General features: G+C 27.1%; 6 protein-coding genes and 1 pseudogene across 10 annotated transcripts in view; 2 read left to right on the top strand and 5 right to left on the bottom strand.

The window, feature by feature from the left end:
- Positions 1–1,044: 1,044 nt before the first annotated feature.
- Positions 1,045–2,295, bottom strand: LOC107161626 (uncharacterized; annotated as a pseudogene). Its single transcript, XR_016190080.1, has 3 exons — positions 2,071–2,295; positions 1,882–1,995; positions 1,045–1,397 (listed from the first exon to the last, which is right to left on the bottom strand). The product of XR_016190080.1 is annotated as an uncharacterized LOC107161626 (transcript).
- A 14,512-nt stretch (positions 2,296–16,807) lies between these two features.
- RpS18 (ribosomal protein S18) lies at positions 16,808–21,652 on the bottom strand. The gene is made up of 5 exons (XM_015508068.2): positions 21,494–21,652; positions 21,122–21,307; positions 18,531–18,632; positions 18,345–18,436; positions 16,808–16,912 (listed from the first exon to the last, which is right to left on the bottom strand). Exons 1-5 carry the CDS (start codon positions 21,494–21,496, stop codon positions 16,837–16,839), a joined length of 459 nt encoding a protein of 152 aa, XP_015363554.1. The 5' UTR covers positions 21,497–21,652; the 3' UTR covers positions 16,808–16,836.
- Positions 21,653–24,769: 3,117 nt separating this feature from the next.
- On the bottom strand, positions 24,770–32,726 carry LOC107161612 (arylalkylamine N-acetyltransferase 1-like). Of its 3 annotated transcripts, XM_015508092.2 has the most exons (5): positions 32,576–32,726; positions 32,391–32,495; positions 30,646–30,856; positions 28,182–28,464; positions 24,770–25,777 (listed from the first exon to the last, which is right to left on the bottom strand). In XM_015508092.2, exons 2-5 carry the CDS (start codon positions 32,409–32,411, stop codon positions 25,579–25,581), a joined length of 714 nt encoding a protein of 237 aa, XP_015363578.1. In that variant the 5' UTR covers positions 32,412–32,495; positions 32,576–32,726; the 3' UTR covers positions 24,770–25,578. The 3 variants fall into 3 exon arrangements, with proteins under 3 accessions (XP_015363578.1, XP_015363580.1, XP_015363579.1); XM_015508094.2 differs by lacking the exons at positions 32,391–32,495; positions 32,576–32,726 and adding an exon at positions 31,016–31,174; XM_015508093.2 differs by lacking the exons at positions 32,391–32,495; positions 32,576–32,726 and adding an exon at positions 30,977–31,121.
- A 2,979-nt stretch (positions 32,727–35,705) lies between these two features.
- On the bottom strand, positions 35,706–38,971 carry LOC107161617 (uncharacterized). Its single transcript, XM_015508100.2, has 3 exons — positions 38,663–38,971; positions 36,859–37,669; positions 35,706–36,398 (listed from the first exon to the last, which is right to left on the bottom strand). Exons 1-3 carry the CDS (start codon positions 38,678–38,680, stop codon positions 36,127–36,129), a joined length of 1,101 nt encoding a protein of 366 aa, XP_015363586.2. The 5' UTR covers positions 38,681–38,971; the 3' UTR covers positions 35,706–36,126.
- A 2,942-nt stretch (positions 38,972–41,913) lies between these two features.
- LOC149058278 (RNA-binding protein 42-like) lies at positions 41,914–45,033 on the top strand. The gene is made up of 4 exons (XM_089220224.1): positions 41,914–42,058; positions 42,219–42,397; positions 42,902–43,099; positions 44,896–45,033. Exons 1-4 carry the CDS (start codon positions 41,952–41,954, stop codon positions 44,982–44,984), a joined length of 573 nt encoding a protein of 190 aa, XP_089076350.1. The 5' UTR covers positions 41,914–41,951; the 3' UTR covers positions 44,985–45,033.
- Positions 45,034–47,997: 2,964 nt separating this feature from the next.
- Positions 47,998–55,617, top strand: alpha-Man-IIa (alpha-mannosidase 2). Of its 2 annotated transcripts, XR_016190354.1 has the most exons (21): positions 47,998–48,268; positions 48,339–48,479; positions 48,612–48,677; positions 49,504–49,823; positions 49,894–50,034; positions 50,169–50,329; positions 50,437–50,632; positions 50,710–50,890; positions 50,970–51,154; positions 51,888–52,076; positions 52,137–52,209; positions 52,467–52,664; positions 53,021–53,190; positions 53,302–53,505; positions 53,582–53,766; positions 53,866–53,993; positions 54,071–54,223; positions 54,293–54,415; positions 54,480–54,752; positions 54,826–55,209; positions 55,281–55,617. XR_016190354.1 is itself a non-coding variant. In XM_015508130.2 (20 exons), the coding sequence occupies exons 1-20, from the start codon at positions 48,170–48,172 to the stop codon at positions 54,976–54,978; spliced, it is 3,339 nt and encodes a 1,112-aa protein (XP_015363616.2). In that variant the 5' UTR covers positions 47,998–48,169; the 3' UTR covers positions 54,979–55,617. The 2 variants fall into 2 exon arrangements, 1 of the variants encoding a protein (XP_015363616.2); XM_015508130.2 differs by having other exon boundaries at positions 54,826–55,617.
- A 581-nt stretch (positions 55,618–56,198) lies between these two features.
- sn (fascin domain-containing protein singed) overlaps positions 56,199–60,259 on the bottom strand; it is a 15,946-nt gene continuing 11,885 nt past the window's right edge. Inside the window, exons 4-7 of the mRNA XM_015508075.2 lie at positions 59,983–60,139; positions 59,706–59,867; positions 59,474–59,610; positions 56,199–59,414 (exon numbers count right to left, since the gene is read on the bottom strand). Coding sequence (XP_015363561.1) covers positions 59,212–59,414; positions 59,474–59,610; positions 59,706–59,867; positions 59,983–60,139 — 659 coding nt within the window. The 3' untranslated portion in view covers positions 56,199–59,211. The remainder of the gene's footprint in view (positions 59,415–59,473; positions 59,611–59,705; positions 59,868–59,982; positions 60,140–60,259) is intronic.

The following is a 60,259-nucleotide window of genomic DNA, read 5'->3' as shown; positions in this document are numbered from 1 at the left end:
CCTATCTACTATTAAAATAATATTGATTTTATGTATATAAGTAATTTTATTATTCGTTTACAAATCATTGTGTTTAAAAAAGCCTAATTTAAAGACTTAAATTACATCAGTCTATTCAATTTTAAAGATTTGCATAATTGTCTATGTAGCAATTGCCAATTATATATTATAAAACGTGGAAAATATAGATATAAATACATTGTACATAAATAGTTATACTTATATTTTTCTTATTAAATAATTTTGAAGTTTAATTAATTATGTTTTTTTTTTTTTTTTTTATGCAGTAAGATAGAATATATGTTAATTAATTGGATTATGATTGTATGTTTAATGTTTATATCATGCATTATTTACATACAATCTACATTTATTGTAGCATGCATAATATTTTAAATATTAAGAAATTAACGTGTAATCTCATGTACAAAAAATGATTTTTTTTCACTTTTGATATATGAAAAAACATGTATCTAGATGTTAATACCTACGCTAATATATTCAGGATCTACCTAGACTACCTACCTATTAAAACAATTTTTTAAACAGAGAAAATTAAATAGACTTTTCGGCAAGAAAATATCGGTACATTAAATGTTAGTAAAAGTGAAGGAGTGTAACAAATGATAAAGCCATATACTTTATGTTAATAATAATTATATATTTGTATTATATTACAGCTTGAATCAAACCTTTATTTAAGATAAACTGGAAACACGAATAGAATTATAATTACACAGACTATAATTCTAAAAGTATATAGTTATTATAAAAATAATGAATAACTTACACACATAGGTCGATCTACGCATATTTAAAGTTTTATTTTTTAAGAAAATATACAATATGTTTTTGATTGATAAGTAAACACGATAACTGCATAGTACACGAACACATATACATAACATGAAATAAGACACATGAAGTCATCCAGTGATGAAACCCTCTAAATATTTCAAGTTAACACTTAACAATTATTTTTTCAAAAAGTGTTAAATAAAATAGAATATTTTTTTGTAAGATTTAATGTAGGTTAAACCTGCATAGAATCCTAACATTATAATATTATAGAGGTTTTTATACTATATAATAGGTACACTTTGTTTAAATAAAATGTCAAAAAAACTTTTAGAAAATATGATGAATGTCCATTAATAATCGCAGCCATTATATATTTATATATCTGTCTGTATGCAAATGTATACAAAGACTTATACTTCTAAAAGAAATGGCGATTCGTATTTGGAGCTCTTGCTGCTATTACGCGAGCGGACAGAACGCTGAGTTTGAAGCCGACGCCGATTTCTCGATATGTCACTGTTGTTGTAGTCATGCTCGACCACCTCGACGTCGTCGTCAAGTCCTCCCGCGATCAGGACAACGGATGAAGGTTTGTTCTACTATAACGTGAACATACAGGGAAGTGTGTTATAAATATATATACTTATATATTATTACACATTATTATACATATGTAATAAAAATATAGAATAATATGTCTATGAAATCGGCCCAAATCCTAACCGTGAGTAGTGGTGAATTTAAAATTGCAATTGAAAAAACAACTTGTAAGTCACTGTCAGAAGAAATATTTTACTCAAAGCTCGTAAATCTGAACAAAAATCATGAATACAGCCATCTATTGACTACTATATTTGAAGTGGTAACTAAATATCAACCACATGGGTCAGTTATTATGGTGGACATGAAAAACTAAATATAGATGCTATAAGTATTTTATAGTTACCCTCCCGCTTACAAATAAACTACTAATTAATGGAAGTCAAAATGTGATTGGTTATAACTCCATAGATATTCATTTTTATTCCATATGCTGCAATTGTTTTAATATATTTATAACTTTTTCTAAATTCAACACACATTCGAATTTAATATCATCGATAAATCGTTTTCGTGATGGTTAACGAGCAAAGGACAAGTTTTCTCATCAAATTCGGTAAAACATTGCCGATGACAAACACTCTTATCATCATTCTATAAACAAACATAACGAATTGCAGAGTAAATGTTTAAATACAGACTAAAATAAATAGAGTACCTATATGGCACCTATGTGGACTCACCCTTACACTTGATTGTGGTGATCCACGGCCAAGCGCTTCGTACTCTACAGATCGAACATGTCTTAAGAATCCTAGATGGTATATTTAAATCCTTCCAAACGTGTCCGTCATTGATTTCAACACAAGCTATTTCACGCTCACTTTGTACGCTTAAAAATAAAAAAGTTTTTAATCCAAACAAGACATATTTCAAATTACATTTGCTTACAAATCAATGCTATTGGTTGAGAGATTATTAATTTATTTACCATTTATGTGTAGGTATAAGTGTAGCACTTTTTTGTTGAGTGCGAGTTTGTTTTAAGATATTATTTGTTAAAAAATTATTTTTTTAAAGTAAAGTAAATGAAACCCTTCATGGTAGGATAGGTTAGGTACCTACACCAATATATAGATTGAATATCTGAACGAAATGAAATGTATTCTCTGTGTATATATTAATATATTATACTACTATTATAGATCTATAGATGAACATTTACTTTAATATGTGTTATGCCTCGGGACTTGAGACACCCACTGTCTATCAGCAACATGCAAACATGCAAATAATTGTAATGAATTATTTTACAAGTACATACAATTGCCATTTTTACATTCCAACTCCTTCAGTTCTTTTTATTGATGAGTTTAAGTATTATGCAAATGGAGTTTAATATCTCACGTCACAATAACACACTGGGTACCTATTTCTGAACAAACATAGATTTGTAATCAAAGATAATAAAATGTTAAATTCGAATTTATACAACAACAAAATGTCCTGCATAATTAAAATAAAGACAGAAATACGATTTGGTAACTATATTACTTAATATTATATTATATAGATAGATATTATGTTAAGTTTTTGCATTAAATAATATAACATTTTTAAATTCTAAGAAGAATGAGGATTCCAATGTACGTGTATTATATAATAATATGTGTTGACGTTTTAAACTTTGTATTTAATATCTTATAATTAACATAAACACGATTAGCATTAAAGTTTACATGACATCAAGTTGGTATATTATAAAAATATTTGAAATAAAACTTGACATCCAAGTATAAATAGTATATAATGTATTAATGTAAATTATAAATTTAAAACGATTTACATATCTACTAATTTATTAAAGTGTAATATAAAACTATTTACATCATCCGTTATAATAAATAAAAACATTTTTTTTTTAATGTAATCTAAGAAAATAATATACCAAAGTGAAATTTTCTATAACAGCAACTGTTATGGTTTTTGAAGTCATATATATAAGGAGCCTTATATTAAATTTTCAAGATACCGAACAAATACATTTTTATCGATATTTATAGAAAAAAAAACCAAAAAAGTTGAAAAATTAAAATGTTAGTAAACAGCTCAAAACAAATTTAAATATTTTGAAAATTTTATCAAATATAGAAAATGTCAAATAAACATTCAGTCAAAATTTTAAGTACCTGCGGTCATTTGTTTTAGAGTTACGCCAAAATAAAGAAATCGCTAAAAGTGAAAATCCAATGTTATAAAAATTTAAATTTCAAATGCTCATAAAAATTTAATTTAAATTTCCGGTGGACTTTTTATTTGTGATAAAGATTGAAAAACTTTTAAGGAATCTTGTATTAAATTTTCAAATCTTAGATTTAAAAAGAAATTTTTTTATGAATTTCTAGCTTAAAATAATTTGTGAATTTTTGTGATTTTTACGTATTTTGTCAAAATTCAAACTTTGAATGCTTATAAAAAAAATTGTGACTATGAATTTCTTTTACTTTTCAACTGCTATTGTAGCAATATGTTAAGAGCCTTGTATTAAATTTTCAAGCTTTTCTGCTGAACAAATACATTTTTATCGATATTAATTTTAAAAAAACTAATAATGATTAAAAATTTCAAATGCCTATGAATAGTTCCAACTTAAGTCGAATGTCGAAAATTTTTGAAAATTGCATGGTGGATAGAATATGCTTCTATAAACATTCGGTGAAAATTTCATGCATCTATGGTCATTTGTTTTAAAGTTACATCGAAAACCGAAATCGATTTTGTCGAAAAATTAGTATGCATAAAATTTCCCGTTTTTCCCTTAATTTTTAGTTTGTTTTTCTCGATTATTTAGAAATGTATTAAGAATTTTTTACTTTTGACCCCCCAAAGTACCAATTAGATTCACTTTCTGATCGAACGAGGTACTGAAGTCAAAAATCGAAGCATTTTTACTGCCCCAAAACGTGATGACAGACACACAAAAAAAAAAAACACACATCATGGTAAAATCAATACATTCATCGCTCCGCTCACAATCTAAAATATAAAAGTCAGTTTGTATTCACGAGAAGACCTTCGGTTACCAACTGGAAACTCTTCATATTGCATATTTTTGCTTAAATATTTATCTATTAATTCTTATAAATTACACTGGCAATATAAACTTTACACATTATTATAGCCTATGGGTGGTCATAGTTTTTGGTAATCGGTGTAGACTTGTCTTATTGGCAATAATTATAAGTTATAACCAGCATTTATCAAATTTAGGTAAGTATCTATTCTAAAAAGTAATTTTAAAGCAATTTATTATTTATTAAAATACTAAACATTTAAATTTTAAATACTTATAATATTCAAAATAATATTTAATAACGCTAACTATTGAAGATGTGAGATAATTCACCTTAACAGCAATAATTAATACCCGATTAAGAATCTCATTTAAGTATTTAACTCTCAATTAGGACAAATACTATCAGAAAACCATGTAAGTATACCTAATGTGTACAACAATTAACATGTATGTATATGAATATGTGATGTTGTGAACATTTAAAAATTAGCTACGCGATTGTTATAACGATACGATAATTTCAATAAATTATGTAAGTAATCTAAGTGCTAATAAAGTATTGATTAAGCCTTAAAACAGAAATATGCTTTAATCGTGAGGTCAAAAACAGTTAAAACCGAATTAGCTTTGATCTTTGAAACTGGAAACACCATACTTGTACGTAAATAACCTAATAGGTATTTACACGAAAATAATTATTATCACACCACATTGTGACCCGCGTAACAATATACATATTATGTTTAGATGATGTGCAATACATTAATATCAAAATCATAGGAAACTAACTCCTACTGCAGTTACAACAATGAACCAAGTGATTAACGATAATCAACTTCGCTTTTAAAAGGTCAGCTCAAGTTCACAAGTTTCCAAGTCTGTTATGACAATCCTCTATTTCTTTAGAATATCCGCAATAGATAACGTTTCCCGTACGGGTTATATAAATCAGAAGACTCGTGTAGTCGTGTCTTATCCGATCGACTGACTATAATATACATATTATGCCACAACTGTATAGTTGGGTAATTTACTTATTCGCGAATGATGATGTAGAAAAAACAATTATTTACACTAGGATTTTATTTTTCTATTCTATTTCGTTTATAATTATTAAAATGAATATAATATAACAACGATATTAATTAAAAATTTAAATCTACTCGTAGGTATTGGATAATGAATATTATGTTTAATTTTTATATATTTACTAAACATATTATTCAAGTAATTTAATCATACGTATAAGTATAATACATATATTAATTGGTACTTCTACCTATGTATATCCATAATCAATAGATAACGTACCTACTTTTATATATTCCGAGTTAATTATTAGTTTCAGTAATTAAACACCAATTAATTAAACTATTGACTTATATTATTTAATAATTATTTAAGTATTAAAAATTGACATTTAACTACATCTATAATACTTACACTGAAAATACATTTAAGTTATATTTCTATTAAGAACGGATATTAAAACGATATCAACAATAAGATATAGCCGCATAAGTACACGTGATACGCCATTTAAAAAATAGAGGACCATAACATGGAATATATCAAACAAGTATGAATAATACTTAATAATAATCATTATTTTATGTATTATAAAATCGATCATTTCACATTTTGATGCACCTAATAGTTTTTAATATTAAGTTACCAAAAATAAATTTAACAAACAAAAAACTTCAACTCATACACATTGATACCTAGGTAAGTATATAAATATTTAATCAATTGTAAGTATAATTTTAAGATTAAAAAGCAACGATTAATAAAACAATAGATATTGCATGCAACAACAGTAAGAACAGCCATTGGAAAATTTCTAATCTTCAATAATAGGTAACGTATATACACTATATAGATTACCTACGTTTGCTATTTCACGATTTTAAAATTAATTTTGCATACCAGACAAACAATCGATTTGTTTTTGTATGCAATTTTAGTTGCCGGCGAGACTTCTATACTATTATAAATTTATAACGACAAGAATAAATCGTATTAGCAATTCATGAGGGAAAGTATTTTGTATAGGTAGGTACAATATTAGATGATTTATATATTTTATTTTCAAGTTACTTTAGGTAACTTATTTATTATATATAATCTATAGTAATATAATATGTATATAGTATATGTATGCGCCGTCAAATTAAATGTTATTGTTGTCTGTTGATGTTTATGATATAACTATTAAAAATAGTATGTTTAACCAAATTAATTATGAATTATGATGATCTGTTTAATATACATATATCGACAATTAGTGCGTGAAAGACTGATATCCAAATGAAAAGGATAGTTTTTAAGAAATTAAACATTTAAATTTATCAAAATAATATAGGTAAGTTCAAGTGGTTTCCGAAGTGTTTAAAATATACAGCATCGTCCCCCTTTTTTCAATTTAACAATCTGATGTAAATCAAAGCATCTACTTAATATGCAATATTTATTTTTACATTTTAACAAAAATTCTGTAACTACAACGGGATCCCTAAGGTGGCCTATGGTGCCCCCTCAATATGCCTATCAAAAAAATTATCTATAACATTATATTCCATAGATAAATTAGGTTGGTGTGAATGGTAAGATTTGGTAATATTTTTCTCAACATATCGGCTTATTGCCTATTGGTATCAAACATTTTTAGTGGTATACCTACATATAAATCAAAAAACCGTGCTTACGAGATCAAAAGAACCACATATTTTGTTAATAAAAAAAAGAAAACGTGCTTCTTAATCTATTTATTTTGTACAGGTATAGGTTTTATAAAACATTGACCAAAGTATGTATACAATTAAATACATGGTTAGGTGATAGGTATTAGTTAGTTCGTTTTTGATTATTTAATCGTGATCAGTGACACAACTATAGCAAGTAAATTGGCAAGGTAAAAACTCCACCCCCCCCCCCCCGCTGTAATAGGCACCTTTTTAATACAGTTATTGTTGCTGCTGAAAGGACAAACTATTGTTTATGGTTTTATTATTTTTTCACATTTTTTATTAAAATGTTTCAAATATATAACTTTCTTCATAGAAATTAGGTATCGTAACTCGCAAGTATCGGCAAAGTATAACTGAAAGGTGGGAGGGGGCGATTATTATTCAATATTTTCATTATTTATTCTCCAAAAACCATTATACTTATATAGCTATTTATACTAATAGTCACCTGAATTAAATTATTTTAATTTTTAAAAGTGGATTTCAGTTACTCGTCGCCAGAAGCGAGAGCAACTATCGTTGTTTTTAATCGCAAATTACAAATGGTTATACGTAATAATTATTATAGCATTAAGACAGTACCGAAGCGATTCATAAAAAAAGTTTTTTTTATGGTTTATAAGTATTATATTTTATGGCTTATAGAATTGTTTTAATTATTTGAAATTATTAATATTACGGAAGGAATGTCGATTAACTGGTGAGAGGGGAAGACCGAAGAGTTGTATACCAATTTTGTTATATTTGACTTTAGGGCCCCAGTGTGTCTAGTTGCACCACTGAACATCACGTTCATATAGTATCAAAAGGACATTATAACATCAACACTGTTTTATTTTATAATCATTACATTCTTGAATTCTTCATCACAGTTCTTTTTCACTATTTAATATTTATAGTTATATGAATATTTTCACTATAGCCATTCCGTCATTCATTTTCTTACGTACTAAGTAAATATTCATTTCCTATATCGTTTTTAATCGTGTTATTTTTTTTCACATTTCCTCCGATTTCCCAGACTTTATGTCAATCGGATTATGTGTGTACTGTATGCATTGCATATGTTTGCATACAAACGTAATGCATTGAAATATGCTGTAATAATATGTTTTCTCGACGAAACTCACATTAATTGTGTGATGATGATGAATACAGGGGTAAGAGGAAACGATTCATAAGATTTCATCACAAAATTACGGGACTACATACACATAAGCCTATAGATATATATAAAATAGGACCTTCAAATGATTCACTGTCACAGTGGCCGACAGAAACGGTATTTTTTTTTAATCCTCGTGAAAAGACTCACTGGAAATTACGCAACACGGCGATGACCGTCCTTATGTATTATGCAAGTTCATGAAATATCTATATAACATCAACATATAACAATCAAATTTCTGTTTTTCAAATGAGAACTTCAAACTTTCAAATATGATTTATTTTTACCAGATCATTTTTCTAAAATGTTTATGTACCAGAATTCAAATTCAAACAAGTAGTTTTTGTGTTTTTTAGCTTTGTATATGAAAAGATAGTAATTCCGTGTTAATGAGAAATTGGAGGTATGGTAATTGAAAAATGTTGGTCAATTTATCAACATTAATAATTTTTAAAAATGGCCATGGTATAGTAAATAATAATCTAATCAACTGTTTTAAATTTTTATGAAACCACTTTTATGATATATATTATTATAATTATAATTATAATTATTATTATTATTATAGCTATTATAATATTATTCTTAGAATAAACTTTTTTATAATTTAGAATCTACTCGTCTGAATTTTGAATTAAGTACATCAAACTTTTCAAACAAATATACCTACACTAAATAATTTACAATAGAAAAGGGGGGCTTATTTGAAGAACAGAAATTTGAATCACCACAAAACATTTCTTAGTGGTAGGTACACACAATTTCAAAAACTTGGAAATAAGGTCTATAAGTATATTGAATTATTGAAAGATTTCTAAAATCAAATTTTGAATAACTGAATTATTAAAAAAAAAGAGGGTGAGCATGCTTAGTGAATCACCCTGTATACTAATACTACTTAAAATTAATTAGTTTCTTTCAATATACTAAAGGGAAAATATAATAAATATAGGTACATACATGTAATATTCACTCATTATCAAATTAATCTTTTACAATTTATATGCTTAGGTAATAGGTATATTATTACTTATATAGTTATATACCTACCTACAATCAATATTATACATTAAAATACATAAAAATAGTTGTAAAATCTGATTGTTACATATTTATTTTAAGACATCATATATCGCAACAGCACAAGAAAGTAGTTGTACTTACCTATGTGTATAAATGTATAATCGAACAAATAATGTCTATATAATAACACTTCTTCGAGACTCTTCCTTATTACAGTGAACATAGCGATTTTACATGCTCATAATACGGATTGATACACAATTTCGTGAAAGTGTATGAATTATGCAATACAAAAATGGAAATGTATCAACTCTGTAACAGCAAATTGTTTAGATAAATAATAATATTTAAATTAGCAAAATATGCGACCATTTTAATTTTAAAACGAGAGTTCCATAAAAATAACAATATACTTAAATACTGTTCAAACATTCGAAAGTGTTTAAAGATTTAAATACAATAAAGATTGCGCATTAACACATCACGTTTAACGGTAGAGGCTTTTTGAAATGTTTCATTTAAAATAACTTCACAATTACTAATTGAGTGACCTATAGTAAAAATAATATAAATTTATCAAACAATTCAGATGAAAGTCAGTGAATCAATTTTGATGTAATGAGCTGTTAACACGTAAGCCTATTAATTTAATAATTTTACATGCCCCTGCAGGCATTGATGAATTTCGTTTTGAATCATAAAAAGTCATACCTGCAGGTTTGATTTATATAACATTCTTAATACAACATTTTTTTTTTTTGCATATTTAGCTGTTGGTACATACATCTGGTTTTTGTTTTATTTTTTTAAGGGGGAACCCTCGGAAACATGCCATTGGGTGGAGGTTATTTTTGTATATTTTTGAGGTGGTAGAAATGTAACACTTGTTTGTGTATGTGTGGTAAGGTTATGTTGCTAAAACCCTGAGTGGTCACCTATCCGGGAGCTAGCAATGGCGACCAGTATGTATACGCTCAGTATACGTTTCCGTAGATTGAGCGTACGACCACGCCTAAGCAAGATACTCTTATTTATTTTATGTTTGGTGAAACAATTATGGATTTAGCAAAGGTGTATAATAAGACATTTTTTTTATGAGGCTTGACACTTACTTCTTTTATATGTTTTTTTTTTTATATTATACATTTGTTTTAATACATTATTAATATTTTATGAATATTATTTGTTTGTTTCTATAAAGCCATAAACATAACTATGAATTAATTTTATACATCGTATAAATAAGTTAATTTTTCATAATTTCACAAGTTTTTAAATTTTTATGCATATTTTCCGGTTTTTGTGTGCATACATATTTCATATTTGCATGGTATTTTATTGTAAATTTTCAGCCCTGTTAATCACTGACACAGTTAAATAAAATTTATTGTGGAAATACTGAAACCCCAACCCCTCCGAATCTTCCGATTAATAAAATACGTTTTTGCTGCTAATAAATATAACTGTGTAGTTAAAAAGGCAAAAATATGTGTTTTACATTTATATACTATATACATATTCAGGGTCATATTTAGTAGGGAAAGGACGCTGCATGGTTGAACAACATATGCAAGGGGATCGGCTAAACATTTAAGAAAGATAACTATTATAAGAAACCATGAATGAAAATAAAAATAAATGTCATTATTTAGTAAGCTTTTAAAATTTGCATTTTGAAAAATTATTATAAACCAAAATTTGTAAAAATTAGAATTACGAATCGGCTATTTTGAATTTTCCAAAAATAGATGTTGTTTTTTGGTATTAAACTATACTGAGTATACCGCGAGGATTAACCCATTTAGATATCTCCCGAAATAAAGGAGATATCAAAATTCTGGATTTGTAATAAAACTCACAGTGATAACAACTATAATTATTTCATATTTTAGTTAGGTTTTGGTGAAAAAATTATAAAATATATTTTTTATTTAATTATTTCCAAAAGAATTCACTATAGTCATTTTGTAGAGTTTATTTTTCTGAAATTATTGACGTTTCAAAATTTTATTTTTGTTGACTTCCTGATTTTTATTTATTTATTTTTTTTTTTTTAATTGGGAATTATTTAACATAATGCTATCAAACATGTGAAACGCCCATGTTACGCGTATTACATGCCACGCGCGTGCTCGTACGGCCGACCGAACGATTTCAGTGTGTCTAGTAATGTTATAATATTATATAATAATTATATTTCTTCAAAATTAGAAAAAATAAGAAAAATAAGATTTTGAAACGTCTTTATCTACGGAAAAATAAACACTACAAAATGGCTATCTTAATTTTTTTTGAAAATAATTAAATAAAAAAATATATTATTTAAATTTTTAACAAAACATTGAAATAAATTAAAAATGGAAATAACCGCAGTTCTTATCCCCGCGAGTCTTATAACAAAACCAGAATTTTGATATCTCCAATATTTCGTGAGATACCGCAATGGGTAAATCCTCACGGGACACTGTAAGTATATACAATATTACCTATACCTACTGTAATTGTAGCGCGAACGTCAACTAATTGTTTTTGTTTTTTTAACACTTAATATCAATTATAACAGAAGTTAATTTAACAGTTTCAGAACGGTTGGAATGGTGGCCCAAAGCTTATATTATATAATTCGTAAATAGACGACGTATATAAAATGGATACTGTAGCGAAGAAAATTATAAAAGTGAAACTTTAAATAGTCAATGGAAATGATTATTACAATCGCGATTCTCGAGGGGATCTATGCTTTTTTTTAAGAGTGCTTACGTAATATAATATTAAAATTTAAAAAGACACATACATCACAGAAATATTAAAATATCTTTAAAAAACGAATGTGCAAACTGCAAACCTCAGAATTTATATAATATTATTAATATTAAATTTGGTAATAGCTTAGGCTATTGCACAATCATAATATTAAATCTTAAATCTTTCTACAAAACATTTTTACTGCTGAAAAAAATGTTCTATGGTGCTTTTATATCAGAGAAAGATAAAATTATGTACTGAAAATAGTGACATCCTCGATCAAGCTAATACAAAAAAAAAAATCTTAGCTATGCAATAACATGTAAACTGATTAACAATAAAATTAAAAATATCCAAGGTTATAATATTAATTAGGTAGGTAAATATTTATATATTGGAACGTGATTTTATTGTTATTATCAAGATATATTAATCAATCAGTTAGGTATTAAATAGTTTCGCTTCTATGATTTTTTTCGTTACAGTGGATATTCGCAACCATCATGACGGAGATTTACAACAATATAGACACCCAGTGGGCTGACATTTCTAAAGCTGGTCATCACAAAAATTTTAACCAACATAAAAAAATTTAGAACGGAACAATTAATGCAACTCTCAAATGACGAGGTTGTTACAATAATTTCAATTTCAATTAAGGGAGTACCAGGGGTTAAAGTGGGGGGGACGCAGGAGGACTCAGTCCCCTTACCTCTGACGGCGGTTAAAAAGCGTCCCCTTTAACAAATTAGGATTTTATACATTAGACATTATACATAAAACTATATATGGAACGCTTAAAACTTTTTGGAAACATTAGTCCCCTCTGGAATTTTTTCCCACTTTAACCTCTGGGGAGTACCTATAGTCAAATCATGTGGTGATAAGATAACAGTTATAATATATTCAATAACAATTCGTTATTCAATAGTTTTACCAATCATTGCAGCATATAGGACGCACAAATAAATAATAGATGCGCGTTGGAAACTCAAATGGGCCCACTTCCTGATAATAATTTGCTATTGACATATTAGGTAATAATGTTTTTGATACTTGCAGAATCATGGTAGTATATAAAAGTATTTTTGACTATGAAAAATATTTGTGCATTTATTATTATAAGCCCCATTATTCATAATAGAAAGAACATAAATCTCCGTAAAAATCACACGTAACTAAAATCAAAAAATAATATAACATGGGATTAACTTCTGGTATTTTTATATAGGTACAACAAAAATATAGGTGGATATTTTAAAGATTACTTTCATTGTAATACATAAGATTTCAAATTATGCATACACAATATTTCATGCTTTTCAACTATTTAAAATTATTTCAGTATTTAACACATTAAATTGTATAGATATCTATTTAATCTTAAAATTTACACGGTAAATACGTTTAAATAGGTATCTATATACCTAGTATCTACATTCTACATTCTTCACAATATTCTGTATTATGAGTGTGTATTAACCGTAAAAATCGTGGTAATATTTTTATAGAATTAAAAATGACTTACTCTATTGCAGTACTTACTACTAACTGTACTATTCATGAGGTATATCAAAAACTAGTTAATTTACTCATATTATACTTATTTTGTAATAATATATTATATTATTATTAGGCAAGCATATCACAAAGCATTTCCCCCTCCGTGTAATAAAAAACCCGCGCCTTTGCAGCCTATTTATAAGGTGGCCCATTCGACTACCGTTTCCCCCGTTTTACAAAAAAGTCAATTTCCAAACGGCTACCGTCAAAAAAGTTCTGACAGATAAATTCCTAAATGGCTCCGGTTTTTTACAACACCAATTTCTTTTTCAGTTTATACAGACTTAAGACTGTCTTAAAAGAGTTGTGGTTAAAAATATCTTGTAGTAGGTACTCTAAGTAAATTATTAAAATTATATAAAAAAAAAAAAGGTTATAATATAATATTAAATTTTAAGGTTTCACATTAAAAAAATATAAAAAAATGTTTGTATAAATAAAAATACAAAAAAATTCATATAGGTATCGAGTAAATATGTTAGACGCAGGTACATGGGCAATCATAGACTTTTATTATTGCAATAATACAGTGGCGTTACATTCTTACTAAACGCAATACAATCATTTTTTTTTTGTATTTGTTCATTGAAACGCCCCCTTGGTCTTCGTCAATGCTTATCACAAGTGGGTTGTAGGGAGATCATGTGATCTATATTTTTAAGTACAGTAGGGTCTCGATAATCCGAACGAGATTGGGGAAAGGGGTCGTTCGGATTAGCGATTTGTTCGGATTACCTATGGCTTAAAAAAAAAACATCAATTTTATTTTTATTTAAAATATGAAATTTTATTTTTATTTGTATTAATCGTGTAAAAACTCGTTATTTCAAAAGACATTGAATACATAAAAATATTAATATTAATTATGAACTTTACCATTTAAAATATTGATTTTTTTTTGTACATTGGTTCCCGTTATGAATTGGTAGCCTTGTCCCACATAATTGAAAAACTTTATTACCGGAAAATATTATTTACAAATACATACATAATATGTACATATTATGTAGTATGTACATATTATGGCGATAAGATAATTCTCAAGCCCGTTCGGATTACCGCGTCTTTCGGATTAGCCTGTGTTCGGATAATCGAGACCCTACTGTATATATCACTTGTTGCATGATACTACCCCCTTCTCCGAGAGGAGACATGTGCGGTCTTCACTCCCAGTAGAGTGGGACCTAGTTGGAAACCGGATGATGCAATCGGACAGTGTGGGAATTTGGTGATCGCGTAAAACCACACAAATTTTTTTAGCACTTAGCTATGAATCGAACCGATGACTGTGAGTCGTAGTCAACTGCGTGACCACTGCGCCACTACGGTCTCGTATACGATAATAATACTATATAGTGCAACATAAACTAGCTTCGACGACCTTTAAATACCCAATATTATTTAACACACTATAATAATATGAACGGATGAGTCAAGCTCGCGTCACTGGGTCATCGTGTTATGTGATACATTATTAACGATACACACTAATACATTAATGATAAACTGCCGCAGAAACATTGTTAAAAGATATTTCTATACAAATTTTTGTTTTTGAGGAACTTGAAAAATGTCGATGTACATAAATTTGTATTATTATTTATTATAGGGTACATACATAATAGACACCAATGTTAATTATTTTAAATTAAAATCTGTATTGCGTATAGATGTCGCTGAATACTGTGCACTCTTAACTTCAGCAACACCCGTGAAAATTCTTTTTCCCCTTGTCAATACCTAACAGACTACAGTAAATGGTAAATTATATAATAGTTTAGTAGACATTGTCAGGAGACCACAATTTAAGAAATATAAACACAGTTATAATAAGAATAAGATCATATTATTGAATATGAAAATGACAGTAGGTACGATAATAATTAATTCACCACAGAAGTGTTAAATTTTAAACATGTATTATATACTGCATTAGTAATAACTTTATTATTTATAACCATAGGGTAGATTACATTAACAAGTGGACACCACACTCATGTGTTATGTCGGTCTTACAAATGCATAAAACAGCAAATTTTGTGCTCAACAGATCATGTATGGCTTGTTAGTTTAAAATTTGAAGTGAGTTAACTTCTTATAAAAAATAAAGATCACATTATGATCTAGGTAAACACATGGGCTTTTAATGATATTATAATTTTTAAGCAAGTATGAGTATTTATAATTGTAAATTGATAGTTTATATTAAGATACTTAAAACTCGCTTTAAAATTAAAATATAATGAAAAGCCTGTGTGCACTTGTAAGATGAAGACAACGTATGTAAGCGTGGCGTCTTCTTAATTGCCAAAACTACCCTAATTATTATAAATTTTTATAGTTAGAGTTTAAGAGGAATTATTATTAGCGTTTATTTCTTCAGACTATGTACTGCATTTCCTAGTATTAAGTATTAAAATTGAAAACTATTGCTCATAACATTTAAAAAAATGTTTGATTGGTAGTAATAATTAATAACTTGTAAGAGAATCAATGAAATAAATTGTCAAGCTTTTTGACTCTAAAGAAAAACATCATTAACATGGATTGAAAAAAAGCTTGTGCTATACTAAGCATCTATAATCAAATCAAAGCCAAAATATTAATATAACTAATTGGTGATAATTTCGAGTCTATGATATGAAATTAGCTTTAAAGTTGCACCAAAAATATAAAATGGGATTTTTTTTTTTTAAATTCAGGTTTGTGAAAAATTACCATTTTGTTCTTCCAACGTTTGAAATCTACCAAAAATTTTCAATTTCGACCTCACTAGAGTACCAAATACAGTGAAAACTCTTTATAACGAAAAACTCTATATTACGCTAATAACATTAAGTTAACTTATAATGGTTGGTTTGATTTAAAACCTATTAATAACTCTTTATTACAAAAACTCTCAATAACGAAAGAAATCACATGGTCCCTTCAGATTCATTATAGAGAGTTTTCACTGTAGATTCACTTTTCTATTAGAAAAGATGCTGATGAATAAAGGAATATTTTAACCAAAACGACTAATGTTGATAACTATCAGATAAAAAAAATTGTATGTATAATACACTCATTGTTACACTAGAATTTAGAAGGATAAACAAGAAAGTTAAATAGTAATATGGGCAAAAATAAAACAATTTTAAATTTGAATAAAAATTATCACTTTTATTAACTTATTTCTTCTTAGATACACCAACAGTTCTTCCTCTACGTCCGGTAGTTTTGGTATGTTGACCACGTACTCTCAAACTAAAAACATAAAAGATAATTATTTATAATTTTATCAAATCTTACAGTGCTAAAACTTATACAAAAGTCTATGAAATAGAACTTTAGGCAATCACTCATGTTTTTATTGTAACTGCTAATAATTTTTAAAAATTTCTAAATTATTTGAAGTAAAAAAAAAAATGAAACAGAATATTAAAAACTTTTAAATAAACAAAACGCTTTTTTCAGTCTTTAAGTACTATTATAAAAAGAGTATCAAAAAAGAAAAAGATAACAATAGTTAAATTATTGAAAATTATTATTTAGAAATTAAGATGAAGTAACCATTAACTTACACTTTACATCCCAAACAAAATTACAAAGATCAAATATGATAAAATTATGAAATCACTAATATAAGATAAAATAATATATAGCTTATAATTTAATAATTCAATAATAACACATAATTTTTTACATTTTTAAATATTATTATTATTCCAGCATAATTTAATTTTTAACACTAATTACATGCGTTAAAAGGACAACTAACCCACATTTGTAGTCTCCATTTTACACATATAACATGACAAATTCCAAATGTGCTGTTAGCTTAAATATTAGTGAATTCACATATCAAAACATTTGAAGGTATGATTTTTATCTAGGGTTACAGGTAGGAATTTATTGATATTACTTTTAAGTAGGTTATGATCATTTTAAAATTTAGTTAACTTATTCAAAACTAATATCAAAAAAAGTATACGACATGAATTTTAGAATAGGTCAATTCATTATTATATCAAAACTACCACATTATTACAACTTATGAATGAAAATGTAATTTCTTACACGCAGAAACAGAGACATGCACATGGAGGGGGATGACAAATCTTTTAAAATTATTCATGAAAATACACACATAAATACGCAATAAATTGATCATTAAAATTTAATTAAAATCAATATTGTTTTATAAGTAATTATTAGGAAACAAAATTTAAAAATAATTCATTATAGAGTTTCTGAGAAATTAAATCATTTATAAATGTCAGACTATCAAGCAAATGGTATTTAGATGGCATTTTTAACAGGATTGAACACTTCTACATAGATGACATCAATTTGTATAATTTTAGTAATTCAGTATATCGCCTAAATAGAAGATTCTTAAGTTAAATTACAAAAATATTTGAATTCTTGAAATAATAAACGAATTTCTAAAGGCTTGTTCTTTTAGACAGCACAACGAGTCCTCTTGAGTTAAATATAATCATTGTTTACATAAAATGTATCAATAAATAAGAAAATTGTATTAGACAAGAGGCCTACTAGTATAAAAACAAACCAGAATTATATCTAACTTGATATATTATAAGATTTTTAAAAAATATACCCAATAATGGGCTAATTTAAATGCTTATAAATTGTATAAAATGTATATTAGGTATATTAAATCAAATAAACAAACCCCCAGTAATGACGGAGACCACGGTGAGCTTTAATTTTCTTCAACCTTTCCAAATCTTCACGCAATTTGCTGTCAAGGGTACTGGAGGTAAGCTATAAATTCAAAAAATAATCATGAGTTAATTTTGGTAGTTATAATGATATATACTGAATTAAAAATAACACAAATTTATTCAAATTAACATACTTGAGAGAATTTTCCATCAACAACATCCTTTTGTCTATTTAAAAACCAGTCTGGAATTTTGTATTGACGTGGATTTTGCATAATTGTGATAATTTTTTCAACCTAAAAAATAATAATGCATAATTATTTTAAATTCATGTATTGCACAAATCTAAAATTCTAATATAAAAACATTTTTAACAGAATAAATAAAATATTAGAGTATCTTTCTTTTCCGTGTTATCGAGAACCAGAGAGGAAACCTACTGTTACTGTTAGCATTGATTTCCCCCAATATTAGAGTATCTAAATGATTTAATTCAATTACAAAATTATTTAACTAAAAATTTCATAAATTGATATTCATATTAAATATGTAATTAAACAGAAACTTGACAAAATCTATAAGACATGGTCATTAAGTAGTTCTATACATAATTATCAATTTTGCACAATCTACCAATTCCATAACGTATGAACATTATGTACCGTTTATTGTGCTTTGTTTAATTCAAATAGTAGTCAAAAACAAAATATAATTTTAACTGAATATAGCCTAATCTAAAATCATACAACAGCGTAGTTAAAATGAATCACAGGAAAAAACAACAATTACACAATGAACTGTTGATCATACGTATCCATGAATACAAACATATATTATTACACTTAATCAGGGCAATTAATTGATCAAAGAACATTAACTTTTTTACATGATTTATGAGAAATTATATTTTAAACCTCTTATTAATTGATGTTTATTTTTTATATTCTTAAATTATACATTAAAATAAATCTAATTAAATTAATTTGTATTATTAGTTATAAATTTATATAATGGTTATACCATGGCTAGCAGGTATTTTATGGTATAATCATACCGATGGTAACCACATAATTATATAAAAGAAGCACCACAATAGTATTTGAAGCAGAATACTGTTAATGCAACATAGTTCCATCAAGTCAATAGCACAGTAAAGGCTAAAATAATATTTAAAAAAATGTCTTTCATAAAAACAGTCACTCAGTTTATATTGACTAAGCACTCAAAAGTAACTTAAATAATAATTGCAATAATATTGTCATGGTAAAATAAAAGTATATTGATGTTTAATTGTCTCTCCACCGATAGAATATCAAATGAATATTTTGCATTTATATTATCCTAATGTAGATCTTGTTTTAGCACAAATATTAAAACATTTACTTAATAATTAAATAAACGCAATATTTTTATTAAAATACTGTGCATGATAATTTTGACATTAAAAATTAAAATTACCTAACTATTTATTAATTCAGAATGAAGATTTTACTGTACACTATTAACAAAATATTTTATAGACACTGATAAATTGCAGCCATGTCCTTAAAATAAATCTGAGTAAATAACAATTAAATAGAATTTACAAAATAGATTTATATATAAATGATTAATTTTGCACAATTTACCAATTTCATTATATACAAATATAATGAACCGTTGATTATGCTTATTTGTAAATTACAATCACATTATAGAATTCAGAAATTTAGTATTTACATTTCTACTAAAAGAATATAATATATTGTTGTCTCTTCACCGATAGAATATCAAATGAATAAATTGCATTTATATTATCCTAATGAAGAATATGTTTTAGCACAGATATCAGAACATTTACTTGGAAATTAAATAAACGCAATATTTCTATTAGAATACTGTGCATGGAATTGATGATATTAAAAATTAAAATTACCTAATTAAATTTTGGTAAACTTAAAAGGGTAGTCGGTAATTGTAAATATTTATTGTCTTAGTACCTAGTAATATTTTTAATATTAATACTTAAAAATATATAAGATAATGCTGTCAACACATATTATTAAGAATTAAATATCAACAAATAACTCAAAAACAAACAGTATTATTTGATTTTGCACAATTCAACCATTAAGCATTACAAGTGATTGTAAGCAAAATTTCTCAATTTGTGCTACAAAGTTTCGATTCGTAGAGAAAATTGTCTACAATGTAGGTAGAAAAAACTATTTCCATACAGAAATGGACTTTCACAAATCAATCATATTAACAGTTCAATATAATACCTCGTACCAAGAAACAATTGAAAAATATATTCAACCATTGAAATTATTCCTTCACATGCATGGGCCACTTGGTAAGTCTACCAAAAGCCCTTGGTAATTGCAAGGCATTTGCTTTAGCAAACGTAAAATAGTATTACGTGAAATAATTAACGTAATATTCTCAAAGACGCTTGCATGTGTCTTGAACGGAGATGACAATATTAAATACATACAAATTATCAATAGGTACACAGAGCTGGTGGCTAACAGACTGACCCCCCTCCCATTGACCACATTATTTGTTTTTATATTATTAACCCATGATTTAATATAATATCTTAAATCGTGTGTATAGGTACCTAATTATTACAACTTTAGTCTATAAATATAACTAGTATATGACCAAGTATCTAATTTATCAAACCTGATATTGAGACAACTGAGGTTTTCAATTTCAAGTCCTCCCTCATTAAAAATTTTGAGTAGGTACGCTACTACAAATTGATCTAACAAAGATAACTAAATTAATAAATAGTACAAACCTCTTCGTCTGTACATTCTCCGGCTCTTTTGTTCAAGTCGACGTCTGCTTTTTTCAACACAATGTTGGAAAACCGTCTGCCAATTCCCTTGATGGCGGTCATAGCGAACATGACTTTACGTTTGCCATCGATGTTGGTGCTGAGGATACGCAAAATGTGCTGGAACTTTTCAGGGATGACCAAAGACTGAAAAAACACCAACAATCAACGGCTAGAGAAAAAATTGTGAAAGGCACGTCAACGACTCAGGTGCCGACAGATTCCGGTGAACGGCCGGATTTCATGGCAATCGCGTCCAACAGTTTGTTGTTCCAGTAAGATTCCATTACGATCCGAATGGATTAAAAATCAAAAATCAAATACGGTACTCACCATTTTGGCAATGTTGTCGTCAACAAGCACGAACGAAAAAGATTAAGGTTTGTATTTGTAACCAGTCGTGGATGAATAACATATAACGCAACGCTACAAGACGTACCGGATTTGAGGAGGGGGTTATCGAATCATTCGGATATTCTGGCTACCAAACATAATATTATACCACTGTTAAAAATTACAGTGGTGCCAACTCATTGTTTACGAGATAAAAATGATCATGGTTATGATTTCATGGATAAATGCGGGGCTGAACCATTCTTTCCAAATTTCAAATTTCTCCAAAAAACTAGTTTTTCCCAAACTGAAAAATAAACGTTGGTTATAATGGTTTTTTACATAACTTGATAATCAAGGTAATCTGATAACCAACCCAAAATACCGAAAATAAAACGGTGCAGTAAGTTCGCTACCTATGCCCATAACTTCCTTAACTATAAAATTAATACCTTATATAAATAAACTTAAAATGAACTTGTATTTTTATCATACGGTCTAAGCCAACACTCACAATTCACAACTCAGGAGTGTCGTTAATAGTTGGCTTCTTCCACCGGGTCTTCATATTATTAAAATTAATTATATTCTAGGTACCTATCATTTTAGTTTTTAATTGTTTAGATCGATTCTTCAAAAAAAAAAAGTCATAGCCAAACCAACTGTTGGCATAAAACAATAAGTATATATTAATTCATACTTCGTTAGTTATTTATTTTATATATTCTATGTGTCTCACTGTTTCATTTCGCATTCAGAATTCTATTCTGCAACTTTCGAACAGGTCAATTCAATATTTCAATATGACATTATGACGTATTGACGTGCATTCACTTGAAGTAATGAAGTCAGACACAACAGCGATGATAGATGGCGTGACTGTTACATCAGAATGCATTGACCGAATATAATATTTATTTACAACAGTCAACAATCGTAATAATTACCGACAACATAAGTTGTGTTTGCTGGGCCACTGAGGGGGAGACGTGAAGATAACTCCATCTTCTCATTGACCGTATTATTATTTTTATTTTCAAAAATATTTTTCAACTTTCAACTATATAGTCAACTAGTGAACAAGTAATATATTCATATTATACTTTATAACTTATAATAGATTAGCTAAGCCTAATAACTGTATAATGATTAATGTATGTGTTAAATTTGAATTTAATGGTATTTATGTTACTAATGAATATATCATACAAAAAAATGAAACTGAGTAAAAATAGTATGTCTACTGTCCAGTCTAGGGTATTTTGTTTTATCTTATTGTTTTAATGTTATTTTTTAGTAACAAATCAATTGTGTTTGTCAAAAATTTAAATTTAAATGTTTTTTAAAAACAACTGCTCATATATCGTTAACTAAAAACCGCCGAGTTATCATGCGAATTACGATGTGTAATAAAACTCTCCAAGTATTTGGTTAAAATCTAAAGCTTAATACTTTTCTCTTGTTCGTTCTATTTTATAGCTCAGTTATTTGAAATCCTCGTCAATCTAGTTCTAACCTCAATCAGCTTTTATTGTTATTAATTAATTAGGTACATAGAATACTATGTTAAATAATAATATAATATAATACATAGTATTCTATGTTAGGTATGTACATTTTATAATATTTTTAGCCAATAAATATATTATGTTGTGTGTACTAGTTTTTGTACTAATCCTGCTGTAGAAGGAGAGCACATAATATGACATATAATCAATAAAAAAAAAATCTTTAACTGGTTCATTACGAGTAAGTACCCGAAATTAATAAAAATAGGAAATTTAATACCGACCTATAGTTGTATTTTTACATTATCCGAGAGTACCTATACCTACGTTCCGTCATAGCACCAATATAATATTACCTAGGTACTAATATTAGGTTCGTCTTACCATATATTTTACTATACTTCGGACCCTAATACAAAAATAATAGCCCTTTAATATTACTTGCGAAAAATGATACAGACAATATGAATACTTAATAATCCGTATAGGAACTCAGTTCCGATACTATGATTGTGGACCCTATGCAATTTTTAAAAGCAAGGCCCCTTCAATGCCAAATAAATCAACGGTACAAACGGTATATTGCATATTTCCTGTACACCACTCACGCTACCTCCACAGAGGCTTACTGGTTATAAATTTACCGTTCTTGTTTAGCGAGCTTTTTTTCTCATGGAACTCGAGAAATAATAAAACGGCTACCTACTATATTTAACGTAAAACACTCATTATTAACGTTTTTGCGAATATATTTTTTTAAATAATTTAAAGTCGTTAAAAACAATAAAACTTTAAATAAACTTTACCTATTTATATTTATAACTATTAAACTATTTTGATTAAAATTTGATTTTAGCATATCTAACTATTCCGAATAATATTTTGAAATAATGAGAGCATAATATTAAATAGATTGCACCGAATACATTCTTGACGCGATTTAGAAATTTTATCTATAGCTGGTCGAAGAAAGCACAGCATAATAAATAATAATATATAACGAATAATAAAATATAGGTTATATATAGGTAGGGTTCATACAGATCCTCCCTCCTCTGCTGTCGCTTTAAACGGGAAAAAAAAAGGTTATATATAGGTATCTGCAGCGTTGGTAAAATCTAATCGTTCCAAATAATATTTTACGTCGACTGTCACTTGAAAAGTCAAAACTTATTTAATTCTTTCATACAGCTAAGTCATAGGTACCATAAAATAATATATTATTACGAATACAATTATGCGAGCCCATAGGTATCAACTATCAACACGAATTAAATATAGTATACATCATTAAACGATGGCAGCAGAGGAGTAGTGCTTTCCAAATAGAGCCTCGTCTGCTATCGGTTAAACAGGAAAAAAAAAGGTAGGTATAAGCACAAATATTATATATCATCTAAGAAGAGATCCGGTAAACTATATAAAATTATTTATACTAATATAAATTAAATATTATTATACATTTTACCTGCACGAACTCGTGGCTCTATTATTTGAATACTTATTATTCATTATCAATGGTCAATGGACAATAATACTTTTACTTACTAGGTATTTACTAGTTACTTATTGTAAAAGACACTGACGTTTTGTGTGAAAAACTAGTGGTGAAGGGACAAAATAATTTAATTTAAAATTGAAACCATCACCTAATTGTTTGTTTTTATACACAAGTCTGATAGTAAGATATAATACTATAAGTATACTAAGTAGGTAGTAAGATCAATAGGAACATCAGGACACTTATATTTAAAAACTATAGGCGAAGTATGACAACCCCAGAATGCAACGTTTATTTTATGTTGCAATGATCAGTGTTCTCTAAAAATACAATAATTAATTATTTAAAAAAAAAAATAATAATATATGACAATTCATTCCTTGTATAATAACTGTAAATTTAGGTATATATATATATATTTTATTAAGAGGACACCATACCCGCATGTGTTGTCTCCGTCTTACAAACGTATAACTATAGCAAAATCTGTTTAGTGCGGGACAACTTTTCTCCCTCAATATTTATAATAGAATTTTCAAAATTTCACAATGCATAGGTAAAAACTTTATCTGTGTCATAGTGTCATTATTTTTTTGATAGCACAAACCAATAATTTTTAGTAATTTAATGAAAAAATAAAAAATAAATGTATTTTTTTAAGCTTATAACTTTATTTATATTTATGTTATTAAAAAAATAACGACGCTATGACACAGATAAAGTTCTTACCTATGCGTTGTGAAATTTTGAAAATTCTAATAATTCTATTATAAATATTGAGGGAGAAAAGTTTTCCCGCGCTAAACAGATTTTGCTATGTGATACGTTTGTAAGACGGAGACAACACATGCGGGTGTGGCGTCCTCTTAAGCTTGATAGCGAAGTACTATATACAATATGTACTCTAATAATTTTATATTAATATTGTTTAATTTTCTACGTCCATGCTGGTATAATAAAATATTGTATAATATACATAAATTGTTAATAATCTACATTTCTTCTTTTTAGATTCGACCTGTTACCAGTATAGTACCGAAGTTGGTAAATAAGTTAAAGAATATAGGTACAATAATTTAGAGAAGTAATACATGAATTTTGAAGTATTTATGAGGAGGCTGTGTTTTGAAAACGACGTCGTTCTGCTTGTTCACATAATCTGAATAAGACAACGAATATATACATTGAAATCCAAATCTTTCAACAGCTTTTGCAGTAAAATGACTGGAGCATTCCACGTAAATCATTTGGTACCCTAACTCCAATGCCAACTCTCTAGAAATTAACATATTATTAAATTAATGTTATTAAAATATTACCAATAGTTCTATAATACATATCTATATTTAATACATGAAAATCATTTTTTTTTTTTTTTTAATAAAGAAATAGATTTATTTAAGTTGTTTTTTGACACTTTAAACTTAATCACTGAGGCCACTGAAGGAACCTACTCAAAAAATTGTTTGTTTTTATTGATAGAGACTGTGGAGGAATAGGCATTATTGATTATTTAATTATAACCAACATATATTACGAATTAAAATTTACAATATATGTATAAGCAAAAAATATTTTCAAATAATATTTCGATAATTTGAATCTTTAAGCCCACAAAAGTCAAAACCCATAGGCCGTACTTATAACGGCGCTTACCACTAACAAGGTAACAGAGACTGAGACCAGTAGCAAATTTTCAAAATTTTTCTGATTGGATCTTGAAAAATAATATTATTTCAAAGTATGAAACTATACATATGGTATTGTCTTTAAAGGTGGTCTAGTACCCCTGCACCATCACACCCTTCATAAATACACCATTGGCTGAATTTTGCATTTGTCTGACTTTTCCCATCTTGATCAATGACTTTAGGTACTTTTGAACTTATTAACATTAATTGAAAGTAAAAATGAGTTGTTGTCTATACATAATCTAACTTAAACATTCTGAGTAAAATACATATGAAGAATGACACTATGATGTTAAACTACTGATGTTTTTTTTTTTTTGATTGTAATTAAGAAAATTAAAATTTGCTTACTATAAGAGGAGCATCAATAAAGAAAAAATAGATACTTAGACAAAAATTATAGGATCTATTGTTATTTTTTATTGAATTACCAATGTTTTTCTTATATTTATTATTCGTTTTACTTAAGTAGTGGATAAAATATCACGAATTTGAGTGAATTGTAACAAATTACATTATACTTGCCACTTGGCATAGTTTTAATTAAGAGGACGTCGCACATGCATACTATGTTGTCTCCGTCTAACGTCTTACGTACTTACGAGTGTACGACATACCAAATTTTTGTTCAACACTTTTGTGCTGTTGCCTGTTAGTTTTTATGTTACTAATTTACCATTCATCAAAATTTTAGGTAAAACATTATCTGTATTCTCTCGTCGGCTTATTATGATATTTTGATTTTCAAGTTTGTAAATTATTAATATTTAAAAAACTGGGTAACGATCTGCTGTACACAAGGGCGCCGCGAGGGGGGTGCAAGCGGGTACAATTGCCCCCTGGCTTAAAAAAAAAATGTATGGTATTGAAAAGATTAATTATCTATTAAAAACTTTGTATCTGACTAAAAAACAAAAATAACTTCGTATATTCATATAATTTGAAAAAATATTTCTACGTATTTAACTAAAATAATTTAAACATTATTTAGAAATCAAAGTATACTATGCACGATGCACCCCCCGACAAAATTCCTGGCGGCGACTATGGCTGTACAATCATAAGTGTCTAGAGAGTTACTTTAATGAATGTGTTAAATTTGAATTAAATTATATAATATCATTGTATACAAAAAACGATTCTGAGCGCAAACAGTCTACAGTTAGTTTGAAATATTACTATAAGTACCTAGATATATTTTATAATATTATTGAGTTTAAACTTATAAAGTAATTTATTTTATTATATCATAGGTATTGGTACTATAATATGTATTACTTAGTTAAAATGGTTAAATTAATTTTTGTCAAAAAAATTGCATTTGTAAATTTCATAATATATATTTAGTATAGTAATATATCTGCTCTACAAATTATAGAGTACCTATCCACTAAAAATATTTTTTAAATACAACAACATGACTAAAATTGTTATTCACAGTTTAAATATGTAATTTTATACAAATTGTATCTTAAAATAAGTAAATAAGTATAAAATGTATACACAAACACACACAAATAAAAATAAATATGAAAAACACAAATCGTTTTCATCGCTCCTCGGAAAATCTAAAATGTTCATAACTTACTTGAAAATTAATATACCGTAAAAAAACCGCAGAACGAACACAAAAAATGTCCTTGCCCAATAGTTTAACAGTATTGGTCAGTTCGCTTTGTCACTCTGATTTCAAAATTAAAAGCACACTATTGAAACTAGTGAACGAAAATGTATTTACGTGACAACACGTCATACGGGTTTGATGTTCTCAACAATTTCAATGTTTAAATTATAAAAATATTCATTTTATTTAATACACTTCATAGTTTCAATATTGTCAAGATCATGTCTATTTTTCTTTAAAACTATAATCATTTTTTGGTTTTCCTTAAAAATGAGACACTTTTTCGATTGATTTAGTATCAAGTATCTATCAATTGTTTAGTAATTAATATTACCATTATATACAAATTATATTTTAAATATACTTAGACTTGTTGATGAGGGCCTTGCAAACGCCTTGTCCTCTATATGCCTCATTTACTGTAATAATCTTTAACTCCATTATACGATTGATATTTGGATAATGCCCAAACACATCAACATCTCGTCCAGCTTTGTCTAATAAAACCATGATATCATTAAACTTTGAACTTTTATCATTGTTCTCGTCGCCGAATTGTTTTATTTCGTTATCTCTGCATATTGTGGTATTCAACGAGGCACCCACCATTTCCCCTGTCTCTGCAGATACTGCCATAAACGATACGCCTAAATAGTATAAATCGTGTTTTGTTTATATAATATTAATCCATGTTAGTATATAAATTATTACTTAAATTTACAATAGATACAACATTCATTCAAAAAAAAAATTACAGAAGTTCATATTTTTAATTTAATTTTTATTATTTGTCTACTTTTTGACTTTCATTCCTATTTTTAAGACTTAAATTTTAACCTTACTTATTTTTGATTATAAGCATATTTTAAACGAATATCAATAATCAATTTTCAATATACATGTTACCGAATAAAAAAATATAATAAGATGTGATAGTCATATTATATATTATAATAAATACATAATATATATTATTATACATCCTGTTTTATAGAGGATTGTCCTTTATTTCGGCTTTGTGTCCTGTTGTCCTAACAAACTTCTCTCAAGATGTTTTTTGTCCCGTAATTTCAAGTCTGCCCCCTATTAACTCCGTTTTTTGCTTTACTTATTGTTAATTTATAATTTTTGAAATTTATTTATGAAAAAATTATTTTTTTACTATTTTTTAGTACGACATAAATGAATATAGTGGCCGTGCCAGGGACGGGCTAGGTGGGGTCATGGATCTACCTGAAAATGCCTGACTCTACCAGTGGCCCTACCTGACCTTAGACATAATAATATAGTCATTTTTCATAAGCAAAAAATATTAAATAATGGTATTTGTATTTTGTTCACTGTTTGTAATTTAACATTAACAATATAAATCCTTCTAAATTATATTATAATATGATAATTATTGATAATATTCCTAGAATAAATAATACTTCTACAGTCCTACTTGTATTAATAATTTATTAGTTTTAATTAGAACGAATAGAACGTATTAAGAATTTTTTAAGATAGTATCGTATTCGATATTAGTTATTAGCCACTATACCTACCAATTTATCATTATAGACCTATAAACAGTATAAACTAATGGACTGCGCTTAGAGAAAGAAACAGTCAGCCAACATTGAGCAAAGGAGATAGAGTTACAAGTTAGGAAAACGGTGTTATAAACATGAAAAAATTGGTTTATGAAAATAACACTATGGAAAAAAAAATGCCAATAGAATAAAACGAATTTAGATAGGGAATATTATATTGTATTTTGAACAAAATAAGAATTTAAATAACAAATGAGTTAGATAAGATATTCTATGATTTTCTGATATAATAAGCGGTATAAGTATCCAGAATCAATAAAATTTTTAACATATGACAATTTCCTTTTGCAAAAGCTTATTTAGGTGACATAGAATACCTAAAATCAGAATTAAAAATATTATATAAGTCCATGAACCGTTATGAAACAAGAAATTAAAGATGTTTTCCAATTTCATAACACTGATGAAATAATAAATAATTTTGTAGATGCAAAAATTCCAAAAAAATTGCCGTTCAGTGCCCACTGCCTTCCGCCGGCCCTGCGTACAATAATATATTTACTATATAATATTATAATAAATATATCCAATTAAAATTCAAAAATAATAATAATAAATACTTATTATATCATTATATTATTATATATTTTTGTCCTGTATTATATTTTTTTAAATATGTTCACCCTAATAAATAAACTAAATTAATAAACATGTACCTTCGATGCCATCACAATAACGCCTACATTTTTCAATAATACATTTTTTTTAAATATAATATTCTCTTATTATAATACTTAATTTAATAATCAAGTAAATTATTATATACTTATACCTATGTATTTTTAAGTGTTAATAAGTTTCACATTTTGTATTTTTAACATTTAAAATTTATATATATTACTGATAATTAATATAATAAAGTCCTCCACTCAAGATCTCATGAATTTAAAGCGTTATCAGTTTTTTTTTTGTGTGTGATAAATTTAAAAATAAGTTGTAATTTTAACAACAAAATTCGTTGCACAAAAACAGGTACGATAAGATACAGTGAATTTTCTGGTGACGAATATTTTAAGCCAACTATGTCAAAAATACATTTATTAGATAAAGTATTTTAACCTTTTTTTTATCTTACATCGCGTAACACATATAAATACATTACATTTTACTATTTTAGGTATATATATGTATACAACAATATTCTGATCGTATTCTAATATAAACTTACTACATGTACCTACTAAATATGGATTGTATGTAGGTATCATTTGCAATTAAAATTTATCAACTTACCACTTTGTAATAAATCAGCGCAGAAATTTTCAAGTTGTACTACTGATTCTTTCTCTTCCATTAACCCTAAACTTGCACATAAAGGTTCATCGCGGAAAAAATACTGTTTTAAGGAATTCATCACAACTTGTTTATCATTATCAGTTATAGGTACCACGTTAATTGAAACTTTGGTGTTTTTGATTTCATCCATCATGTTATTGCTCAATATCTGAAAAAATCATCATATTTAATGCTATGATGTTTATATCATAGCTTTGATCCACTTTGAAAATTATAACTCTTAATACTAAAACATTAAAATATATTTTCACAATTTAATAATTCTCACTTTAAAATCACTTAAAACGTCACTTCATCAATAACTTACTCTTCTTTTCTGTCGCGAAAAGGTGTCAAATGTTGCACATTCAACAACGTTTTCCAACCATTGAGGGAGGACCTTCTCTAGAACGTTTTGTGTAGTTTAAAAAAATTCATCTATGAATTTGTATGGCTCAATGAATATGTCCTTCTAATTTGTAATATAAATTCGACTAACACGATAATAAATATTAATCAAAACTAGGCCCTTGGGTCTTGACTCTACAATATTAACGATTGTTGAATATTTCAGTACACTTTTAAATTCTATGATGGATTGTAATAATTTTCAATATCAAGCATAATGATGTTACATGGAAACAAATACCGATATTATTTTTTTTTTTAAACCACCGCAGAAAAATAATGATCAGTCTTACATACCTAGCCAAACAAAAGTCCTGGTACAGTGGTATCGTTATTTTTCTGTGTTTTATTTACCATTAACTAATAAAAGCGTCTTTAAAATATAAATTCATTTTCCCATACAAAAATACGAAGATATATATCTAGATCACAAAGTCAAATACCCCTCCCCTCCCAGTAGTTCATACACTACCTGGATTATAGACGTACAAAATTCTACTAAATGCCACAATTTTACGTCCAAAAAATCGTAAAAAAAATACCATAAAGTATGTAGAATACCTAGGAAACCACACAGAAAATTACAAAAATATATTAAACTATTTGAAATAACCAATTTCTTCAAAAGAATATAAATCCGAGCAAAAATACAAGCAGAAAACTACAGCTCAAAATTCAGTTTTAGAATTAAACTAAAACCCTAGGGCCCAGGCCATCCCTCAAAATCTATTTCCAAACATCTAAACTCATCACTAATCTTTCACAAACTTAAATAATAAATAAATAAATTTAAAAAAATTATTCCTTATTTAAACCTCATCGCTGCATCGGAAAAATATTAAAATTGTTGTTAATCGCTCATACTTATAAATTAAATATCCGAGGTGAAGATAATATAATATAATATTATATTATATTATGCTTAAACTGAATGTTAAAAAAATATCAATTAAAAATATTTTAAATAAATAACAAAAATTATCAATATGATTCATAATATTATATTTTTCATGATTAATTAAACAAAATAATGTTGATTTACATTTTAATAAAAACATAAATTATTGAAACCCATAAATCCTATATATCTATTAAATTATAGGCGGACATATAAAATAAATAAATGTTTTTATTTATTATAAAATTGCTCATAGAATTATTAAGGAATTAATAAGTACCTATAGCAATGAAAAAATATTTTATTTAACCCGTAATATTTATTTTATAACCTACTATGTAAAATTAAAAATTTTTAGCCAATAATTGTTACATTATGGTATAAAAACAATACTTACTATAACACTAACGTCATCCATTTAAAATTAAAGTTTGCAAAATATAGGACCGATGTATCGATTCAACGAGAAATTGTAAAATTATATTTAATACTATAATATGATCTAGAACAAAATAAGAACCAACAGGTAATATTAAGTCGTTTTTTTATTTTTATCGACTACATAATAAATATTGTACGAACCAATCTTGCATTTTGGAGGTTTTTCTCAACATGCATTTCCGGACCACATTCATCGTTTGACAATTTGCCTGTTTTAAAACATTAAATAATCTCGGACAATCTCTCAAAGAAATTTTTAAATCGTGATTACAAAATATATTATCATACATCGTGCTACTATTCTCCACCACCCACACGGCCACACAGTCCAATATAGGTAATTCGCCACTGATAATATTCCACTTTAAGCTACATAGGAATAGCTGTATATTAAATTTTATTCTAACCTTAATAAAATGTTTGTTTCAATGCAATAGCATAAACGTACGCGCGCTATATTTTGACACCGGATAACGGCTTAGCAACAGACGACAGTATGTATTTTACTAACTCTTTAAGGCAAACATAAAACACGTATTAAAAATCTGAACAAATCAATTAAGCTTTCAAATGTCTTCATCAAATTGTATTATTATTACTTATTCTAGTTGCTTAATTTTTTAATGTAGACATAACATGAGACATGTCATATTAGTTATACCTGTAGATAATAGCCTAAATATTTATAAAATAAATTAATTTTAAATATTTATAAAATAAATTCTAGGCACTTACTGCTTAGTACTAATTACATATAATGATATAGTCTATATTCTGTACTATCAATCAGTAAACATTAGGTTATTGGAAGTAAGCAAATAAAGCATATACGCGATAAATAAGGTTACTTGAGTAATTTTTAGAACATTGAAATGTTATGTACGATTCTATGGAATTACATAAAATGTATTCATCAAAATAATTTAAATCAAACTAAAAAAAAGCAGATAAGTGAATGTCTCTTTCTGCACAGTAGGATACAATAAATGGGTTAGGTATTATAATGGATGGTATTACCTGCAAGTTAGGTTAGGTTAGGTTTAATCTATTTAATTTAATTTAATCTATTCTGTGGTATTACATTTGAATTGATAAAATATATGTATATATAATTTATCAGTGTATGGCAGCAACGAGTTCCAAAATTTCGAATTCCTGAAACGAGTTCCTTTTTATTAAAAAATAACGAGGAACAAGACAATAGTCCTTTTTTTCAAGAAAAAATAACGAAATATTATTCGTTCCTTTTGTGTTTTAATTTACAGATATAAAAATAATATAAGTAACTTAAAATATTTATTTTTTCTTAGTGAGAATATTCAATATTGCCATTATTTGTGATCATTAATCGTTATCGAGTATCGAACTTAATCATTAGAGTAAAGAGTTAGTCATTACTAAAAATATGTACTTGTAGGTATGTATAAGTATATAACATAGATGCACTAAAACTGAAAAATACTAGCTGAACCTATAGCGCTATATTTTATACATTTTGTTTATATTTTCCAGGACGAAGTCGGGTTATACAGCTAGCATACAAGGTGATTATTTTATCAAAGAGCACTCATTATTTAAAAAAGTATTTACTTTTTTCAAAATTTTTTTACATGGTTACAAGTTGTAAAAAACCAACGTTTTTATTAAAAAATTATATTTTTAAATATTTTTTTGTCCTTATCATTTTTTAAGTTTTTTAATTTTTTGAATGACAACATAGAGTTTTAATTTCATATTCCAAAGCAGAATATTTTTCTAAGTATTTTGATTCATAAAAATCGAATTTAGGACGAGTAGTTTATGAGTTATATGTTAAAGTTAGAGAAGCGGAGTAGTGGACAAACATTTTATGGGGTAACCCCGTACCACTCTACTCTGTCAATCTAAACTTTAAATACTTATAAGTTATAACTCATAAACTACTAGCCCTAAATTCGATTTTTTTTTTTTTAATCAAAAACTTAGAAAAATATTCTGCTTTGGAATATGAAATTAAAACTCTATGTTGTCATTCAAAAAAGTAAAAAAATTAAAAAATGATAAGGATAAAAATATTTTAAAATATAATATTTTTAATAAAAACGTTGGTTTTTTAACAACTTGAAACTATTTAAAAAAATATTTTGAAAAAAGTCAATACTTTTTTAAATAATGAGTGTTCTTTGATAAAAGAATCACGATGTATAATGCGTGTGTATAGCGTTTATATACAGGCTCATATATGCTACTTCCCACCCGTTACCGGTATATAAAAGGGGAAAAAAAGGTTCATATATGCTAATCAATCTCAACGAGGGTTTTATTAAAAAAAAATTTATTAACAGTTTTATGATTTTGAGTCTTTAATTTTGAAAGAATTTATTTATATTATATATTCTGTATAGTGTATACTCGACAATGCGAAAAAAGAAACAATATTTTGTTGTGTACCTTCACAAACAGATTTTATCATTTAACAAAAAAAAATTGTCTCAAAACTGCTAAAAAATTGTATTAGGTACCTATCATTATATGCTTAAAAGTGGCTCTCATGACGCCACTGCGCAGCTCTTTAATGTCGTGTTCTCTTTCATTGGCCCAATTCAAGTTTTAGTTTTTCTATCATCAGCCTAAACCATTATCAATAAACTAATATATTATTTTAATGGTATGTTATATATCACGTTATTGTAATATTATATTACCTTTATATTATTTTAATAGTATGTATCTCTTATTTCTTAATCTCTACTATTAAACATACTATAGGAAACCCAAAATACTATTATTATGTAATATTCATGTCTTATGAAATAAAATTAAAATAATTAAATAAACATAACAAATAATTTAATATTGAAATTTGATGTTATACATTTTGAATTTTCACACTAAACAGAATAATTCAAAATACAGTAATAAATACAATGAAAAACTCTATATTACGTAAATAACATTAAGTTAACTGATAATGGTTGGTTTGATTTAAAACCTATTAATATTTAATTGCTCTCTATTACGAAAACTCTCAATAACGAAAGAAATCACATGGTCCCTTCACATTCGTTATAGAGAATTTTCACTGTAGTTAGTAATTTAAAAAAATTTAGAATACATGATAGTTATCAATAATAACTAATATGTTACTGAGAATACTAATATAAAATTATTGTTATTCTATGATGTAAAATTTATACCTTATGAATAAATTAATATTTGTCATAACGAATTCATGGGTGAGGACTGAAATTAAATGTGTATCTGATTATAATTACTAGGAACTAATAAAATATAATGTTATGAATTATATTTTATTAAAACATCTATATTTTATATCACAATATGAAAGTCCATCATAATAATGATTAATTAGAACCAAACACGTATAGATAATTTTCAAATTTTTACATTTTGGTTTTCTTATATAGTTATATAAATAAATACACAGTTATTATACTTGGTACATTTCAGTTAAAAAAAAAATACATATTAAAATCGTGAGCTAAAGCTAAAAAAACACAATAAATCCAATAATTGTAATATGTTAGAGTTATAAATAAAAACATTAATTAACCCTCCCCTCCAGTCTTAAACTAAAATAAAAAAAGCTTATAAAAATCGATAGATAAAATATATATATATATAGTAGTGTACAATAAAAAATACCTATCACTAAGTGAAGTATGTCTGTAGCACTTACCAAGCAATATTTTTTAATCGGTCATAAATCTATTAAAAGCCTTGCTCGCTTCTTCGTGGGCTTTACGTATGGCCTCGAGCGACGGCCTAGGATGGACGGGTGTTGACAACGTGTCGTTGTTGCAAATTGGCTTCCTCGGTTTTATGTTCCCATACGGATTGACCATGGCATAGCTTACGTTTTCTGTTTCGGAAGGCGATGGGCTGTAGTCACTCTCGTGGACTTTGGGTTTGGAGGGCCGCAGCGCCAACCGGAAGCGACGAGCCATGTTCGACCAGAAAAATCCTGTTGTACATTTTAAATGTCTTAGATTTTAATTTTTAATCATAAAATGTCAAAATGATTATATGTTTCATATTTTCATATCTTATATTTTTTATTATGTAGGAAAATTATAGGAAAGCACAAATTCTTTACATCATTTTCTCAAAATGATTTTTAGTTGTTTTTTCTTTTATAAAACATTTTCTATAAACTCAATTTTTGTATAAAATACCTTAAATACCTTAATTTTCATAATTATAAAAAAATTACAAATAATGTTTTTATTAAGATTTAGTATGGTTAATGTAATTAATAAAAGCTAAGTTTAAACTATAGTCTTTAATTACAATAATATATAAAACGTATATAACAGAAAAAAATGATTTAATTTCGTTTTTGTAGCACTAAGAAAAATTGATTGCGGTGATGCCTTTACGGATAAAAGAGATTTAATAAAATACATTTTAGTGATCTTACATACCTTTTTGCGTCGAACCGTCGTCTGTCGATGGCCGCTTAACACTTATGCCATTGCGCCGTGGTTTGCCGATGACGGGTGTGTCTGAGAGCGTTTGCAACGGTGTGGTTGAGAGTGTTTGCAACGGCATGTCAGGGAGCTTTTGTAACGGCGTGTCAGAGAGCTTTTGTTCCAATGGCGTGTCCTGGAAATTTTGCGTTGGTGTCTGCATCGGTGTCTGGTAAAAACTTGGCGGGCTACCCACCGACGAAACGACTACCGACCATTCGACGGGCGTGGTCGCAGACTGTGCGACGTCCGTACACGAGGCGTGCGGCGTACACGGTTGCTGCAACGGAACCGCGGGACTACTCTCGGCCACTGGGCGAAGGTGCCTGATGGTCGTCAGGCTGGACCGACGAGCTTTGAGTATGGTCCTGGCGCACATCTCTATCATCGCTGCACGCTGTTCCACGGTCCAGCGCTGTTCCTCAGTCCTACGAAGTTCCTCGGTGCAGCGCAGCTCCTCGGTACGACGCAGCTCCTCGACCCGGCGGTGATGACGCTGCTCCAACAATCGCAGGCCGCTACCGATGGACTGCGCCGTGTTCGAGATGCTAGACACGCCGTGCAATCTCTTCCGTCCGGAAGAGTGACCACCGGCATGGACCGTCTGCTGTTTTCCTGGATGCTGCAGAACATGCGACGACCGGAAACGGCGTCTGATCACCGGCCCTCCCGGAACTGCGACATGTACGCGCCGCTCGTGTTCCACCCGGTGTTTGGTGCAACAGAAGACGCGGGAACATGTTGGACACCGGACGTACCGCAAATGCTTCGAACAAAAACGATTTCGACCGTCGTAAATACACAATATTTATTATAATAAGAATTATATTCATTTTCATTATTAATAATCAGTAAATAATTGTGGAATTTTCAAAGCATTTCCCACCCCCAAAATATTGAATTATCAACATTATTTTTGGTCGAGCATTAACGATGAATGGTACTCCGGATTTATATAACAAACACTTGAAAAACATTTGGTTCTAAAATAATAAATTTATTTTGAACTGGTACCTATAATACGAATACTTATAGTATTTTTAGAATTTGTTTGATTTACGTTTATGTTATTCCAAGACCTAAGTCAAAATTATCAATAATTAAAAATGTATACACTACCTATAGGTATATTATTTTCATTTATTCTTCAAGATTTAATTGGCCCCAATTAATATGTTCGTGTAATATTGTATATGAAATAGCATCAGAGAATAAGATTTTAACTTATTTAAAAAATATATTTGCGCAAATACTACGGTCTACGAGTTCCTTGCCTCGAATGCATAATATTACTAATAAATATAATAAATAAATATATTATGTATAATATTATATACCTTATTAACTTTGATAAATATTCATCATAATACATTCAAATATTCAATTAAAAATGACAGATTTTAAGTTGTTAATATGTTATTATCAAAATACTACAAATAATATCATATAACTACAGTTTCATAAAGTTGTCGAGTTTATTATTTTATAAATATCTTCGATATGAACTAAAGTAGTTATTATTCAGAATAAAATAATTGCTAGAATAGAAAACTATAATTTATGTAAAAAAATTAGTTTTTAGGAAAAGCGTCTAGCTTATATGTAAAGTTAAAATGATTAGCGGCTTAATGCAGATAAACGAGTGATTTATAGATAAAAATGTAATTAAATCGCTCATACAACGGATCATGCAAGAGTAGGTACGTAGTTGCAGTGTACGTCTACAAATTTAAGTTTAACTATTTAAGTTAGTACTTACATTGAACACTCGATCCATGCTATACCAACATCAATAGAATTATAATATTTGCTTCACAAACGATTTGATATATTATTAAAATAATTTGTTTGAATAATCGATCGATATCGTGATTAAAATATGTATCGCAGCGTTATGTTCTGTAAGTATTATGATTATAACTCGTCTCATGAGATTTCGTGTGACAACGGTCCCAGCACCTCCGTAGTCGATACGGTATAAAATATTATGAGTATGCAGGCATACAATGTTATAATATAATTGCCGATATCAATTTTATTCTTCGATCTCACTATTGGTTAGTGGTTGACTTCATGATACAGTCATGTATAATGTGTACATACAAAATGTAGGGTATTACCAAACGGCTGATAAAATAATATCTAAAACTGTTTGCAGTCGATGAGCTACGTTATCCTTATCTTTGAGAATGATAATCGATATAGGTACATATTATTTATACAATGAAACCGATTATTTATTTCGGTTCATCCGAAATGAACAAGTCAGAGAGTTCGTACTCGATTCTCAATTTTAGTATACTTTACCACATGACGCTTTCAGGCTTCAGCATCAGTGAAGAATGACATAGCACTCCTTCCACCCTTACTTCTCTTACAAATAGGAAAATAATATATTATGTCGCATTTTTGATTCTTAAAAGGACACCACATCTGTATGTATAGTCTCAACTAACATACAAACGAAGGTATAACATATAAAATTTGTGTTCTTGAGTTCCGATCAGAGGTGTAGCCAGGGGGGGGGGGGCTTCGAGTCGAACCAGTCGAAATTTTTCCATTAATAATAATAAGTAGGTATATTATTTATATTATTTATTTACGAATACTGCAGTAAAAACTTGGTGTAATTTTTACTTTTCTTCCTTCCCATTACCTATTACCTACTTAAATATAAGAATATTAACTATGTGTTTTACAGTAATACCTATTTATTTTTTAAATATTTTATATACTCAAAAGTCAAAAGTTACTCAAAAATTATGAAATAGTAAATAACTTTGGGAAAACCCAAATGATGTTTATACTTTAAAGTTTTAATTTACTATATTATTAAAATATAAATGTTACTAAACAAACTTGAAGGTACACAAAATATTTGCTAAGAAAGAGATAACGTCATGTCATGACGTGATTGTGGCATCATCTTATGGATTGCAATTTGTTTGATAACAATGACAACGTTTTACCTTTTTTGGTTTTGTAAAATATTGAAAATTAAAAATTGTAAATACTATGTAAACACATAATCAAAATTGTAAATTTATGACATTGTAAAAATACTTGGTGTATTGACACAAAATAATTAATAAATAAAAAAAAACCTTTTTTGGCGTATGATTCAAAACACTCAAAATAGCAGTGGTCGTCCTAACCACACAGTAAAAAAAAATGGTCAACGTTCAAAACCGTATACTTTTATACATCGATTCCGCAAAGTTTTCTGCCGTCAAAATATTGTTAACAACCAAAGGTGCCGTGGGATAAAAAAGTTTGAATACCTCTGACTTATCATATACCTACTCTAACTTGCTCTCTTTGTAAATTTCAAAAACCATCATTTTAAAAAGGTTATAGAATACGTAAGTACCAAAATAGAAAAAAAAATGTATTAAAAGCGTGGTAAATTATAGCGTATTTGTTATGAGTGAAAACCGTGACATTGCTTACTTCCATAACTTCGAAACTAAGTCTGAGTGATACATTCTGATTGCACCATCGTTATTAACTCGACGATTTACATAAGTTTCGATGAAAAAAAAATGAAAATGACGAGGAGGAACTAAACTGCATAGTGCATTTGTTCCAAGATCAATTATAAATTTATAAATAACATAATTTGTAGTTATTATTAAAGTTATAAAATCATATGCATAAAATTATTTTCACGACAATTTATTTAATATCAATAAATGTTTAACTGTCAATCAAATGTGTGCGATTTTTGAATTATTGACGAATGTCGAATAATAATAATAAATATGCTGATTGCTATGAATCTATCGGCATTGCCCGTTTTTGTGAAAACATTAATTAGTGTATTCCCTTAACAATTACTATGGTTATGTTTATTCTTCAATCGTGGTATAGAATTGGTTGGTACCAACTATAGTTAAGCCTGTGTGGATATAATATTAAAATATAATTTAACCATCATGTACCTCTATGTTAAATGATTATTAATTTCGCGTTACATTATCACTGAATAACGAATATTTAATGAAATTTGTAAAACTCGTAGACATATTATATACTTGCTCGTAGAGTTGTCTAAACATATCTTGTTAAAGCCATTGTTATTCTAACGTAAAATTTTCGTTAAGTAGATAGGTAAGTACCTAAAATTGTTTTTGTCGATCATACTTATCAAATCATGGATAATTATTTTAAGAAAATGAAACGAATGGAAGAAGAAATGAACAAGTAATTTCTACTTTAAGTCTTTAGTCTCTACTTTAGTCTATATATCTACATATTCTACATATGGGTAAAATAAAATAATTTTATATTTTTAAACTTGTCTATAAGTTTTACGAATGTTGTTTTCAAAAACTCGAAGCAATAATTGTTTTTTTCGTGTTAAACGTAACTTACGTACAAAATAGAAAACTTTTGTTCACCACTTTCCATAGTATATGTTGTTAATTTTTAATTTTTGATATTTCACATACCCATATCTTACTTTAAAATGAAAATATCAAAAAATCACCGTCGCTTAAGCACGGATAATATTCTTACCTAAAGATTTGATTTTATATCAATTTACTCTAATAAGTCTAATATTAAAACTAATAACTAAACTACATACTATTGAAACTATCAAACGAAATTTTTTCATGTCGTAAGCGTGTAAGATGAAGACAACAAACACATGGTCGGTAGCATATGCAATCTAGCATCCTATATTAATGAATATCAATATATAATAAATTAATAACGAATAAGTGACACTTAACTAATAAGTTTTAAGTGTTCATTTTGATCAAATAGGGTTTTTACACTCCTGGCAAGGCAGATTCGACAATAATTGTAATTTAAATTGAAATTCCGTGAGGAGTTCCCTCACAGCCACACAATATATTATATTTACTGCAAGCACAACTTTGTTAATATTCATTTTTCCATCGAAAAATTTACTTATTATTATCATTTGAGGTATAATCGTATAATATGTATTAAATTTGAAATGTTCATTTAGATTTGAACAAGATATTGGCATAAATAATAATGTCAATGATGATAATAAAACTAAAAATCGTTTTAAAAAAATGAAAATTCATGGTCATAATTTCAAACAATCTTCCTCGGATATTGCATTATCTAAAGAAATCAATTCACTGTTACAGGATCAAAGCGCATCTACTTTAATTTCTAAGTAAGACAATATAAGTATCTAGACAATGGTACCTATTGGCTATTTATATCACATATTTAATTTTAAAAAATTTTAAATTGTTAAGCAAATTTAAACAGTAAACACCCATAATATTGTTCATCAATATTTACAAGTATATACCTATTATAACAATGTTTAGGACAAAAACTAAGTCTTTGATAGATAAAAGTGGACTAAATAGCAAAGCACACATAGCAATTGCAGCGGCTGGATGTGCATCATCGTCTTCCAAATTATTCAGTACTAAACAAAAACAATTCTATCGTAGAGCGGCTGGAAAGGTTTGGTACGATCCAACTTTGGAACAATGGTCAAATGGTGAGCATAATTTTACTCAATTTTTTAATTTGTAGGTACCTATATTAAACTAATAATAATGATTATTGTTTAAGTATTTAACTTATTTTAACTAAAAGATGTGTGAATGTGAACAACGGCGTTCATCGTGTATTCATGTACAAATAATTACTTATTTGCTTATTATTTTTTGTTGGGCTTGTAAGAATATATAGTTCCATAAATGCTAAATAATGAACATATTTAGGAAGCATTGAACTTATATAAATACGTATATAAATTTCAATTGATCTCTACTATAGTTCATTATTATTTATTTTAAGCTAACCATCATTCATCAAATACATAAGCAAATATTTTGTATGTGTTTGTTGTTACCTACTATTCTATTTGTAGCAAATAAAAATAAATCACTATACATTAGTAACCAAGAAGGTATGATAATATGTAATTATGTAAATATTTGTAAAATATTTGTTTATGTCTACGCTGATAAGCAGGATATAATATAAAATTATCAAACAGATGATTTTCGTCTATTCGTGGGAAATTTGGGAAGAGAGGTTAATGATCGTATGTTGAGTATGCCATTTATGCAGTATCCTTCATTCGTCAAAGCTCATGTAGTAAAAAATCGTGAGACAAGCATGTCACGAGGTTGTTACGGATTCGTATCATTTGGAAATTCTGTGGACTATTTAAGAGCTATCAAAGAATTACAAGGTAATATAAAAATTGAATATAAAATAAAATAGGTAGGTATAAAATTAAACATAATATGTATATAGCAGTGTCTCCACATATAAAATATACTATCAATACTTTGTGTATATGTAAGTACCAGAAGTGGTCAAAGGGGAAAAAGTTAATGGGGGGGGGGGATTCTATTAACCTTTTTTCAACATTAATATATTATATAAAACAGAGTAACAGAACATAAATGATTTATGATCAAATAATGTGTGTTAAAAAATCAGCTACACTTCCTCCCCTCAAATGACGAAATCATATCAATCACCACTGATAGCGATAAGTGCGATGAATCTAGGTATAAATGTCCGGAAAAAAATGTCTTTGGTAAAATTGTCCAAAAACAAATTTATCCATGGTGAAATTGTGAAAAAAAAATCATATAATTTACACAAACACATATTACCTAATTAAAATTTATAAACGTCAATGATAAATATTTTAAAAAGTTGTCAATACTTTTTTTATTATTGTTGTACCCCTCACATACTTTTTTTAATTTAAATCAAAAATAGGATAATATATGTACAGGTTAAATATAATATTGTACATAATATACCTATACATACTAGTAGAACTAAATGCGCATTTACAACATTGACTATAATAATAGGTATTTAAAAAAAAAATAAAAATTTATTAATTATGTTACTTACGTATAATATGTTGTAACAAAATTGTCACGATAATCTTATCGTAATAACCGTTACACGATGTTAATCACAAATTAGGTAGGTAGTTATAAATATCTTCAAATATTCACATGTTATAGTATAGAAAATATATAGCCATACAGGGTGTTTTTTTTGACATAGTTAACTAATGTGGTACAGGGTGTTCCCATTTATTATATAACGATCAATCAATTTTTCAATTTTGGAAAATTTTACCATGGACATTCTTGGTTTGAGATATTTCCACCTCGAACATTCTTGATTTCGGACATTGTTACCAAGGATATTCTCGGTTTCGGACATTTTCACCGTGGAAATTTTTTCCTTGGGCATTTTTGTATAATACCAATAAGTGCGATAAACACCTAAATAAATGGTACAAATATATTATACTCATCTATAGTTATATTATTTGTATTTCAATGAAGTATTATGTCATATAATTATAATTATATAAACATTTAATATCATAATTAAGTTCAGGTCTCTGCTCAACCATAGCGACATGATTTTCTCAAAAAAAATCACTCGATGTCTCAGAGTCCACTAAAACAACAAATTTACACGGGCCACTCATGTAAAAACTAAGAGATAACTTTTCACTTTTCAGCATTTAACTCCATAAACTTATAAATACTTCCTCAAACTAAATTTTCTATTCAATATCAAACACTTAATCTACGAGTATAAATAAATTATCCACCCATCTATGACTTATGGAATTCAGCCATAAAACTTCAAACATCAAATTGTTCCAATAATTTCAAGTGAATTGCCTTTATAAATCTCTTCAGTCACATTAACCTCAAAATCCTAACCATTCATTCGCTAGCCACCCACTATATTATGGGTAAAGTATAAACTTATAATTACCAGTGGTATATTTGGGGAGGGGTGGGAGCGGAGTTCAACCCCCGAAATAAATTCCTATATACACCACTGATATTTAGTTGTAGTTTATAGATTGTTTAAAAATTGTACATACAATTATTTAATTAAGTATTTAGTAAACTAGAAATATATTATTATGGCTCTGTCGTTTTTATGAATAAGTTAAGTTAATTATATATTTAAGAATATGGTTTACGATTTCAGGAAAATATGTTGGAAGTCGCCCTATGAAAATTGAAAAAAGTAATTGGAAAAAAAGAAATATTGATCTCGTATTGAATAATTTGAAATAGCGTCTGTGGAATTTGTTCTTTTTTTGTATTATTCAAATTTCAAATATTTAATCGATCAATACAATAACTATTATACTAGTAATGTACTATTATATTAATGTATTAATTTCAAATATAGAAGTATACTATAACAATGGCGTGGAAAGTAATTTTCATTGGGGGGTGGAGGGGATTAAAATTCATTATATTTTAAAGATTAATCGTATGTCGTGGTTTCCCCTTGCAATACTTTTAAAAAGTATTAAAAATTAAGACTAGACCTAAAATGTGTCCAGCCTTTGGCCGGCCCACCAAAAGCATTCAGTGGGGCCTATTATTATATAATAGCTTTTAATTGTATCTTATTGAACTAAAAAAACATCAACAATAAAGGTTATTAGTTTTTGTTAAGATACAATGTTAAGGGTATTACAATGTTTATATGATGCTAACTACATATGGTTACTATTTAAGTTAATGTTACAATTTTTTTTTTTTTAACAATACGTTTAAATTTTGTTGTATAAATCCGATCCTTTGAGAAAGGCTATCATGTTCGATGTGGTCTCGTTGCTTGGTCCCAGAGCTCCATACAAGTTGGGTGGAATGTTGTATTTCTCCATAACTTCTAAATATTGATAACACTAAATATTATTTTTTTATTACATTTATTATTAGTCATTGGCTAAATGATAAAATATGGTATTATTAAGTTATATACTTATATATTTGTAGTAATGTCGCAATGATATGTTTAAAACTACCTTTTTATAATATAAAAATGTCGGGAAGAAGGGAGCCCACCTAACATCATTGGCCACCTAGTGAATATTTTCTGACTACATGCCTGGCACGAAGTGCAACAGCACAAGGCCTTGCGATTTTTTATTGGTGTTTAATTTTTTTCATATTATTATCATGACGTTTTTAGACACACGCCGCGTGGTGAAAATATAGACAGATAGGATAATAGTTGAAATTTGAAGGGTTGGTGAGAATAACATTGTAACAATTATTTTTTATTGTCACTTGTACGAAAGGTAGGGGGGCTCGTCGCTCGTTTTTATAAATTGCACAGGGCCTCGGCACCTCATGAAGTCGTGAATTATAGCGCCAGCACTGGAAATTGGTACAAACTTATGACTTATGTAGTTATGTAGGTACTTATCAATAAATTATAAATTATTTCTAAACTGTTATTGAATAATCAATGAAATTATATAATATAGGTTTAACAACTGTATAACTCAGTATAAGTGAATTCAAATGAGTAGGTATAAATAATAAGTTGATGACTTCAAAATAGAAACAGTAAATCAATTAGCCATAAAATATTATAAAAAAATTCACTCTAAATTACAGTCTCATTTTTAGCCTTTAATTGCTGATTTCGCATCCAATTTGCTTCTAAATAATCCCCTCCCCCACCGTCTTAAGAAGGTGCAACACCATTTGTTGTCTCAATCTTACAAACGCGTAACATAGCAAATTTACGCTCAAGCAGTTCACGTTTTACTCCTTAGTCCTTTGGTTTAAAAATTAGAGGAATAGACCTATAACCTATTGAAACATAATGGTAAGAACATTATCTGTGTTTTGTTGGAAGTATTTTTACGATAATTCAGCTTTTAAGTGAATTATGCACGTATAACAAATCGTAAGATAAAAATGTTCATGACTGCTGAACGTAAATTTGCCATGTTAAGCGTTTGTAAGACTGAGACAACAAATACGGATGTTGTGCCCTCTTAAGAGAAAATAGTGTCGTGATGATGTGATTTATTAAATGGTTGACGGTTAACAAACCATTTAATTTAATTAACATAATTTAAATTTGAAAAAATAGTAAAAATTAACAATGGATTCTATCACTGGATACGATCCCTCATAATGTGTTTCAAATTGTAAAATTATTTATTGTTGTTCAAATGTAGTCTTGTAAAAGATACTATTGAAATTGTATTTAAATACAGATACAAATATATTCATTCAGAAAGTATTTAAAATATTTTTCAAATACTTTTTTTATTTTTATTTTCTACATGTCAGTTCGCAAAATTGATATTATTTATTTAATTAATTAATATTTAAATTTTGTAATAACTAATTTAAAATTATCATGTTATATTCAATTAGGCATAATTAAAATTAATATTTGTACCATTTTCTTAAATGTAGGTACACTGAAAAATTAAAATAAATAAAACTTGTTATATTATAATTCTTTAATTATTAAGTAAACATTTGATTATGAAATGTTAAAATTTTGTAATAATCACATACACAAATGAACCCGGGGAACCAGACATCGAAAATAGGAAACCGGGCTTCTCAAAATTAATGAATAAAAAAATATTATAAATTAAATACTATAATAATAAAATAATAAAAATAGTTAAATAATTGCTATTTTTGTATAATTGTTGAGCTAGGTATTATAGTTATATAAAATAGAAGTTAATAAAATAAATATATATAATATACATCTGACAATTGACGAATAATTCGTGTTTGAATTTTCAAAAGTATTTGTAATATTTGTATAAAGAATTTGATTTTCAAATACAAATACGAATAAGACAGTATTTAAAATACTTTCCTCCAAATGTTTAAACTAAAAAGTATTTTAAATATTATAAAAATATTTTAATTCATTTACTCAAATACTTTACAGCGCTGTTCAAATTTACTTATTATGACTAGTAGGCTATAGCGCCTGTAGCATAGATTGTAAATATTCTTTTGATTAAAAAAAAAATTAACTAATTAGTGCATAACTCGTATATAAAAAGCCGTATTATAATAATATTATAATGCATAATTATAGACTATAGTCGTATATAATCACACTTCGCAAAATAATAATTTAAGAAATTAAGTAAAAAATTAAATTTTATTTTAAACAATTTTAATCAAACTTCACAATGTGATAAGAAAAATGATAAATCAAGTAGGTATATGATAAGGCAAAAGCGGTGAATCAGTAATATGTAAATACTAAATAGTGATTGAAATTGAAAATAGTAAATAACAAATTTTAATTAGCCACGTTATTAAATGTCAGTATTTGATATTAATTATAGTGACAATTGTTTCATAATTTTTTTTTTAAATGTATTTTGTAATATTAACTATTCAAAGTTTTATTTAAAACATAGTTGAAAGATAGTCACATACCATGAATTAAATGACACTAGAAAATAAAAATGAACTTTAAAAAAAGGTTTATTTTATTACTTCTATTTATAGTTCTTATGATATGCTTCATTTTGTATTCTATATTGGATAATCAAAATATTTATTCTGTAAGTTTCAAATAATTTGTAAATTGTGTATTGAATTTGAAATATTTAGTCAATAAATATTTTATTTTAGCAATTTGAAACCGTGAAAACTCCAATCTCTAGCTCAGAAAAGTTACGATTACAGTTAAAAAACCTCGGTATACAAAACACAAATAATTTGAAAAGCAATGATAAAAATAATGAGCCTATAGAAACGTCTAGTTTGTTCACGGTAAAGTTTAATTATTACAGTTACAGACCTATAATTCAACTGACTGTTGATCATTATTAAAGCATCTACTTCACATTATAGTTAACTATTTTTATTTTTTTAATATTCAAAATTTTGATTGTATGTTTTCAGTCTACATTACACAATAACTTTGAAGATGTATATTTATCAAGTGGAGTATGTGATCCAAATATTAATGTAAGTTATTATTATTAATACTAATTTTAGACTTTTTTAGAACATAATAAATCCAATGTGTTTGGAATTTGATTTTTAAATAATATTTAGGCCATGAGACAAAGAATACAAACTGTATCAATATCAGATTTGATTGAATTTGTCTTCTTGGGGTGGGGGGGTCCAAAAATTCTTCTTTTAATTATTTACCCACTTACCTCTTAATGTCATAGCATAACTATCTGTCTATATACAGAAATCGTGATTCTAATATGCACCTAAACTGTATTTATATTTAATTATAAATTTAGTTTCTACTTAAAACAATTTATTTGTATAAATGAACTGTGTATTACATTAAGGTAAAATTTGTAAGTTTTGTAATATTTTTTGATTTAAATATTGACATGATTGTAAAGTCAAATTTCTACTAGAAACTAATTCAAAGAATTTATGTAAGAACATTCATGTTAAACAAATTTATGCAATTCAACATTGATCAAAAACAAAAAGTTATGATATATTTTACAATTACATTTTAATAGTCTGAGTATAACTGCTGAGTGACCTATCTTCACGTATTCATGTCTTGTATAGTTGTATATATGCATATTTTTTTTTTAGCACATAGACTTGTTGTAAAAACCATTACAGAATGTACATAATCCAATAAATGTTTAAAAAATAATAATGGAAATAACAATTTTTTAATGTTTTACAGAGTTCAAATAAACATGATGTTTTTATTAAATAATTTTTTTTTATCATAAATTATAAAAAAATTATCTATATGAATTAAGAAGTTAAAATTTGAAGTGTTAAAAGAATGATGAAATTTAATTTTTAGATGTGGGATTTGTATGATAAATTACAATTCGATAATATTGATGGTGGTGCATGGAAACAAGGTTGGGATGTCAAGATCACTAAAGGACGATGGAATGTAAATAATAAGTTAAGGGTATTCGTTGTGCCTCATTCACATAATGATCCAGGGTGGAAACGAACCTTTGAAGAGTACTATCGTAGTGATACTAAGAATATATTAAATAATATGGTGATTAAACTATCAGAAGACCGTAGACGCAAGTTTATATGGGCAGAGATGTCATATTTATCATTGTGGTGGAATGATATCGACCAAAGTACAAAAATTAAAGTGAAAAAGTATAAACTTAAAGAATGTTAATTAATTACTTGATTTTAAGTGTGATAATTTATGGCTGTGCATGTGTAGATTGGTTGACAACGGACAATTGGAAATAGTTACTGGAGGTTGGGTAATGACTGATGAAGCAAACACCCACTATTCATCAATGATCACTCAACTTACAAATGGACATCAGTGGTTACTGAGAAACTTAAATATTACTGCCAAGTAAAATTAAATTCTTTCAGAAATTATTAATAGTTTAAATGTGGTGATAAACATTTAGATTTATTATGCTAGTATCTAAATGAAATTATTATTTTAATTCACTATCATTGTAATTTTTATTTTTATTTGTACAGTTATAGCTGGTGTATTGATCCATTTGGTGTATCTCCAACTATGCCATATATTTTGAATAGAATGAAATTTTCTAGTTTGGTCATTCAACGTACTCATTATTCTATTAAAAAGTATTTGGCAAAACAAAAACAATTAGAATTTCGATGGAGACAACATTGGGGTATAAATGATTATAGATAAATAATGGTTATATTCTATGTAGTCTTTTACTTCATCTGTAGAATAGTTCAATGATTTGTTCCTATTCTAATTTTCATTCTTATTTAGATACAGAATGCAATAGCAACAAAAATGAATTATTTACACACATGATGCCATTTTACAACTATGACATTCCTCATACCTGTGGTCCAGATCCAAGTATTTGCTGTCAATTTGATTTTAAAAGATTTCCAGCATTTGGACTAAATTGTCCTTGGAAAGTATTTCCAGTGCCAATAACTTCAACAAATGTGCACCGAAGGTGTTCATTACATTTTAGATTAAAAAATTTACTTTTATATTTTTTTTAATCAATTTAACACAAATATTTATTAATAGAGCATTAATGTTATTGGATCAATATAAGAAAAAAGCTGAGTTGTATAATACAAATGTATTACTAGTCCCTTTGGGAGATGACTTTAGATATTCATCGGCCAAAGAATGGGATTATCAGATGAATAATTATCAAAAATTATTTGATTATATCAATAGCAATAGTGACTCATTATATGTAGAGGTTAGTTTTATACATAAATATTAATTAGTAAAATATTAGTTGGTTTCAATAGTTAAATTTTTTTTTTTCAATTTATCAGGCATCATTTGGAACATTAAGCGATTATTTTAGAGCTGTACAATTGTCATCTAATTATAAGAATTTCCCAACATTGACTGGTGATTTCTTTACTTATGCAGATAAAGATCATGATTACTGGAGTGGATATTTCACGTCCAGGCCTTTTTACAAATGTATGGATCGAGAACTAGTTGCTAGATTAAGGTATGTTTTTATTGTATAAGCTAAATTTATTTTAAAACAATTTGATATGTATCATAATATTATAATCTATTACTATGTTTATTTGATGGCGTTAAAATGGTTTGAAATTCCTAAACTACAAAGTGCGATTGTTTTAACTTTTAAAACGATTTATTATGAGGATGTAATACCCGCCCCGCATGTGTTGTCTTCGTCTTACAAGTGCGTAACATTGCATATACTGTTTAGAGGGGAAAAGAACCACTCAGTCTGTACTCTTAGTAATAACACCAAAAGTTAACACAATATAGAAGATAATATTTTCTGTGAAGTAGCGTTTTTATTTGTTAGATATATTTAATAAGAAAAAAGTTATAATACTTTTAAAAATCTGATATTTTAAAATTTTTCAAACTTCAATAACTTTTTTCTTATTATAATATATCAAACAAATAAAAACGTTACATCACAGAAAATATCATCTTCTATATTGTGTTAACTTTTGGTGTTCCTACTAAGAGTATAGATTGAGTGGTTCTATCCCACGCTAAACAGTATTTGCAATGTTACACACTTGTAAGACGAAGACAACACATGCGGGTATCACGTCCTCTTAAATGTAAATTGTTTAAACGCCATCTTATAAACATAATATATAATTACTAGTCCTAAAGATAAAAAATAGTGGCATTAAAATAAACTTAAAAGTTAAAAGTGTTATTAATTTTGTCTAATATTTATTTATATTTTTTAGAGCTACAGAAATTCTTTATTCCTTAGTGTGGTTAAGTGCACCTTCAAATTTTACTTCCTGGTTATGGAAACAAAATTCTGAGTTATATAATTATTTACAAGCTGCTAGGGATGCTCATAGTTTGTTTCAACACCACGATGGAATTACAGGAACAGCAAAAGATGCTGTAGTAAATGACTATGCACAAAAGTAAACTAATACTATTTATTTATAATATGAATAAATAATAGATTATTAACATGATTACAGGATGCTGGATTCATTATCTAATTTAAATCATATCATTCAACACTGTATATATTTTCTGTTATATCAAGAAAAGGTTTTTTTTTTTTTTGTAATTAACATACCTATCAGGACCGGAATGTCCTCTGAAATGGTCCAAACAAGTATAAGAAGGGGGTCCTAGGTAGGTTCGGGTAAGAAATAGTTAGTATTTGAAAAAGTTGAGCAAAAAACAACTTAATACTTGAAGCTGCTACTTTTGATTCTTACCTTTATCCGGCCCTGATACGTTATTAAATATAATTTGAGGAATTTTTTGGTGTTTGAAATCTTAAAATGATTATTTTGCTTTAGGAACAATATGTATTTGATACAAACATTAAATACTTTGATGTAGATTGTTCAAGAGTCTATACAAATAGTATTGCACAATGTCGTGTTATACAGTTTGCTAATAATCAAGATTCACAGAGTGTTATTGTGTTCAACCCTTTGACATCAGTCATCAGAAATGAAATAATCACTTTGGTCGTGGCAACTGAAAATGTTAAGGTAATTCTTGTGAAATAAGTCTATTTGTAATAGATAATGCTTAAAATATTCAGAGTATTTATTAAAACATTAAATAGTATAGTAGTTAATAAGCTACATTGAATATTTTTATATTCATGATTTTTATTTCAATACAACATGCATCATTTAACATAATCAGTGATCTCTTTAAAACATAAATGTTTTGTATAAAAGCAGCAAGTTGTTGATTCTTGGAATTTCATATAATATTTGACAGTATATTCATATGTGGAAAAGAAATCATTTGAATTTACTATCATATTAACATTAAAGTGGTTTAGTTTTCAACCATTTTCTATTATTACTATTTTTTTTTTTTTATGTCAACAATACAGGTGGTCAATTCAGAAGGTGTGGATATTTCATTTCAAATCGATTCTACCTGTAATCTCCTAGATACGCCATCGATGACTTCTTGTTTTCAATTACATTTTATTGCTGAAATTGGTCCTTTGGAAATAAAAAAGTATACAATCATTGACTTGCCCACAGACATTAGTACCAAGTAAATTAGATACAAATTCTTTTTATAATAAAAACTTTAAGTTGTAGAATGTTGTTTTTTCCTGTTCGAGGTGTCAAATATTGGTTTTATTTATTTATATTTTTTTATTAGGAAGTATATGTCACTAATCAGTGTTTATAACCCAAAAATCGATGATGTTTTGGATCCTAGGATATTTATTAAAACTAGTGATGTTGAAGAATTTTCAATTGAAAATAATAATATTATTGCATCATTTGGTCGAAATGGTATGTTACAAAATATTACTCTTAAATCTTCTAGAAAACAATATCCAGTTTCATTGAAATTTGTGCGGTAAGTAAATTTACATTGACTAATATTGCAAAACCGTGAATATTTTTAACTTGAAATGCCATATTATTATCTTCAGATACGATGTAGCTCATGGTCCAGACATGAGTGGTGCGTATTTGTTCATGCCATCAGGAGATGCTGTTGATGCCCATGTTACAGAGCATAACCCTACAATTTATGTGATTAAAGGGCATATTTTATCACAAGTGATAATCCAATATAGTAATGTAAAACACTCGGTACTCCTCCGTCATACAAAAGGTAATAAAAAAAGTTTAAAATTCATCATTTTACAATATTGATGTATTGTTTACTAATATAATATTTAAGTATGCAGCAATTAACAATTTTTTATTTTAGATGCTTATGATGTTGAGATAAGAAATTTAATTGATATTAGACAACAAACGAATTATGAACTTTCAATGAGAGTTACTACTGAAGTGAATAATAATAATATTTTCCACACAGACTTAAATGGATTCCAAGTAATAATAATAAATCTAGGATTGAAATCTAATATAATATAGTATTTGATATATTGTGATAATCTTTCCGTTATTAGATGACCAGAAGAAAATATTATAAAAAATTACCAATCCAAGGAAACTTTTATCCAATGTCTAGTGCAATGTATATAGAAGATGACACTACTAGAGTATCATTATTATCAGTTCAACCTTTGGGTGCATCTTCATTATATAATGGCCAAATGGAGGTAATATCACCTAAGTTATATTTAAAATTAAACTTAAAAAAAAAAAAACAATACTTATCTGTTTACTAGGTTATACAGGATCGTAGATTGCGGCAAGACGACAATCGTGGGTTGGGCCAAGGGGTTTTGGATAATGTTCCCACTTTGACATTATTCAGAATACTCATTGAAGAGAATATTGGAAATTGTCAGGTACCTACATATAATTTCTTACAAAAATGTTAAACCGTATAATTCATATTTACAAACAATGTAGATGGATGTACCACAACTAACTGCACTCGGGATGACATCTATGTCGACAATGCTGTATCCTCTCGTTCAGTTAATTGATACATCGAGATTTGATCATCTCGAAGATACGTATGTTAGTAACAAGTTATCATTATTACCGAAAGATGTTCACTTAGTTACAGCTTCGTTGATTATCCAGAATTCGGAACCAGCTGTAGGTTTGGTTTTTCATAAAACCCAAACAACTCAATGTTATGGTTTTAGGGAAGCCTATCAAAGTGATAGCCCAAATGCAGTAAGTGATCGTTTTTCTTTGTTTTAGTTTTGAAAATATTATTTCATATATTATTCTTAATTTTAACTTATAGATTAATCTTAAACCACTTACATCTTCTTCGGCTGAAAACATAACTATTTATGAATCTTCGCTGTCTTTTGTGCACATCGGACCAAAAGTAAATGTCCTAAAACCACAATTAATGGAGCCAATGGAGCTAAAAGGATATGTGATAAAGAAATAAAAATATTTCAAACAATTTCATATAATATTAAGCTTTAAGGCTGTGGTTTTCAAGTTGCACAGTTAAAGGCTATAACCACAATTTAAGATAACATACATGTATACGAATATCTCAACAGCTTAATTTAGATAAATTGATCTCCAGAATAATGCAGACAGTTTATTTACAAAATCAGCAGTTCTACATAGAAAAAATAACAACTAAGTGCTCTCAGTATATATGATTATAAATGTATTGAATAAAAAAAAAAACATATCCATTATGAAAATATACATTAATTAACTACATTAACTTTTATGTAGGTCCCAGATGCCCTTCTTACAGGTAGTAGTCAAAGATAAACACTAGTCATAAAGATAAATGGTCAGTTGATTAACATGTTATATACCTTCAATTGTGACTATAACTGGGAGGCTGTGTACATTCTAATCATAGATCTGAATGTGTACATGTTTATGCATAAATTATCCAAATATAAATGTAAATAATTGATTAAAAATCAATAAATGTGATAATAAGAGTTAATTGTTATTTATCAAAATATATTTTGTGAATATTATATAGTGAAATTTCTATTAAACAAAAAATGTTTGTGAACTCTAACCAAATTTAATATATTAAATATATTTATCAAATTTATTTTGTTGCATTGCGTTTTATTGTTATTTTTAATACCTATTAAAGTATACAACTATTTCAAAAGAAACATTCTCAAAGCATAGTTTTTGTTTAACTTTAATATTTAAGTATTCTTATTTAATGATTTTATTAGTAAATTACATATTATGATTTTTATACTGATTGTATTGTTGAAATGACATGGTTAATAAGTTTATTACTTAGAACAAAGTCTGAGAATATAATACCTCATAAGTGCCTATATACCCCAAAAATAAATCATCTAAAATATATTAAAATGTACAATATTTTAAGTAACCTACATAGACATTTTATCTGAAAAAAATAATTATTCTCATTAAAAATTTAAAACCAGATTTGTGTGTTAAATTCCCAAGAAACTCAGAAATTACTAGGAAATTGTCAAATTAAAACCTTTTAACTTTATTTAAGAATGCATGAGAGGTATTATAAAATGAGCAGTGTTTAGCAATGGAAAATAACACATAGTGCATCAAAATTCTATTCTATCCCTACTTATTACTTTTTATGGTGGAAGGTGGGAATATGTAGGATTGACAGATAATAAAATCCAACAAATATAATTACATAAATCAAGTATAATAAATTAATATTTATTAATAATTTAATACTAATAATAGTTTTTTTTATAAATATGTAAAAAAATTGATTAACATTATCATACCCACTTTACTTTAAAAAAATATTGTGAAACGATAATACTTAATATCTAAACCAATATTGTTTTTGGAATATTATGTATAAAATATTTCTATTTTAAGTGACTATAACTATATTATAATATATAAAAGAAAAAAAACATTGCACACATTTCTATAAAATAAACTACATGAAGGTAAATAAAATGGATAGAACATAGTTAATAAATATGCATACTTAAAATATATAATCTTATTATTTATTAGGGTGCAAGATAAAAAAAATTCACACAAATCTAAATTATACTTAGCATGTGCTTTAGGATCCCCAGGTTTTGTTAGTTTTAATTATGTTTTTTTTTTTTAAAAAAACAAAGAGTTATTTATTTCTCTACACTTTTGTTACAAAATGATGGCGAAGTAAATGCGTTGTATCATAATTCAAATTTATAAATAAATAGTAATAGATTTTGAATTGGTAAAAAATTATTTTTTTAATTATATAAATGGGTAATAAATTGATAGGTGATTGGCTTAAAAAATTAAGTTTTTGTAATACATTTTTCTGAAACATTTATATGAAACATAAAATAATTATTAACAAAATTAATAATAAAATATAACTTTTGAATCAATTGACCAAATGGAATTAAGAAATTAAATTCATTCCAAAAAATAATTTTGCTCTCTTATGATACATAATAAATGCTATTAGTAAAAAAAATTGTATAGCAAAAAAATTCCAAGCACTAATATTTATATAAATACACATTTATGGAATATAGTCAAATTATAATTATAAATATAAAGCATACATATTTTTAACAAAAAAAAAAATAATAATAATAAATAATATTTAATATATTAAAATAAACATAAAATACAATTATAAGTGCAAAATTGCAAACATAAGTTTAACACAAAAATAGTTTCATAAAACATATTAAATACCAAACAGTCTCCATAAATGCGTAAAAAATGTATAAAAGTTAAAAAATATTATGTTAAATGAGTATTCTATTTCTTTGGAAGACTAGTAACCAATATAAATAGATAATATATTGAATTGTAAGACAATTTGCGTACCTCATTCTCATTCAATATTTAAGTACTAAATGTACATCAATACATATAATATATATTAAAATGTAATATACATTTACTATATATTGTGATCAACATTGCTTGCACAAATCAAATTGTTTTTATATAATATTTAATGTCTCCATTTTGTTAACCTATTTTCAGTACTGCGCATTGCATTTTCAATATATAAAAAAGATTTCAATTTATAATAAAAATGTGTTATTTTCATTATTCGTATAAAAAACAATTTTTTATCATGTTTTTTTAGTGAACAACATTAAACTAAACATAATAAGAAAATATTGAGATTGTGTTTTGTTTTTTAATTTTAGTTAAAATATTTAGAGCATATATTTTATGCATGACTTATGTCTAATGTTTATATTATTATTTTGTACAAAAAGTGTAAAATGTTTAATAAAACCATGTTGTATGTTTATAAATATATTTGTTCAAAACAAAATTATACCAATATTGAGCAATATAAATCTGTTTAAAAAACTTGAATTTATTAAATTGTATTTATTAAACTTGGTTTATAAAACAATTTAAAAAATATATAACTGATTCATTCATTGTTTAAATATAAATTTTTAAGCAAATTTTGTCCCAGTTGTAAAAATATTTTATTATTGTTGGTTTTAGCAAGTGAATCAACTAATATAATTAATAAGTTGAATTAATATGTTAACACAAAACAGTTATTTAAATAGTAATTATTCTATGAAATTTATCTTAATTTGTGATTCAATTGTTTCTAAAATAAAGTATTCCATAGGGCAATGGTCGCCAACCGGTGGTCCGCCGTAAAAATTTGATGGTCCACAGAAAAACTTGAACATTATTTGTAATGTTGCGAGTTTATAATTGTAATATACAAAAGTAGTGTATAATGTCACTGTATGAAGATTCAGTTTAACAACAAATAAGAATAAACACATAATAATATTATTTATTTTCACATGTTATAAAATAAATGGACCTAATTTCCAACTATGTTGGTTTATTATTATTTTTTAATCAATAATAATTAAACTAACAAAAATAATTTTGTTATTAATAATAAAACCCTTTATTGATATTTTATAAAATATGCTTTAATTTAATTTAATTTTTTTTTTTTTTGAACTTTGTATTCAAGACATGAGTATAAGATTTAACTGATTTAAGTGGTCGGTAGAATTTAGAGTTATGGATTTAGTGGTCCGTGAGGTCCAAAACGTTGGCGACCGCTGCCATAGGGTATATAAAAGAAAAATAGAATCCATCATAATATACAATGATTCACTGTAAAAGCATTTTTCAATGGGTATTTGATGGACCAACATCTTATCGACAACAGTGCCAAAGCTAAGTTAGTTTAGTTAGTTAAATTTAAGATTATGAAATTATGAATTATATACCATTAAATACGTTTGAAAATTAGGAAAAAGTGGATGGAAATTGAAAAGTAAATCAAACTCTTTTAATAAATAGAATGTTGAGACACTTTAGTGAAAATATTATTAGAATAAAAATTAAGATACTTACAACTTAAATTTAAACAAATACCAATAAGTTATTAATTATTATTTAATATATTAATTATTTTACTAAGATCATATATCTGTGTTCATATTATAAGTATGTTTTGAGTGAAATTTGTAATTTTTATAAATGATAATTAATTATAAAAAAAACTTGGGTGTATATCTTTAGACTATTTAAATAAACATAATTATAGGTAGTTTATTTTTATACATATTATGTATATTTAAAAAATCCCATAGTATTTATAGGCACACCTATCCCCTCCCAATTTATAGTGCATATGTATTTGGAGATATAATATTAATGTATATTATATTTATTAATATTCCCATTTTGTGGCATTGTTATAATCTCCATCACCAAGTTTAAACATTCCATTTTTGCCATCAGTAAGATAATAACCTGTAACACTTTTAATGCATATCCTTGTTGGTTCTCTTAATTCAATAAAAAATCCTTCAGGTACATCAGATTCCACAGAAACGCCTTCATCATTTGCATGCCAATATTTGTTAGTTTGACCTAAATAAAAATGAGTAGAAATAAAAATAAATGCTGTAATTAAAATGTTTTGATAATACCTTTAAAAAATACAATTCCTTTATCAGACCGTTCAACTTGTATAGTCTCATATGATGCCTTGTTACATTCAAGGCGTAAGCTTGATGATGATTTATACCCAACAAATCCTTGGTCACATTTTAATACCAATATTGGTCTGAAAAATAAATCAATACAAATGTTTAATATAGGTAATTTCATATTTGTAATTCGTAAATCAAAAACATGTCGGATGTTTTATGTGAGATATACCTGTTTATGAGGTAAAAGAAATATTTGCAAGCGTCATCAATTGCATCAACATTTGCATACAGATGGCCAGACCGCTTAGTAGAGACATATTTGCCGTTGTTAGCACGGAAGCAAACCGACCCGTCCCCTTGCCACGCTAACTCAAATAGAGCATTCGATGATCTATTTAATTTTCACAAAAACAATATCGTTATACAATGATCAGATATAAATTAATGTTAGGTATATTAAATTTTCGATTAATTTATAAAATACGAAAGACGAATAATTCGCATACTTCTTATCGGCAACAGCTTGTATTCCACCTCCGGTCTCGAGAGTCCAATACTTGTCTTGCATTGTGCGTATGTACCATCTTTTAGTGGAAGGATCGAATTCCAATTGAAAAGTCTCGTGATCCGATATTTCGTCTTGGTTAGCTGTTACGTCCACCCCTGCAATCGGATTATATTTTTAAAAAATGTTATTCTATAAGAAGCCATTGAAATTGATGTCTGTGTTAAAACGGTAGATACCAGGATATGTATCAGGTACCAGGTACCTATTATACTTAC

This window comes from Diuraphis noxia, unplaced genomic scaffold, assembly GCF_037042655.1.
Source record: "Diuraphis noxia isolate RWA-SAM2 unplaced genomic scaffold, SU_Dnox_SAM2 contig0002, whole genome shotgun sequence".
Lineage (NCBI taxonomy): Eukaryota > Metazoa > Arthropoda > Insecta > Hemiptera > Aphididae > Diuraphis > Diuraphis noxia.
Note: the sequence above shows the minus strand (reverse complement) of the source record. Positions and strands in the feature narration are given on the sequence as shown.

What these genes read in the sequence shown, in the direction of transcription:
- RpS18 (XM_015508068.2), bottom strand. An exon ending in GAGAATGTACAGACGAAGAG is followed by an intron (nt 18,633 to 21,121) that starts GTTTGTACTATT and finishes ATTATTTTTTAG; the next exon opens with GTTGAAAAAATTATCACAAT. An exon ending in GGTCTCCGTCATTACTGGGG is followed by an intron (nt 16,913 to 18,344) that starts GTTTGTTTATTT and finishes TTATGTTTTTAG; the next exon opens with TTTGAGAGTACGTGGTCAAC.
- LOC107161612 (XM_015508092.2), bottom strand. Translation starts at nt 32,411, where the DNA reads ATGGATGACGTTAGTGTTATA. An exon ending in TGGATGACGTTAGTGTTATA is followed by an intron (nt 30,857 to 32,390) that starts GTAAGTATTGTT and finishes TGATTTTTTCAG; the next exon opens with ATATTGAGCAATAACATGAT. An exon ending in GCCCTCATCAACAAGTCTAA is followed by an intron (nt 25,778 to 28,181) that starts GTATATTTAAAA and finishes GTTAATTTCTAG; the next exon opens with AGAGTTGGCATTGGAGTTAG.
- LOC107161617 (XM_015508100.2), bottom strand. An exon ending in CGACGGTTCGACGCAAAAAG is followed by an intron (nt 36,399 to 36,858) that starts GTATGTAAGATC and finishes AATGTACAACAG; the next exon opens with GATTTTTCTGGTCGAACATG.
- LOC149058278 (XM_089220224.1), top strand. Translation starts at nt 41,952, where the DNA reads ATGAAAATTCATGGTCATAATTTCAAACAATCTTCCTCGGATATTGCA. An exon ending in TTTGGAACAATGGTCAAATG is followed by an intron (nt 42,398 to 42,901) that starts GTGAGCATAATT and finishes ATTATCAAACAG; the next exon opens with ATGATTTTCGTCTATTCGTG. An exon ending in AGCTATCAAAGAATTACAAG is followed by an intron (nt 43,100 to 44,895) that starts GTAATATAAAAA and finishes TTACGATTTCAG; the next exon opens with GAAAATATGTTGGAAGTCGC.
- alpha-Man-IIa (XM_015508130.2), top strand. Translation starts at nt 48,170, where the DNA reads ATGAACTTTAAAAAAAGGTTTATTTTATTACTTCTATTTATAGTTCTT. An exon ending in GTTTCATTGAAATTTGTGCG is followed by an intron (nt 53,506 to 53,581) that starts GTAAGTAAATTT and finishes TATTATCTTCAG; the next exon opens with ATACGATGTAGCTCATGGTC. An exon ending in CAGACTTAAATGGATTCCAA is followed by an intron (nt 53,994 to 54,070) that starts GTAATAATAATA and finishes TTCCGTTATTAG; the next exon opens with ATGACCAGAAGAAAATATTA.